Source organism: Ceratotherium simum, chromosome 5 (assembly GCF_057802395.1).
Source record: "Ceratotherium simum simum isolate JZ-2026a chromosome 5, ASM5780239v1, whole genome shotgun sequence".
NCBI lineage: Eukaryota > Metazoa > Chordata > Mammalia > Perissodactyla > Rhinocerotidae > Ceratotherium > Ceratotherium simum.
The window spans coordinates 100,714-172,802 of record NC_141904.1 but is presented as its reverse complement, the minus strand read 5'-3'; the positions used below and the strand labels follow the sequence as shown (position 1 = coordinate 172,802).

The window sequence follows — 72,089 nt, the reverse complement described above, 5'->3', positions numbered from 1 at the left end:
CAGTAGGAGACTTTAACACCCCACTTACATCAATGGATAGATCATCCAGACAGAAAGTCAACAAGGAAATAGTGGAATTAAATGAAAAACTAGACCAGATGGACTTCATAAATATATATAGAACACTCCATCCCAAAACAGCAGAATATATATTCTTCTCAAGTGCACATGGAACATTCTCAAAGATAGACCATATGTTGGGAAACAAGGCAAGCCTCAATAAATTTAAGAAGGTTGAAATCATATCAAGCATCTTTTCCGACCATAATGCTATGAAACTAGAAATCATCTCCAAGAAAAAAGGTAGGAGAGTCACAAATATGTAGAGACTAAACAACATGCTACCGAACAACCAATGGATCATTGAAGAAATTGAAGGAGGAATCAAAAAATATCTGGAGACAAATGAAAATGAAAATACACCATCCAAACTCGTGGTATGCAACAAAAGCGATCCTAAGAGTGAAATTCATAGTGATAGAGGCCCACCTTAATAAACAAGAAAAATCTCAAATAAGCAATCTTAAACTACACCTAACAGAACTGGAAAAAGAAAAACAAAGAAAGCCCAAAGTCAGCAGCAGGAGGGAAATAATAAAAATTAGAACAGAAATAAATGAAATTGAAACCAAAAAAAGTAGTAAAGATCAATGAAACTAAGAGCTGGTTCTTCAAGAAGATAAACAAAATTGACAAACCCTTAGCCAGAGTCACTAAGAAAAAAAAGAGAAGGCTCAAATAAATAAAATTGGAAATGAAAGAGGAGAAATTACAACAGATACCCCAGAAATACAAAGGATTTTAAGAGAATACTGTGGAAAACTATATGCCAACAAATTGGACAATCTAGAAGAAATGGATAAATTCTTAGACTCATACAACCTCCCAAAACTGAATCAAGAAGAAATAGAGGATCTGAATAGATTAATCACAAGTAAAGAGATTGAAACAGTAATCAAAAACCTCTCAAAAAAGAAAAGTCCAGGACTAGATGGCTTCTCTGGAGAATTCTACCAAACATTCAAAGAAGATTTAATACCTATCCTTCTCCAACTATTCCAAAAAACTGAAGAAGACATAACACTTCCTAACACATTTTATGAGACCAACATCACCCTGATCCCAAAGCCAGACAAGGACAATACAAAGAAGGAAAATTACAGGCCAATATCACAGATGAACACAGGTGCAAAAATCCTCAACAAAATATTGGCAAACTGAATATGGCAATACATTAAAAGGATCATACACCATGACAAGTGGGATTTATATCAGGGACACAGGAATGGTTCAACATCGGCAAACCAATCAATGTGAAATACCACATTAGCAAAATGAGGAATAAAAACCACATGGTCATCTCAAGACGCAGAGAAAGCATTTCACAAGATCCAACATCCATTTATGATAAAAACTCTCAATAAAATGGGTATAGAAGGAAACTATCTCAGCATAATAAAGGCCAAATATGACAAACCCACAGCCAACATCATACTCAATGGGGAAAAACGGAAAGCCATCCCTTTGAGAACAGGAACAAGACAAGGGTGCCTACTCTCGCCACTCTTATTCAACATAGTACTGGAGGTTTTGGCCAGACCAATTAGGCAAGAAAAAAAAAGTATCCAGAAGAATTGAGGCAGAGCATCATGGTGGAGTGAGCTTCTCCCATTGAACTCTCTCTGTCTAAGACACAACAAAAAGGACATTCATATTCCAACAGAAACTATTGACACAACACAGGGGCTGTCTGAGGCACCCAGGCAGCCGTACACCTGAGGACGGAGGTGCTGGAATCCCCAGAGGAAGTGGAAGGAGGCTCCAGCTGACTTGGCGCCAGCGGCTTCCGCCCACTGCACTCCAGTTCCAGCTTCTTTGGCCCAGCGCACTCCAGTTTCAGCTTCTTTGGCCCAGCGGCACTCCAGCTCTTCCTTCTTTGGCTCAGAGCACTCCAGTTCCAGCTTCTTTGGCCCAGTGGCACTCTAGCCCCTGCTTCTTTGGCCCAGTGGCACTTCAGCTGCAGCTGCTTCAACACACCCACACCCGAGCCCCAGCTGCTTCAGCCTAGCTGTGCTCTAGTCTCAGCTGTTCCCACGCTCCAGCTCCAACTGTCCCACACTTCCCCCACAGCAGTCTCCACGCAGCCATGCCTCATATCAGCCAGGGGCCAACGAGAGTGCCTGCGGCTTGAGGCGGGCCAGAATACACAGCCCTTGACCTCCACCCAGCAACAGCAAGAGGAAACTTCGACCATATATTTTCACTATGAGGAAAAGTAAGCCAACACCAACAGGCACCATGCAAAAATATATTAAATCTCCAGACCAAAAGGAAAATGACAAGCACCCAGAAGTCAACCCGGAAAGCAGAGAAACGTATAACCTTAATGACAGAGAATTCCAAATAGCCATCATAAAAAATCTTAATGAAATACAAGAAAACACAGACAGACAATTCAATGAAATCAGGAGTTTCTTCACAAAAGAGATTGAAATTGTTAAAAAAAAAAACAATCAGAAAACTTAGAGATGAAAAACACAATAGAGGAGATAAAGACAAAGCTGGAAGCCTTAAGGATCAGAGCTGGCAATATGGAGGAAAGAATTAGCAATAGTGAGGACAGCAATGCAGAAATGCTCCAGATGGAGAAGGAAAAAGAACTAAGACTAAAAAGAAATGAAGAAATTTTCCAAGAAATATCCGACTCAATTAGGAAATCCAACATAAGGATTATAGGTATTCCAGCAGGAGAAGAGAGGGGAAAAAGGAGCAGCGAACTTGTTCAAAGAAATAATATCTGAGAACTTCCCAAACCTGAGGAAGGAGCTGGAAATACCAGTGAAGGAAATAAATAGACCTCCTAAATATATCAACATGAAAAGACCCTCTCCAAGGCATATAGTAGTAAAGCTGGCAAAAGTCAATGACAAAGAAAAAATATGAAGGGCAGCTAGACAAAAAAAAATAAGATATAAAGGATTTCCTATCAGGCTCTCAGCCAATTTCTCGACAGAAACTTTATAGGCTAGGAGAGAGTGGACGATATATTCAAAATTCTAAAGGACAAAAACTTTCAACGAAGAATACTCTATCCAGCAAAAAAATCCTTCAGATATGATGGAGAAATAATAACTATCCCAGATAAACAAAAGCTAAGGGAGTTCATTGACTACAAGAAGTGCTCAAGAGGGCCCTCATCCCTGAGGACAAAAAGAGAAAGGGGATTCAAAGTTTTGAACAAGGAGGAAAATAGGTCGACAAAACCAGAAAAATTGCAGTCCTCTATCAAAATAGATTAGCAAATACTTAATTATAAAACCAAAGACCAAGGGAAGGTAAGCACCAAGCACAAATATAACCTCATCACGTTAAACACAAACTCACAACACAAGAAGGAATAAGATGTGACAACAGTAACTTAGAGGGGGAAGAGGAAAGGGATCGAATCGACTTAGTCTAAGGGAATAAGAGGCCATAAAAAAATGGACTATCACATCCATGAGATTTTTTATACAAACCTCATGGTAACCACTAACCAAATAATCAGAACAGAATTACACACAATAAAGAAAGAGAAAACTAAGAGAACCCCCATACAGAACTACCAAACTAAATTGGTAGTCCGAAACACATGGGACGAGAAACAAAAGAAATGCAAAAGAACCAGAAAAAGAGTGATAAAATAAAACAACAACAAGCCCCCATATATCAATAATTACCCTAAATGTAAATGGACTGAATTCTCCAATCAAAAGACCCAGAGTGGTGGGATGGATTAAAAAACAAGACCCAACAAGATGCTGCCTCCAGGAAACACATCTCAGCTCTAAAGACAAACACAGGCTCAGAGTGAAAGGATGGAAAACAATACTTCAAGCTAATGGCAAACAAAAGAAAGCAGGTGTTGCCATACTTATATCTGACTAAGTTGACTTCAAGATAAAACAGGTAATGAGAGACAAAGAAGGGAAATATATAATGATAAAAGGGACACTCCACCAAGAACACATATCACTTTTAAATATATACGCACCCAATACAAGAGCACCAAGGTACATAACGCAACCATTAACAAACCTAAAAGGAGATATTAACAACAACACAATAGTAGTAGGGGATCTTAACACCCCACTCTCATCAATGGACAGATCATCCAGACAGAAAATAAATAAGGAAATAATGGACCTAAATGAAAATCTAGATGAGATGGACTTAATAGACATATACAGAGCACTCCATCCAAACACAGCAGATTACACATTCTTCTCAAGCGCGCATGGAACATTCTCAAGAATAGACCATATGTTGAGAAACAAGGCATGCTTATATAAATTTAAGAAGATTAAAATCATAACAAGCATCTTTTCAGACCATAATACCATGAAGTTAGAAATCAACTACAAGGAAAAAACCAGGAAAGTGACAAAGCTGTGGAGACTCAACAACATGCTACTAAACAACCAATGGATCATTGATGAAATTAAAGGAGAAATCAAAGCACATCTGGAGACAAATAAAAATGAAAATACACCATACCAACTCATATGGGATGCAGCAAAAGCGGTCCTGAGAGGGAAACTCATAGCAATACAGGCCCACCTTAACAAACAAGAAAAAGCCCAAATAAGCAACCTCAAACTATGCCTAACAGAATTACAAAAAGAAGAACAAACAAAGCCTAAAGTCAGCAGAAGGAGGGAAATAAAAATCAGAGCAGAAGTAAATGAAATTGAAATTAAAAAAAAACAGTAGAAAGGATCAATGAAACAAAGAGCTGGTTCTTTGAGGAGATAAACAAAATTGACAAACCCTTAGCCAGAATCACCAAGCAAAAAAGAGAGAAGGCTCAAATAAATAAAATTAGAAAAGAAAAAGGAGGAATTACAACAGATACCACAGAAATACAAAAGATTATAAGAGAATACTATGAAAAACTATATGCCAACAAATTGGACAATCTAGAACAAATGGATAAATTCCTAGACTCATACAACTTCCCAAAACTGAATCAAGAAGAAATAGAGAACCTGAATAGACCAATCACAAGTAAAGAGATTGAAACAGTAATCAAAAATCTCCCAAAAAATAAAAGTCCAGGACCAGATGGCTTCTCTGGAGAATTTTACCAAACATTCAACGAAGAATTAATACCTATCCTTCTCAAACTATTCCAAAAAATAGAGGAAGATGGAACACTTCCAAACACATTCTACGAGGCCAACATCACCCTGATGCCAAAGCCAGACAAGGACAATACTAAGAAGGAAAACTACAGACCAATATCCCTGATGAACATAGATGCAAAAATCCTCAACAAAATATTGGCAAACCGAATACAGCAATACATTAAAAAGATCATACACCATGATCAAGTGGGATTTATACCAGGGACACAGGGATGGTTCCACATCTGCAAATCAATCAATGTGATACACCACATTAAGAAAACGAGGAATAAAAACCATATGATCTCCATAGATGCAGAGAAGGCTTTTGACAAGATCCAACATCCATTTATGATAAAAACTCTCAACAAAATGGGTATAGAAGGAAAGTACCTCAACATAATAAAGGCCATATATGACAAACCCACAGCCAACATCATACTCAATGGGGAAAAACTGAAAACCCTTCTTCTGAAAACAGGGACAAGACAAGGGTGCCCACTCTTGCCACACTTATTCAACTCAGTACTGGGGGTTCTGGCCAGAGCAATTAGGCAAGAAAAAGGAATAAAAGGAATCCAAATAGGCAATGAAGAAGTGAAACTCTCGCTGTTTGCAGATGACATGATCTTATATATAGAAAACCCTAAAGAATCCATCAGAAAACTATTAGAAATAATCAACAACTACAGCCAAGTGGCAGGGTACAAAATCAACTTACAGAAATAAGTTGCATTTCTATATACCAACAAAGAACTAACAGAAGGGGACTCAAGAAGACAATCCTATTTACAATTGCAACAAAAAGAATAAAATATCTAGGAGTAAATTTAACCAAGGAAGTGAAAGACCTATACAATGAAAACTATAAGACATTACTGAGTGAAATCAATGATGACATAAAGAAATGGAAAAATATTCCATGCACTTGGATTGGAATAATAAATATTGTTAAAATGTCCATACTACCTAAAGCAATCTACAGATTGAATGCAATCCCAATCAGAATCCCAAGGACATTCTTCACAGAAATAGAACAAAGAATACTAGCATTCATATGGGGCAACAAAGACCCTGTATAGCTAAAGCAATCCTGAAAAAGAAGAACAAGGCTGGAAGCATCACAATCCCTGACTTCAAAACATACTACAAAGCGACAGTAATTAAAATAGCATGGTACTGGTACAAAAACAGACACACAGATCAATGGAACGGAATTGAAAGTCCAGAAATAAAACCTCATATCTTTGGGCAGCTAATCTTTGACAAAGGAGCTAAGGACATACAATGGAGAAAGGAAAGTCTCTTCAATAAATGGTGCTGGGAAAACTGGACAGCCGCTTGCAAAAGAATGAAAGTAGACCATCTTCTTTCACCATACACAAAAATTAACTCAAAATGGATCAAAGACCTGAAGGTGAGACCTGAAGCTATGAAACTCCTGGAGGAAAATATAGGTAGTACACTACTCACCATCAGCCATAAAGGGATCTTCTTGAATTCCATGTCTACTCAGACAAGGGAAACAAAAGAAAAAGTAAACAAGTGGGACTTCATCAGATTAAAGAGCTTCTACAAGGCAAATGAAACCAGGATCAAAACGAATAGGGAACCCACGAGCTGGGAAAAAATATTTGCAAACCGTATATCTGACAAGGGATTAATCTCCATAATATATAAAGAACTCACACAACTGCATAACAAAAAAACAAACAACCCAATTAAAAAATGGGCAGAGGAAATGAACAGACACTTCTCCAAAGAAGATATACAGATGGCCAATAGGCACATGAAAAGATGCTCAACATCACTAATCATCAGGGCAATGCAAATCAAAACCACACTAAGATATCATCTTACACCCATTAGAATGCCTATAATCACCAAGACAAAAAGCAACAAATGCTGGAGAGGCTGTGGAGAAATGGGCACCCTAATCCACTGCTGGTGGGAATGGAAACTGGTGCAACCTCTATGGAAAACAGTATGGAGATTCCTCAAAGAATTAAAAATAGAAATACCTTATGATCCAGCTATCCCACTACTGGGTATCTACCCAACGAACCTGAAATCAACAATCCAAAGAGGCTTATGCACCCCTATGTTCATTGCAGCATTATTCACTATAGCCAAGACATGGAAGCAACCCAAATGTCCCTCGACTGATGATTAGATAAAGAAGATGTGGTATATATATACTATGGAATACTACTCAGCCATAAAAAAAGACAAAATCGTCCCATTTGCAACAACATGGATGGACCTGGAGGGTATTATGTTAAGTGAAATAAGCCAGAAAGATAAAGACAAACAGTGTATGATTTCACTTACATGTGGAAGATGAACCAACACACAGACAGATAGAACTGTTTGGTGGTTACCAGGGGCTAGGGGGGGTGGGGGGTGGGCACAAGGGGTGGAGGGATGAACTTATATGGTGACTGATAAACAATAACGTACAACAAAAATTTCACAATTAAAAAAAAAGTATCCAGGGCCGGCCCTGTGGCTTAGCGGTTGAGTGTGCGCACTCTGCTACTGGCGGCCTGGGTTCGGATCCCGGGCGTGCACCGACCCACCGCTTCTCCAGCCATGCTGAGGCCGTGTCCCACATACAGCAACTAGAAGGATGTGCAACTATGACATACAACTATCTACTTGGGCTTTGGGGGAAAAAAATAAATAAATAAAAATTATATAAAAAAAAAAGTATCCAAATTGGCAATGAAGAAGTGAAACTCTCTTGCATACGACATGATTTTACATATAGAAAACCCTAAAGAATCCACTGGAACACTATTAGAAATAATCAACAACTACAGCAAATTTGCAGGGTACAAAATCAACTTACAAAAATCAGTTGCATTTCTATACTCTAATGTCGAACTAACAGAAAGAGAACTCAAGAACACGACCCCATTTATAATCGCAACAAAAAGAATAAAATATCTAGGAATAAATTTAACCAAGGAGGTGAAAGCCGTATACATTGAAAACTATAAGACATTATTGAAAGAAATCAATGATGACATAAAGAAACAGAAAGATATTCCATGCATATGGACTAGAAGAATAAATATATTAAAATGTCCATACTACCTAAAGCAATCTACAGATTCATTGCAATACCAATCAGAATCTACTTTGTTTTACAAAAGTAGAATAAAGAATCCTAAAATTCATATGGAAAAACAAAAGACCTTGAATAGCTAAAGCAATCCTGGGAAAAAAGAACAAAGCTGGAGACATCACAATCCCCAACTTCAAAATATACTACAAAGCTATAGTAATCAAAACATTCTCCTGAATTGGGTGACTTTCAGCTACAGGTAAGCAGTAGGAGCTACTGAATATTCATTGGTTTATTGATCCTTCTCCTCCCAGAGATGGTCACTATTTTCAGTTGTTTCTGTTTTTTGTGTCATTTGTCATAAAGGAAAACTTATAGAGCAAGATGCAGGCAGCTCCACAAGCCTGTTGTCTGGGCGGGCCCGCAGTAGACTTTGCCATAGGGCTCCGTGTGTAGGTATGCACATAAGGTGGAAGCTATTGCTAACAGGACATCTTGGAAGCCAAAAGAGCCGCAATATTGGTGGGCATGGGTCAAACTGTTAAAAGCCATTAGGGTGCTCGCCACCTCCAGAAGACTCCCGTGAAAGGATAAGTTGGGTCACGGAAAGGGATAGATGACACAGGTCCCCCACAAACTTCAAGAAAATGTCCGTGCAATGACGAGGCACTCTGTAAAGCATACGCAGTCCCCAACCCTGTGGCACCTCCCCCCTAGGTATTTGTCTGGCTCCAAGAGACCCAAAGCATAGCTAAAGCTGTTACTGTGTACATAAGATGAGGTTTTTTTTTCCTCTTTGTATCTTGTTCTATGTCTTGAGAACTTGGCTTTGTGATCTCTTTGGTCATGAGGGGTCCCAGTCCATCAGGGACCTTTGTTGTCTCAATCTTTGTTATTTGTTGGTGCACGCCTGTGCAGCGAAGGCGTTTGCTTTCTTGGGCTGTTTTTTTTTTTTTGGAGTGAACTTTCTGGATCTTGTGAGGGCTACTCCTTTTGCACTCTTTTGGAGACCCCTCGTGTCCATAGTTAAGCCATAAATGCTTGTAGATATTGGGATATTAAAAACTGACAAGACAGGGGCCGGCCAGGTGGTGCAAGCAGTTAAGTGCGTGTGCTCCGCTGTGGCGGCCCAGGGTTCACCGGTTCGGATCCTGGGCACGCACCTACCCACCGCTGGTTAGGCCATGCTGTGGCGGCGTCCCATATAAAGTAGAGGAAGATGGGCACGGATGTTAGCCCAGGGCCAGTCTTCCTCAGCAAAAAAGAGGAGGATTGGCATTGGATGTTAGGTCAGGGCTGGTCCTCCTCACAAAAAAAAAAAACTGACAAGACAGATATCCCCCAGAAACTCCATCTTGGGGAAAACTTGAGTGGCTTCTCCGTGCCTTTATGATGTAGTTGGACAGGTAGATCAACCTATAATGTCTTTTCAGTTACAACCCACTCTCTGAGAAATTAAGAGCAACTGTCCTTAAGAAAATCCTTGTAAGACTGGAAAAGCAGCTCCAGAGGCAGTTCATATTCCACCCAGTTCCTTTATCTGAAAAAGGATTATCGCCTCGCGCCTCTCTGGGGAGTATTATCTAGCTCATCACCAATTTCTCAGACTGAAGAAAGAAAAAAAGTAAAAAGGCCAAAAAACGGCCACAGGAGTGCACCTGGCCAAAAATCTAGCATCTCGAGTGTCTTCTCCACAAATATTAGTAAACAGGCTTAAAATAAAAATTTGGATTCATAATTGGGGAGACTTGCACCTGATTCATGGCAGTAATAGCTGTGCAGTCTCTGTGTATGTGTCTATATGTATGTTACCTATGTGTGATATTTTACCTCCGGAGGGTATGGTCAAAATTAAGAGCTCTATTCAATTAACTTGAAGTAAGAACTTACAAAAATTATTTCTAAATGCAGTTAACCCAAATGTCTTTTAAGTTAACATGATCTAAATTAATCTTTGGTAAATGAAAGCTGGTTTAAGTTTGTTGGTTTGATTGACAATTGCTGGAAACAAATGACTTAGATGAAAATAAGTAAGAGTTTTTGGTACAGTAATTATGTTTTGTGATCTGTATACTTGAAAAAAAAAAGCAGCTTCAAAATTCCTTTGGGTAACTTAAAACTTTAGAGTTTTTGATAAAAGTTCATTGAGTATCTGGGTCATTTTCAAACAAGATAAAATACTGAAACATTATTGCTAAACATATCTAAGTTTACCTACTTTTGGCTTCTTATAGAAAACTAAAAGGTGTTTTGGTATTACTATTAGGAAACTTGTCTTGTGTTTTATTAAAAGATTGCACTCTAAAGTAACATGTTTCCCGAAATTATAAAAAGTGTTTGCCAATAATTTGCCAAGAAATAAATTTGCCAAGCCACAGAATGCTAATATAAAAGAAAGTTTATAAGTGCTTACTTAGTTTTTACTTAGAAGTCAAAGTCTATAAGGGTTAAAAATTCTAATTAATATGTGATTGAAGTTACTAAAAATCAATAAGGAAAACTGCTCTGTACACAAAGAAAGATGTATATAGTAAGAAGGTATAAAGAATGGAAATATTTTGTTTGGTTGGTTAAGAAAGATAAATTTGTCCCAAAGTACTAGAAGGGAAGAAAGAAAGGCATGGGATAAATTCTAAATGTAAAAAGAAAGTTATAGAAGGTTTGTGGAAGAGGAATTCTGGAAAAAGAGTTTTATGCCTGGTCAAGTTGGCTAAGATTAAAATGAGTTTAATTAAGTAAATGAGTTTTAATATCAGAAGTAAGCTGGTACAAAATTAAAATTTGGTCTTCTTTCTCTTAAAAGGTTAATTTTCTTGAACTTGATAAAGAGGTTATAAAAGATTTTTCTTTACCTTTGAGTAAGTCTACCTAAAAGATAGAAAAAAAGTGTTAAAATAATTTCCTACGTTCGAAAGACTGAAGTCTCTCTAGTAAGGCTTTTTGGACTGTTAATGCTCTGTTTGCCTTGACTTTTTATATTCTTGGCAAGCTCCCCAAAATTCATATCTTAAATAAAGTCTTTCTTTTGACTTTTTTTCTTTGAGAATTTTCAAAGGGCCCCTGGAACTTCTCAAAGAAATTTGCTCTCTTCCTATAAAGAGGAAGATACTAAACTTATTAGGCTTATTCAGTATGTTAAATTACATGGGAAGCATTGTCAAATAAGTGATGATAAACCTTCTTAGGTGATATTGTGTGGGTGAATGTTATTGATATAGGTGCTTTGAAATTGTATAACACTGCAGAAATTCTGATCTGTCCTGGTTATCAGTCTGGTTCTGGTTATTATTTTAAAGTATTGTATGTCACAAAATTAACCAAATTTCTTTGTCAATTGCCATTTTGGGGTCTTCTTGTTTACAGACAGTTATTGTTTGATGCTTTTGCAAAATATGTTTCATCTTCAGAAAAACTCATGGAAAGGACTCTGGCACTTACTCTAGAATACAGCTTTCTGATAAACTTTCAGATTATAAAACTGAACCGGGTAAGAAATAACAGAACTCTGACAGAGAAACTGCAGACTTCATGAAACTGCTAACAGAAGATTAAGATCAAGAATCAATTACACTGGACTGACTGAACTGATGCGGATGATTATAATTTTTATGACTTTTGTTTGAAATATTGCTGATTTTTAAAATTTTTTTTTTTTTTAGATTTAAGGAAAACTTTTCCTCTTTTCTCCTGAGATAGCTATGACTTATGGCAATTTGGTAAATTATACCTTTGTAAGCAGAATTGAAACATTTATCTTTTTCTCCCTACCTGATCTGTCCAAGATTTGGAAACTCTTTGTAAGTGAGTATTGTTATCATGGCAATATAGTTATTTGCATAAGTTTAATAAGAATCTGTTCTCCTTATAACAGGACACAATTGGAAACATTGGTTATATTACCAAAGCTCTGACTGGAATGTGACAAGATAGCTTCTGAGAGACGAGGACTGGACCTTATGGAATAAAGCCACATAGAAGTATTGGCCTGGTACCTTATGTTCAGTGTTCCAAGCAGTATTTACTGGATAAGTAAGGAATGTCACTTATCTGGCAGGTGCAAGGAACCTCGAAATATTTTGGGGGACCTCGAGAAGAGAGGAATTCACCCAAACCTGTAGGTATTGCAGGCAAAGGCTGATGACAAAGTCCTTGGCTTGGCTTTCCTGGCCTCGAGAGTCCTTTGAAGTCCAATCTGAGACCTCTTATAAAGACTTCCAGCAAAGCAGATTTAAAAGAGCTTATATATTGGGCCGGCCCCGTGGCTTAGCGGTTAAGTGCGCGTGCTCCGCTGCTGGCGGCCCGGGTTTGGATTCCGGTCGCGCACCGACGCACCGCTTCTCCGGCCATGCTGAAGCCGCGTCCCACATACAGCAACTAGAAGGATGTGCATCTATGACGTACAACTGTCTACTGGGGCTTTGGGGAAAAAATAAATAAATAAAATTATAAAAAAATAAATAAATAAAAGAGCTTATATGATCAATGGCTATTCTTGCTGTACTTATGTAAATAATTGGGCCAAGTTTATTTTATTTTGCAAACCATTTAGTTTAATTTTGCCATCTTTGATAAAATGAGGGTGATTTTAGAGAGAAAAATATATGTTTCAATAGAAATTATAGTACACATTCATGGACATTAGGTTCTAGTTCTGATAATTGTCTTTGAGGTTTCTGTTTTATATCTGTTAACTGGACTGGATCCTGAATTCTTCTAGTCTCCTGAAATATCTGGCTATAAATCTCCAAACTAACGTTTTTGATTTTTTTCCATCATTTTCATTTGGAATCACTGAAAACTGAACCTGCGCTTTTCCCTGAAGCATGGCAAACTGAAGCTGGTGGACTTGATATAAACTTAAGAGAGATTCACATCTGTTGCTAATGTAAGCCACTCAGAAAGGTACCTGAATACCCAATGACATCATCAGAGACATTTAAGCTGCAAAAGATGCTTTGGCGCTGACATCTAGAAATCTTCTTGACTGGCTGTCCCCTGGACTCAGAAACTGCTTTATAATTTGCTCCCACCATTAAATTTGTTTTTCCTTTTTGTCCTATTAATTACCTGATTGCTTGCTTCCCACCTGCATCACTGTCTTACTAAGAGACTAGTTCAATAAGATGGAACAACAGGACATCCCTCAAGATTGAGGGGTTAAACAGCAAAGGGGGGGAATTGATACCAGCTCAAGACAAGGTTGACATAAGGGAAGCCATATTGTAGAAAAGAAAAACTCTATTGTAACTTTGAATGACCTCTGACAAACTAACCCAGCTGGATATGCACCCTCCAGGAGATCTAACTGCTACGTAGATTTTATGACCCCTGCTTGTGCATGTACCTCTCAGCTGCGATAAGATGATAACTTCGTTTTTTTGAGTTCCTTAGGAATGTGATGACCCCCGAACAGAGAGTCTATGCTGATAGCCATCATCAGTGAAAACTGAAAGATCTGGTGTGGCACTCCCAGTCTGTAACACCAGAAGGTCAACATTCCTAACCCCCTCCCCAATAGCACAATGGCCTATATAACTACTATAAGATTTCGTGCCCCCTTAAGATGGTTCTTTGGGACATGAGTCGGCCATCTTCCCTCTTGCTAGCAACCTGTAATTCAAAGTCCATATTCTCCTACCACCTTACTTCTTAACTATTGGCATGTCTTGCGGCGAGCAGAAGGCCCTACATTGGGCGGTAACAGCATCTATGAAAAACCTACAGCTTATGGGTGAAAGACTGAATGTTTTCTCTCTAATATCATGGTGCCAGTGAGAATTGGCACAGAAAGTTGGGAAGTTTTGTTTTGGACTTGTTGAATTGGGGTCCCACATGCCACTGAATGTCTAACTGGGGATGTACAGAGTAACATGGACCTGGAGCTCAGAAGAGAGAGCTGTCAGGACACAGAGCCTATTAAGGGTATTTTTAAACTAGTGCCCCAGGGAAACACGGGTGAAGAGTCATATGAGAAGAGGGTTAGGAATGGAAATACTGAAGAAAACCAACACTTAAGCCTTCTCCTGTAGGACAGATATAGGAAGAGGGGCAAGAAAAGGTGACCAAGAACAATCTTAGAGGTAAAAAGACACCACTATGTGGTACTGTAAGGGAAATCCAGTTTCAAGAAAGAGGGAGGGGTCAATAGAGTCAAAAGTTGCAGAAGAAGAATTTAAGGTATAAGGATTCAGGTACATGCTGATATTCTTAGCCATAAACACGAGTGACCACTAGAATATATTTAAACTAGGCATTATCTAATATAGATGAGATTTAGCCAATCCTTAATGCCAGCACATCACAGTCCATTCCACACGGGAGATGCTGATGCAAGCTGAGGCTCTCCTATTGGTTACTACACTGTTTTCTGGACTGTTCATACAGAACTACCAAGAGAACCCAGTATCCATGGCTTCAGAAATTTCAAGTACCCATTTTTCAGCTCAAAAAAGGGTAAGTGAAATACTTTCCTTGAGTCAGAGGCCCACTAGGGCCTTGGGCCTTTTGTTCCTTTAAGTATTTTATCAATAAACTGTCTATCCTTTCCCAGATCAGGTACCCCTTACCTCCTAAACTGAGAGGCAGAGGCACATTATCTCACTGAGCCTCAATTTCCCCATTAGTAGAAAGTGGGTAAGAACATCGATCCTGCCTCACTGCTTTCACGGGATGGGTTAGAATCATGAGTTTCTGGAAGTCAGGGTGGTCTCACGCTGGCTCCTTCACATCTGGACTGGCGCCCGACCCATAGCGTGAGCTCAGCAAATGCGGGCTGTATTACAACTGAATGTTTGTTAAAAGGCTTTGTTAACTGGAAGCCATTCCAAGTGTCATTTATTCCCCAACCCGATTTAGGCTCCCAGGTGATCAAATTCAAAGCACTACCTCGTCTCGACGGGGGCCAAGGAGTAGGTGGAAGGAGTGCAGCCCCTCCCCGCCAACAATCCGAATGAAAACAGAGTCTGCTGTGCAAAAAGAGCTGCACGACCAGCCCCCTGACCCAGCTTCCCAAAGACTGTCCTCCAAACCCACGCCCTCCGGGAATTCTGCGCCTGCTGGAGGACTCTTGAGGGACCTAAGTGATCAACTCTCACTCTGACGTCTGTCACCACGACACTCTTCAAAGCAGCCTCGTCTTCCCCCGTGTCCCGCAGCCTGAGAAGGGGCCGCGCCCCCGGCTGAGAGTTCCCCCAGGCCCCAGCTCTCGGACGCCTCGCCCTCGGCGCCGCAGCCTCCCTCAGCGGCCAAAGGCTGTAGGCCGCCCGGGTCACTGCAAGCGGGCTGCGGCCCGGGTTTCCCTCGGGGCGGGGCCGGCGGCGGGGGCCCCTCCTCCTCTCGCAGCGGCGGGGCCGGGCGGCGGGAGCCCCCCGCTCTCGTGGGGGCGGGTCCGGGCGCCGCGGCTCCGCCTCTCGTGGGAGCAGGGCTGCGCGCGGGGCGGGGAGTGCGGCTCCTCCTCTCGCGGGGGCGGGCACGGGCGGCGGCGCGGGGCCAGGCGCCGCGGCTCCTCCTCTCGAGGGGCGGGGCAGGGCCGCGGGGGCTCCTCCTCTCGTGGGATCAGGGCGCGGGGGGCTGGGCCGGGCGCCGCGGCTCCTCCTCTCGCGGGGCGGGGCAGGGCTGCGGGGGCTCCTCCTCTCGCGGGACCTGAGCAGGGCCGCGGGGCGGGACCGGCGGCGGCCCCTCCTCCCGAGGCGGGCACACTTGGCGCGGCGGCCGCGGCGGTGTCGGCGGCCCGGCGGCCTCGCGGCGCGCGCTCTGGCTCCGCCCCGCGGCTCGCCGGGGCGGAAGCAGGAGGCGGGGGCCGCGTGCGCGCTGCTGGCCTGCTCCCGCGGCGCTGGGCCCGCGCTCCGCGGCTCGACTCGGCGCCTCCCAGGCGGCCGCTCCTCTCCGCCCGGCCGCTCCCCGCCCAGGCCTCCTCCGCGCCCGGCCCGCCTCACTGCGGCCGCGCGGCCCGGCGCGATGGCTCTGTGCAACGGAGACTCCAAGGTCAGCCCCCGCGGTCCCCGCCGTTCGCGGCCCGTCCTCTCCGCGCCGGTGCTTTGTTGGCCGCGCTCGTGTCGCGCCTCGCGCCCGCCCGCCGGCCCGGCGTCGGGGAGGCCCCGCTGCCTTGCGGGCCGAGCCGGCCGCGGGGGCAGCGGGCGAGCGGGGCGGGAGGGGGCGCCCTCGGCCTCCCCGGTGTCCGCAGGCCGGGCCTGTCCGGGCGCGGGCCGGCCTCGTTTTCCCGCTGCGCCGTTTCCCGCCTGCCGGGCGGGCCGCCTCTCGCCCCTCGCTCCTCTCGCCGTCCCCTCCTCTTCGCGCCCTCCCCTCCCCCCTCGCCTCCCTTCTCCGCTCCCCTCCCCCTGTCCTCCCCAGCCGCGGCTGGAGGGTCCCGCCCCCCCTCCCCTCTCGCGCCCTGCTCCCTGCCCCCTGTCGCCCTCCCTCCACTCTCCCCGTCCACCAGCCGCGGCTGGAGGGTCCCGCCCCTCCCCTCTCCTCTCGCGCCCTCCCGCCTGTCGCCCTCCGTTCCCCTCCCCCTGTCCTCCCCAGCCGCGGCTGGAGGGTCCCGCCCCCCCTCCGCTCCCCTCTCGCGCCCTCCCCCCTGTCCCCCTCTCCTTTCCTCTCCCCATCCACCCGCCGCGGCTGGAGGGTCCGGCGCCCTGTCCCCCCAGCACGTGGTCTGCGGGGCCCTCCGGGAGCTGCGTGGAGCCGGGAGTGGAAGGTTGGGGCGCGTGTGGAGGGCACGGACCGTCTCGGCGCCGCCGTCCCTCGCCATCCGCCCTCCTTCCTCCTCCCGTCCGGTTCTGGGCCGGCGCCTTCGCTTTCACTTCTGTGTCCAGTTTCCGCTGGCCGGGCCCCTCCGTCCCGAGTCGGTCGGACCTGCGCGGTCGGAGTTCGGTTCCCCCGAGGAAAGGCCCGCTCGGTCGAGAGCCCGGCTTTCGGGTGCCGTGCTCGCGTCCCTGCGGGGCGGTTCCGACGGCAGGGTCGCGGGCCTCGCTCCGGGGGTGCTCTCCTCCACAGGGTGCCCGCGCGCCCCGCCGTCGAAGCGCCCAGGCAGCGTTCAGAAGGCGTTTGTGGCACAGATGGTGAGGTGGCCGTTGCTCTTGTAACGCGGGGACGCCGGTGCTCAGATGGGACGGGGTCCTCGGGGCTCGAGGCCATCGGAGGCACGAAGCTGGGGAGCCGGTGTGGCCCTCCGAGCGGCTCTCTCCGCGCTGCCCGGCGCAGCGTGCCTCTGCTCTGGCTGAGCCTCGCGGCTCGCTGGGGAGAGTCACCCTGTGACTGTGTCGGGGGAGCTCAGACCCTGTGCAGACTTCGGAGAGTATGCAGCGATGGGAGGGGGATGTGTTCACACAATTACCTGACGAAGTTCGAGGTTCAGTTTCCGAATTACTGTATCTGTCTTAGAAGTACAGAGCGTACATTTGTTTCCCTAGCTGGTATTGTTTTGTTTGTTTTGTTCAGCTTGAGTTTTAAAGAGAAGCTTGATCCGTTTGGTATGTTTGAGCCTCAGATGAATTGCTGATTAACCTATTTTTATTTCAAATTCCTGTATGTTTTATAGCATAAGCATTGTGTGTGTGTGTGTGTGTGAGAGAGACTATACTAACAATTAGATGTGGACCGAATTGGAAGCATTTTCAAGAGTAGCAATCCAGGGGAATAACATTATTTCATCAAAGCTATGATTATTTCATGTACTCCTAAGGAAGGGAAAAAAACCTCTACAATTAAACTGTGATATGTCATTGATCATAAGAGACATTTCAAGTAAAGAGATGTCTAAATATGGAGCAATATGCATAATAAAGGAGGCGAAATAAGATATTTCTAAGAGGTCCCCCTGGAAATCTGAGTAGGCGTCTGTTTTCCATAGCTTGTCCTGAACCTGCTCTCCCTCTGGAGTGAAATACAAGTCCTGGACCCAAGCCTGCTTCGTACATCTGTTGTGCCTCTGACAGTTGTGTGTAAATCCTAGTTCATAAGTTAGAGTGGAGAAAGAGCTGATTTTGATTCCTATTCTGGTATATTTCAGTTTTTATCAGAATTTTCTAAAATAACATTTTTGCATGATAGAAATTAGGGCGAGGCCTAAAATCTGTAAAAGCATTTGGCTGTTTTCATTAGTTTTATCCACAGAATATAATTTTTGAGCTGGAAAGGACCTTTATGTGTTCTAGCTTCCCAAACTGTAAAAAATGTAGCTGGGATTAGAACCTAGGTTTCTTTTTCCTCAGGGCTACTTTGGTTAACCATCCAAGGCAAAGGTTATTGTTTCCTTAGTTAAGGAGCTGACATGTTATTTAGTTAAGATCTTATATAAACAAGAGCATAGGCAGTCAGCTTGTCTTTAAAAACTTTGTACACCTATTCAATGTTGTGTATAAATAGTATATGTATATGTCAAGTATTAGACATAGTAACTTTTTTCAGTTTTATTAAGGCAGGATTATCAGAGTAATGTTCTTTGGGCCACTTCTTGTTTCCCACTTTTTGGCCCTATCTAAGCTTCTGACTCTTGGCTGGAATAGGAGTGGGACCTGTGCCACCACCTTCACTGAGATGTTGACTACAGCATATCATTCTTGGATTAAAGTGTTTTGTAAATACTTAGTGATTATTATGTGATATAGACTCTTTAGTGACATCTAATAATGTTAAAAACTTAAATTTGCCATTTTTAAATTTAAGTTTTTGAGTTGATTGGAAAGATAACCTGAGATTTTTATCTGGGATGCATTGAGAATTAAACTATCCTTAAAAAGATAACCCTGTAGTACATGTTTTTCAAACGTCAAAGATGGATTATTTTTTTTTGCTTCAGATTCTGTTCCACCTGTTAAGATATTCATCTAGAATGGAAGCGCTGTTATGGACAGAAAGAATGGTTTTTATTGTTTTGTTTTCTTAGACTTGGAAGGTTTTGAAAGTCCTCCAGGAACCTCAGATGACTTTGCCTTTAGCATGGGCCAACTTGTCACTTAAGGAAAATAATTGTCTTTTAAGAACTTTTTTAAAATATAGACTTGTCGTTTACCTGTTCAAATGTGTTTGCTACTTTTTTAAGGCTCTTTAATGAATTATATTCCAGAGGATGCTGTTTGAAGTAATGAATAATTATTTGCTATCCACAAGGATAACATTGTCCTCTGTTATGGTACTTAAACTGTTTTCATGCATCCTTCTTACCTAAGCTCTGTTTAGATGCTCAAAATGAATGAAGTCCTCAGGGTTAATACATAGTTCTTTGCACTTTGTGAATCAACAAAAAAAGTAATTTTCATAGAATTTTGAATATATGTATAGCATATATAGTTCTGGGTTGTGTAAAATATTTTTTTTTCCGTGCTTATTGTGGAATAGAGACGTTTCTGTATTTGCTCAAGAATCACAATGGTTCAAAAAATAGCTTTGCTGTAGTAGTAATGTGATATTAGTTGGTTTTTTTGTTGGTGGACCCTTGCCATGGCTTCAGGTTGATGGTTTTGAGGACCTGGGAGATGCTCCCTGATGTAGCCCATTATAATGTGAAAGGGAATAAGGTGTTTGGTTATAGAAGTGTGACCATATATTTTCTTTGTCTAAACCGGAGCACTTGAGCATAAAAGGAGGTGCTAAAAATAATTTAAATTTATAATAATTTCTGTAAACTAAAATGTTGAAAACAAAATAATTGCAGATTTACACAATACAGTAAATAAGTTAATGGCAAAACTCCAGTAGCATGAATGTTCAGATTACTCTCTCTGTATGTTATGCATGGGGACACACAGTGTCTCTTTCCTGCATATGTTTCCCAAACACCTTACTCACATTTCCCATGGACCTGGCTGACAGTGGCCTGGAGCTTTTATGCATCTTGCAAGCTGAGGAATGGCTGTGGCACAACTGGCAGGTACACCGAGTGGCTGGCAGAGGCAGCAGCTTCAAACATTGCTTCTATTACCCCCCAAGGCTGGAGAGAGTTAGCTATCCCTGGTGGCCAGTGTACTTCATTTTATCAGGAAAGAGGGACGGGTTATCGGTGGTTGGCTTTCAGATTGAACCAGAAGTTCAAGTGAGGACTGTTCGCTGCACCTGCGTTCCATTCCACACAGTACTAGACAAAGCCATGGCAGAAGGTGGGAGTGTAAAGTGCAAGTGCAACAAACCCATCCTATCTGATTTTAATGCAGTTACTTATAATATGTTAAAAAATGAGAAATAGGAGAAAAATGTTGAGCTGGATGGGATGTGGAAATAACAGGTGTAAATTAGGACAGTCCTGGGCAGACTGGGACCTAAGGTCACTCCACTTATAGGGCATATATTGTCCTGAGTGTGGATCTTGATTTCTCTAGTGACATGTGTTTAGAATTTGACTAAAATTCAAGCCTAAAATGTATACATTAGAATAATTTTTTCTGAGTTAATAACTATGTTAAGAGTTCTTCTAAAATCTTAAAAATTGTGTCAAATTACTTGTTTTCTAAAAGTTGAGAACCAGCAATGTTGACACTGACCAGACGGTAAAATGATCTGCTCTAATCTGCCGTAACATTTGCAGAGAATGTTTCCCATACCTTTAAAGCTGTCTGGCTGTGTAAAATTCCGTTAGTTACTCCTGTTTGTCACCAGGAGAGCAGAATCCTTTTTATCCCTCAAAACTCATGATGATCTTTGTAAATTTAAATCACTTTCACCTTGTCTGTAATTTTGAGAACTAGTCTTAGTAATTCTTTTTCTCTGAGTCTTATTTTGAATGTAAATGTAGGACTCCAGAATTCTAAACTTCTGCTTTGGGCAAATTTTGGATGAACAATCTCTAACTAATTTTGGAAACTTTAGATAAATAAAAATACTTGTAGATACATCATTTTGATATATTATTGGTAATAGTGGAACTTTTTTATGCTGTGATTTTATTCCTCTGAATATTTTATGAAAATTTTCAGACAGACGAGCAAGTTAAAAGAAATTTTAGTCGACATCTATGTTCACCACCTAGATTCTACCACTTTTCTTAAAAAAATATTTATTTTTGTAACAACTTTGAGATATAATTCACATACCATAAAATTTGCCCATTTAAAGAGCACAATTCAGTGGTTCTTAGTATGCTCACAGATTTGTACAGTCATCACCACAGTCAATTTTAGAACATTCTCATCATCCCCAAAAGAAATCCTTTAGCAGTCAGTCCTCATTTTCTCCCAGCTGCCTCTCCTCCCAACCCTAGGCAACCACTAATCTATTTTCTGTCTCTGTAGATTTGCCTATTTTGGTAATTTTTTTTTTTTTTTTTAAAGATTTTATTTATTCAGTTTTTCCCCCCAAAGCCCCAGTAGATAGTTGTACGTCATAGGTTCACATCCTTCTAGTTGCTGTACGTGGGACTCGGCCTTGCGTTGGACGGAGAAGTGGTGCCTCGGGGCGCTCCCGGGATCCGAACCCGGGCCGCCAGCATCAGAGCGCGCGCACTTAACCGCTAAGCCACGGGGCCGGCCCTATTTTGGTAATTTTATATGACTAGAATCTTAGAATATGTAGTCTTTTGCGACTGGCTTCTTTTCTTTAGCATAATGCTTTCAAAGTTCATCCGTCTTGCAGCATGTGTAAGTACCTTATTCCTTTTTATTACCAAATAATATTCCATTGTATGGATATACCACCTTTTATTTATCCATTCATCAGTTGATGGACATTGAGTTGTTTACTCAAAAAAAAAGTTGTTTGGATATTGTGGATAATGCTGCTATGAATATTCCTGTATAAGTTATCATGTAGATAGAAGTTTCCATTTTTCTTGGGTATATACCTAGGAATGGAATCGCTATGTCATGTGGTAATTCTATGTTTAACCATTTGGTGAACTGTCAGACTGCTTTTCAAAGTGGCTGCAGTATTTTACATTTCTCTCAACAGTATATGAGGTTCCAGTTTCTCCACGTCCTTGCCAACACTTGTCTTTTTGATTATAGCCATCATAGTGTGAAGTGATATTGTGGTTTTGATTTGCATTTCCCTAATGACTGATGATGATGAGCATCTTTTCATGTGCTTATTGGCCATATGTGTGTGTATATATACATATATATATTTTTTTGATGAGGAAAGGTGGCCCTGAGCTAACATCTGTGCCAATCTTCCTCTATTTTTTGTATGTGGGAGGCCACTGTAGCATGGCTTGATGACTGGTGTGTAGGTCTGCGCCCAGGATCCAGACCCGCGAACCCTGGGCCGCCGAAGCGGGACGTGCAAACTTGACCACTATGCCACCAGGCTGGCCCTGGTCATTTGTATATTTTCTTTGGAGAAATGTCTATTCAGATCTTTTGCCCATTTTGAAGGTTGGTTGTCTTTTTATTGAATTTGTAAGAGTTATTTATTCTAGTGACAAGTCTGTTATGAGATATATGATTTGCAGATATTTTCTGCCATTCTGTGGGTTATTTACTTTCTTAACGGTGTCCTCTGATGCATAAAACCTTTTAACTTTGATGAAGTTCAGTTTATTTTTTCTTTTGTCACTTGTGCTTTTGGTGTCATCTCTAAGAAACATGTCCTAATTCAAGGTCGTGAAGATTTGTGTAACTGCCTATGTTTTCTTCTAAAAGTTTTATAGTTTTACGTCTTATTTGGGTCTTTGATCCATTTCGAGATAATTTTTGTGTATGCTGTAAGGTAAGGTATCAATTTTCATTCTTTTGTTTGTGGCTATCCAGTACCACTTTTTGAAAAGACTTCTTTCCGTTTTGAATGAGCTTGGCACCCTTGTTGGAAATCAATTGACCATTTATTTTTGGACTCCCAATTCTGATCTATATGTCTGTTCTTATGCCAGTATCACATTGTCTAGATTTTGTAGCTTTGTAGTAAGTTTTTAAATTGGGACATATGAGTCCTCCAACTTTTTTCTTCTTTTCCAGGTTGTTTTGGCTATTTTAGGTCCTTTGAAATGCTATATGAATATTAGGATAGCATATCAGTTTCTGTAAAGAAGCCAGCTGGGATTTTGATAGAGATTGTGTTGAATCCGTGGATCATTATGGGGAGTGATGCTATATCTTAAGAATATTACGTTTTCTGACCCATACATAGGATGTTTTCCCATTTATTTAAGTTGTCTTTACTCTTTCAATGACGTTATGTAGCTTTTCAAGTATGTTTTGCACTTTGAATTGTTTTATTCTTTTGATGTTACTGTAAATGGAATTATCTTAATTATGTTTGGATTGTTCATTGCAAGTATATAGAGATACAGTTGATTTTTGTATATTTATCTTGTATCCTACAACCTTACTAAACTTTTTTATTTATTTTAGTATTTTAGCGAAACCCTTAGGATTTTCTTTATATAAGATCATGTCATCTGCAAATAAAGATAGTTTTACTTTTTTCTTTCCACTATGGATGCTTTTTATTTTGTTTTGTTGCTTAATTGCCCTGGTTAATACTCTACTACAATTTTGAATAGAAGTGGTGAGGGCACAAATTCTTGTTCCTGATCATGGGGGGAAGGCATTTAGTTTTTCACCATTAAGTATGATGTTAGCGGTGGGTTTTTCATAGATGCTCTTTATCAGGTTGAGGGAGTTCCCTTCTATTCCTAGTTTATTGAGTGTTTTTATTATGGAAAGATGTTGGATTTTCATGAATGCTTTTTCTACATATATTTAGAGAATCATATGGTTTTTGTCCTTTATTCTGTTGATATGGTATATTAAATTAATTGATTTTTGGATGTTAAACCAAACTTGCATTCCTGGGACAAATCTCACTTGGTCATGGTGTATACTCCTGCTTTATATGTTGCTGGATTTGATTTGTTAACAATTTTGTTGAGTTTTGCATCTATATTCATAAGAGATAATGGTTTGTAGTTTTCTTGCAATGTGTTTGGTTTTGGAATCAGGACAATATTGGCCTCATAGTATGAGCTGGGATAGCATTCATTTTTTACTATACTGTATGTGATGAGTTTTTGATGTGAGACCCTAAGTTACATTTTGGTGGACCATTTTCATGTTGCTGCATTATTGTAATGAACTGTGAGATATGTTCCTCCCAACTCCAACATCTGATGGAGTGAAGCAAGGCTCAAGACTTATAGCATTAGACTGTTTTAAAGGTAATTGGTATACTTGGAGTGGAAATAGCTTGAGTTAGACTGAAAATTTTTAGGGTTAAAAGTATAAACTTTTAATGGATGATTAATTAATCCACTTGAGTGGATTTAACCTGATAGGTTTTTGGTTTTGTAGCTGAGTGGCTCTTAGATTTGAGTGAGTGTTGGCCTTGTTGACACCACAGCAGAGCTTGACCACCCGGGGCCCCTGAAGGCCAAAGGGAACAGTTGCTTATTGTGGCATGTCTTCCAGTTTGTAGAGAGAAATGGTAGTTTGAAAAAGGTCACTAATAGGTGATTTGTTTTGCTTGTTTTTATTGAGGTAAAATGTACATGTAGTGAAGTGCACAGATCTTGACGTGTACAATTTGAGTTTGACAAATGTGTATAGCCCTGTAACCACTACCGTAGTCAAGACACAGAACATTCCCATCACTCCCAGGGTTCCCTTATGTACCTGGGCAGTCAGTCCCTCCACTCCTCCAGCAGCAGTCACTGTTTAGATTTCTATAATCATATGTTAGTTTTGTCTGTTTTTGAACATTATATAAATGAAATCATACAGTGATTCTGGCTTCTTTTACACCACATATTTTTGAGAGTTACCCATGTTGTTGTGTGTATCAGTAGCGTGTTCATTTTTATTGTTGGGTAGTATTCCACTATATGGGTATACTAGAATTTGTTTATCCATTTGCAGATTGATGGCTGTTTGGATTGTTTCCAGTTTTTATGGACATAGGTGTTCATTTCTCTTGGATAAATAAATACCCAGGAGTGGAATTCCTGGGTCAGATGACAGCCCCTAATAGGTTTTTGGTATTTCCCATTTCCCATAGTTTGGAATATTTAGGCTGTAACAATAGGCTCCTTGAGGCTGGAAGAGATAAACCTTGGTATAGTAAAACAAACTTAAAAAATTGCATTATAGTATTTTATCCATAAGGATATTTTAAAAAGTTACTTTGTTCAGCTGTATTTTAATGGAAGTGGTTTGTGGGCAAACAGGCTACTTTTTTTTTTTTTTAAGATTTTATTTATTTATTTTTCCCCCCAAAGCCCCAGTAGATAGTTGTATGTCATAGCTGCACATCCCTCTAGTTGCTGTATGTGGGAATCGGCCTCAGGATGGACGGAGAAGTGGTGCCTCGGTGCGCGCCCGGGATCCGAACCCGGGCCACCAGCATCGGAGCACGCGCACTCAACCACCAAGCCACGGGGCCGGCCCCAGGCTACTTTTATAAACATAAAAACATGTAAGAGTTGGGGCCGGCCCGGTGGCGCAAGCGGTTAAGTGCGCGCGCTCCGCTGTGGCGGCCCGGGGTTCGCTGGTTCGGATCCCCGGCGCGCACCGACGCACTGCTTGGCAAGCCATGCTGTGGCGGCGTCCCATATAAAGTGGAGGAAGATGGGCACAGATGTTAGCCCAGGGCCGTCTTCCTCAGCAAAAAAAAAAAAAAAGAGGAGGATTGGTGGATGTTAGCACAGGGCTGATCTCCTGACAAAAAAAAAAAAAGAACATGTAAGAGTAGAAATTAATCACTTCTTTATTTGATAGTAGCAATCTGAATTTTAAATTCAAAAATAATTGGACAATAAAGCTGATGAAAATAAATAGAATTAGAAGCACTCCGGATTTAACAAGGTTGGGTTTTTAAAAGATGCAACTTTGGTATTGGTGCAGTATTTTCATATAAAGGCTATTTTCAGGTATTTGATAAGAAAATTTCTATCAGATTGTGAGGCATATTGTCCTGTCTAGTGTGGCACGTCTTGGGTTCACCAGGCCTAGCTCTCCAGAGGTTAATGAATAGTGCCTCTAAGTGGTTTCTCTTCCCCAATGTCTTCCTTTCATTAGTTACTCCCTTAAAAAAAAAGGTGAGTATGCATTTGTATTTTAATCTCTAAAGCTAAAGAATCACTGTAAAGTATATCTTAAAGACAAGGTCATAGAATTAAGCATGATTGTAGCTATTTTGTACAATTTTCCCCTACATTCTTATATATTTCTGCTATATATGGCCAGGGAAAGCAGAATCATAATGTTATTGATCAAAACTTGCCATGGATGGATGCTTTGTTGTTAGACAGTTTTTTAAAAATTTCACTTTAGGTGGTATTAGAAACATTTTCAGAAAGATGTGGCCCTGATTTCTCGCTCACTAGTTTGTGGGTGAACTCAGCAATGCTGAGCTCCATTACTGGCATCCTTTTCCTGGGACGAGTGGGCTCATGATGTTTTCACGATGATGGCAGAAGCACAGGAGGCAAATATAAGCATTGAGATGGCGTAAGGCCTGGCACACTGTCACTTCTGCCCTCATTACATTGGCCAAAGCCAGTCTGATGTTTGAGCCCAGGGTCAAGAGTGAGGAAATATGTCTTGCCTATAACCGGACAAACTGCAAAGTCTTATTATGATGGTAGGCATGGATAAAGGGAAGAGTGAAGAATTAGGGCCAATAATGTAGTCTCTTACATATGGGAAATTAAACACATGAACAAGTAGAACAAAGAGTAGACTGTCCCTATCGTCCAGCTCAACAGTTACGAACATGTGGTTCATCATCTTCCACCTACGTCTCCTCAGTGGCTTGCACTAAGAGTTACATGTGCCTGGTCTTTTTTGTATGTTAAGATCCATCAGTCGATTCAGGTGTTGCCACCCTCCATCCATTATCGTTTCTCATGAGTCTTTCACCTAATGATTTTAATTGTCAAGGCCTAGTTCGGTGCTTCTCACAGATCTGCCATAAAGAAACAGTTTTTTAAAAATTTCTAATCCATTGACAACTGCTGTTTTTGTAAAATACAGTGAATTTTTAGACAAATGAAATTTAAAAATTTAAGACATAAGAAATAAAAGCTTTAAATTTTTGTTGTAGATTCAAGGGAAATAAAATTACTGTCAACTTATTATATGTTTATCACTGCATATATAAAATTTATAGTGCCTTTTCATGTTATGAACTGCTAACAGTTTGCAGACTAGTACTGGTCCTTTTGTGGACTACTAGCGACGGCAAAATCGTGATATTCTATTTCTATTCTTTCTGGTTTTCTTTTCTAAAGAACTTTCTCTCATTAACTATATAGTTACTTGTGGTAGAGTTCATACTGGAAAGGCAGGATGCATGCTTGATTCCTTTACTTTCCTTTTACCAATTTTGTTAATAGTTTTTTCAGACTAGCAGAAAGGGCCACAGGTAGAAAGGAGCCTGGGTTTATGACGTATAATAGTAGCGTTTTGTAAAATGGACCATGTGTTATAAATACCTGTGAAATTGTGACATTCTACTGCTTAAACTTTACAGTTTTTTTCTTAGGAAAAAAAAGTGTAGATCTCTTTTAAGTTGAAATTACTTCTTAAAAGTGTTTTAGGAATAATGATTATGTGAGAGGCAAAATTGAGTCTGTTCACAAACTCAGTATATTTAGGAAGAGAGAGCACTTTGATTATTTTCCATCTCTGCGTGAATAATGTAAAGCTCCAGCATCTATTCTAGATGACTTTCAGCCAAGCTCACCTGTATTTCTTTCCCTGAACCCTTGGGGCATCTTTCTGCTCTAAGGGAAATTTCTTGAGAGACTTGGGAATCTCTTTCTCCTAAGGGATTTTATGTCAATTTGTACGTAATTATGACCATGGCAATGGCAGCAGTGTCATTGGGCTAATGGAAAATTTGAGATATAGTGTGATTTCACAGGTGTCTGGCTTTTTTCAGTTGGTGTATTTGAGATTGATTCATCCGTGTTGGGATCTTTCAGCTAGAGAGGGTAGCATGCCACTCTGTGAGACCATGGAGAATTTAAAGAGCAGTTTAGGCTAAAGAGTAGGCCAAGGTCTCATAGGGCTTGGAAAGTATTTTGGCCTTGATTGAACTTTATTGTAAGGGGAAGTCACTGTAGGGTTTTAAGCAGAGGGAGGACTTGAATCAGATTTTTTTTTTTTTTGGTGATGAGGACTAGCCCTGAGCTGACATCCGATGCCAATCCTCCCCTTTTTTCTTGAGGAAGAGTGGCCCTGAGCTAACATCCGTGCCCATCTTCCTCTACTTGATATGGGACGCTGCTGCAGCATGGCTTACCAAGTGATGTGTCAGTGCGCGCCCAGGATCTGAACCTGCGAACCCTGGGCCACAGAAGCGGAGCGCACTTAACCGCTTGCACCACTGGGCCGGCCCCAGATTTTTTTTTTTTAAGCACACAGGCATGTTAAAAGTGATCAAAGTCAGGATCGCCAGTAGTGGAACAAAGTGACATTGTGTTCTTATCATTGTATCAGTGTTAAATTTCTTGGGTGTGATAATGGTATTATAGTTATGTAGGAGAATGTCCTTGTTTGTGGGAGGTGCACGCCAAAAAGTTTTGGGGGGAGTGAAATGTCTAGAATTTACTTTCTAGTAGTTCAGACGAAAAAGTATATATAGATAGAAATAAAGCAGATGTGGCAAAACGTTACTAATTCTTAAGTTTAGATGGAGGGTAGTGTTCATTTTCCAAAATGAAAAAAGAGGAGGCTAGAACAAGGCTGCGGTAAGGTCAGGGGCTGAGGAGCCTGCCTTTTAGTTGTGGGCTCTGACTTCATTTAGTGTCAGGTGTGAGATGAGGTCGCTTACAAAAAACATTTGGTGAAGTCGATTGAAATTTCTAAAGTACCTGAGGTGTTGGATAATTTTGTGAAGAAATGTACTATTTTTCCAGAGTTATAGGTGTGGTGAGATTAGCTAAGTAAATATGGTCAAACTTCAGTAGCCTTTTGGTAATGAACTGATTATTCTGGGTAGTTGAGTATCCCAGATTACTAAAATGTATGTGGATGGGTGTTTTTTAAATCTCTTTTAACCCTAAAATTTTTAATTTTATTTTGACAATTGAAGCCTTCTACAGTAAAAAGTCTTTTTAAAGGGCGACAACCTGAATAAGTTTAGTATTGATGAAATACAGTTTCCAAAATCATTTATATAGTATAATAGTAATTTTCTCAGACATCGGCAGAACATTATTTCACTCATGTAAGCAAACTTTCTATAGTAATAAAGCTTACTGCTTTTAAGTACTAAAATATTAAAAAGTAACTTTGAAGGTAGTCTTCCAAAAATATAGTGCATATTTACCCACTTTCCTTCTGTAGTGCTAATTGTTTTGGGGTTTGAAAAGACCCACATTTTAGTCTTGCTTTTGCCAGTGTGTCCCCAGGCAAGTGACATAGTATCTGAGTCTTTATCCATTCACCTTTATCCATTCATCTACTGATGGACTCTTGGGTTGTTTCCATATCTTGGCTATTCTAAATAATGCTGCAGTGAACATAGGGGTGCATATATGTTTTTGAGTTAGTGTTTTCTTTGGATAAATACCCAGAACTGGAATTGTTGGATCATGTGGTAGCTCTATTTTTAATTTTTTGAGGAGCCTCCATACTCTTTTCCGTAGTGGTTGCACTAATTTACATTCCCACCAACAGTGCATGAGGGTTCCCTTTTTTCCACATCCTCTCCAACACTTATTTCTTGTCTTCTTTGTATAATTTTCTTAATACCTTTTAGCTCCTTTAGAAATAGTACATTCCAGGTTTGATCTGTTGAATATGTCCTTCTCCCTTGCTCTCTTTAGGATGTTATTCTATTCCTTACTCCCTCTTTTTTTTTTTTTTTTTTTTTTACTTTTAGTAACTTTGTGTGGGCTTTAACTTCTGCACCTTTTGTTTCTCCTTTATGTGAATTTAATTTTTCTGAATTTTTAGAAGGAATATTGGTTAGATAACTTTTATAACTTTATAGTGTTCCCTCTTCTGTTTAAGTATAACTTAAAACAGTAGAAACATTGTGAATTGTTTTATTCTCTGTAGAAGACTTATCAGAAGTGTTTCCCTTCGCATCTTTTCTGGGCCTTGATGGCTTTCAGCATTTTGTTCTCTGCATTTGGAAATATCTCCCAGAGTTTCTTTAACTTGAAGCCTTTCCTGGAGTCATTTCCTCTGGGACTTTCCGTCACAACCACTGTCCTCCTCGACGTCGACAAGTCTGCCTTCACTAGGTTCCTCTGGCTGCGCACCTAGAGGCACTCCCACAGCAGAGTCACCATTGCGGGGTGGGTGTTTCTTCTGTGACTCCACCTGCGTTGGACGCCACTTTCACTTCCAGCATATCACTTCGTTTCTTTTTTTTTTTTTTTTTAATTTTTTGTTTATTGCAGTAACATTGGTTTATGACATTGTAAAAATTTCAGGTGTACATCATTGTACTTCTATTTCTGCATAGATTACATCATGTTCACCACCAAAATACTAATTACGACCCATCACCACACACATGTACCAAATTATCCCTTTCGCCCTCCTCCCTCCCCCCTTCCCCTCTGGTAACCACCAATCCAATCTCTGTCCCTATGTGTTTGTTTATTGTTGTTATTATCTACTACTTAATGAAGGAAATCATACGGTATTTGACCTTCTCCCACTGACTTCACTTTGCATTATACCCTCAATGTCCATCCATGTTGTCACAAATGGCTGGATTTCATCGTTTCTTATGGCTGAGTAGTATTCCATTGTGTATATATACCACAGCTTCTTTATCCATTCGTCCCTTGATGGACACTTAGGTTGCTTCCAAGTCTTGGCTATTGTGAATTCACTTCGTTTCTTTTGCTGCACTTTTACCTTTATTGGTCAGACGATTATCCATATGTGTAAAATGTCGTGTGGATTTCTTACTGGGCAACAAGGAGGCAACACAACCACACTCTTGGCTGCTGTTGTGTGGTGACTAATGACCAGCAGCCTTGAAAGAAGGGCCATGATGGGTCACTGATCATGATGCTCTTCTGTTACTTAACATGATGATTGTGGACTGAAGAGCTGGCAGTGAGTTTGCACTTTATGTAATTACTCACAGTTAATAATATGGTAACTGAGCCATGCTGTTGGGGACTGGTGTTAGTTAACTAAACCTTGGTATTAAACCATGGTGACTGAAATTCGTGCATATCAGAATCATGCAAAGTGAGAACTCTGCTGTAATGTGAAAAAAACATGTTGTTCTGGGATTTGGTGAAAATTGTGAAGGTGATAATGAGACTGAATCTGAGAAATTTACGCTGTAACAGTGGTCTTTTGAAAATACTTTGTGTTCTTTATTAAAAAAAGATTAAGGTTAAGGTATCTTAGATAAATTCTTTAAAAGGAAATATGTGCATGTATACACTAAGACTAAGGGCAAAGATTTAAAAGGAGAAAGTTTTAGCATTTCTTGCACTAATCTATTAACTTCTTTCTGTGATTTGATTTTTCTAATTCAATATTTGTATGATTAAAACCTTCATTTTTGTGATCTGAGTGGTTCTGGCCTGTGGTGAGGTCCCTCATAAAGCCTCCTCTGTAGGTGGCTGTGGTCGGTGCTTTTCTCATTGGTCACAGCATGGCTGACGAGTGGTGTAGGTCAGCGCCCAGGATCGGAACCTGCCAAGCTGGGCCTCTGAAGCTGAGTGCGTGAAACTTGAACCACTCGGCCATGGGGCCGGCCCCTAGTTTAAGCTTTTTTAATGTGCAAATTATACAATTGGAGGAGAAAAACTCCAAAAATATGTTTACTGTAAACATTTAGAACATATTGAAAAGTATAAAGAAAAATTTAAAATCACCCGTAGGTCCATCATTCAGATACAACCTCTGTTAATATTTTTGTGTCTATCTGTCCAAACCTTTCTTTTTCATACACACATAATACACTCTTGCACTTTTACAGAAAATATTCTGAAAAGGGATCATATTGTTTATGCGTCCTGTAAGTGGATTTCCAGGGTACATACACATTTTTAAAGCTTTTTCTTATGTAAAAATATACAGAAACAGAATACAGACTGAACTAAAACAAATCCAATGTACCTGTCACCCAACTTCAGTGATTTTAATACATAGGCAATCTTGTTTCATCCGCACCCACCTACTCCTACTCTTGCATTATTTTGAAGCCAGTTCCGGGTAAATATTTCAGTACACGTGGGTAAAAATTTTATGTTTTGCCAAATTGCTTTCCAGAAAAGTGTTATCAGTGTTTACTTGACAGAGATACGGTTAAAAAACCTTTTAAAAATTTTAGTCTTATGGGTTACGTGCATATATATCATTTTCCTCGGGTAATACAAAAGTCCTAATAAAGTGAATTTGGGCGTGCTTGTACTCCAGCAGCAAACTTTCAATTCCTGGTCAGTGTATCCCTTGTAGGAATACTGTGACTGTTGGATAAGCTGGCCGTATAATTTATTGTCCAAACTGGGATGCTTTTGAGATTTGAAGGAGACACCATTAATAATAATGCCATTATTAACAGGCATAAACCAGGACTATATTTTGGCACAGCTGGGTTGTATGCTCACCCTGTTATTAGATAATGCACATAAGGTGCATTATACATGAAGTAACTATATCATGTAGTCAGTAAGTGGTAGCTTTTACGTATGCCTGTGTATGGATAAGTGTAAAACCTACCCCTTAAGAAAAGTGTTTTGAATTGGCAACTCAAAGTCCTACGTTAACAGTTTTTGCTTCAGTGTGTTTTTGGAGCTGACAGTGACCACTGTTTTTTAAAGTAGCTCTAGTTTTCATAATTAAGAAGACACTTGTATTAATATTTGCAGTTGGAGAATGCTGGAGGAGACCTTAAGGATGGCCACCACCACTGCGAAGGAGCTGTTGTCATTCTGGACGCTGGTGCTCAGTATGGGAAGGTCATAGACCGAAGAGTGAGGGAACTGTTCGTGCAGTCTGAAATCTTCCCCTTGGAAACACCAGCATTTGCCATAAAAGAGCAAGGATTCCGGTACACGTTTCAGTTATGTTTTTCTGAGGAGATTGAGCTTAGATTGTGGGATAGTTTATTATTGATTTGCTTGGGCACTGCATTTTTTAATGAAGATAAGACATGGAATGGTTTTACAAGAAATGTCCCATGATTCTGATTAAAAAAAAAATTAAGGGAAAATTTTTAAAAATTAATGGAAAAGATTACCTTAATTTTAATTGTACAGTTATAAAGAGTTATTTGAATATTTTATGTTTTACAGGATTTCTGGGTCAGGCCTAGATTTGTCTGTTATGGTTGTTCATTCGTTCCTTCCTCCCAGAGCCTTTGACCCAGGAGTGTATACAGTGTCCAGAATACCTAAATGAGAAGGGTTCTCTGTATAATGAGTCTTTCTTGCTTCCTGTCCCAAGAGGCTGGTTTCTAAAATATGAAGAATTTTAAGTCTAATATAAGCACTAAGTCCACAGCTTGTACTCTTAGAACTAGTCAGAACGACAGCCAACTTATATATAGTTTCTTCCTTTTAACAACTGTTTCTGGGAAACGCTATGCCTTTTCCGTGGTATTAATTTTCTTTATTAAGAGTATCATCCAGAAGCAAGCAACTGCAGTTTATATCCTTAATTGTCTCTTAAACCTTAATGCTGTATCTCTTCCAAAATATGTTTAATTTTTCTTAAAAACATAACCATTTTTCTGATGGAAAAAATTAACTTTTAAAGACTTCATAGACATGTATACATTATCCTGGGATTCTTATTTCTGAGGGTGAATTGGAAACCATAAAGGGCAGGTTTAAATTTAACTCTGTTCTAGTCTTAGGATGCAGGTTGAAAACATGCAGCTATGTTTTTTATAATTTTATTTATTTATTTATTTTCCCCCCAAAGCCCCAGTAGATAGTTGTATGTCATAGTTGCACATCCTTCTAGTTGCTGTATGTGGGACACGGCCTCAGCATGGCCCGAGAAGCGGTGCGTTGGTGCACGCCCGAGATCCGAATCCAGGCCACCAGCAGCGGAGCGCATGCACTTAACCGCTAAGCCATGGGGCCGGCCCCTATGTTTTTTAAATTGTAGAATTTTAGACTAAGAAAGGACCCTTGAGTTTATCTAATTCAACTGTCTTGACTGGCCAGTGAGAACCAGTTTTAGGGGAATCAAAAAACTGAGAAATCTGAATGTCTCTCTCTCAAATCTGAGCTCCTGCTCCGCCCTCCTAAAACAAACACACAAACAAACAGACAAACAAACAATCCCCAGCAAACTAACCCCGACTAAATGTTTAGAACAGGGTAGCCAAATACTTGGCGATAGAAGTATGTTTTTCCTGTCGCCTGATCCTACACAGTTGCTGTTCCGCTTGTATCTAGAGCTGCTTTTCTTTGTAGGATAGGAACTGTAGTGCGGGGGCTTTCATGACTGTAGTCCTTTCTGCTGAGAAATCTGTTTGACCACCATTTTTCTAGAATAAAGATTAGTTTTGTGACGTGAGACACGTCTTAATCTACCTGTTTTTAGAATCTTGATCTGCCTGATAGATAAAATTGGTATCTGGAATGCCTTATGGCTTATTGGACCTTGTAATTGCAAATTAGTTTCAAAATAATAGCAGGATAGAAGACTAAGAATGAGTGATTAGCTCTTCTCAAGACTTAGTGAGATAATAACTTTCATAATTGGTTCAAGTGCGGCTTAAGTTTTATCCTTGCGCAAGTCCACTGTCTTTTCTTTTTAATAGTATTAAGAAGCTTATAGCCTTGAGTTGTTTAGCAGATTAATGAGTCATGCTGAGCAATCCCATGGTAGTTATCCTTTATACAACTAAATATAACGTACTGAAATTCTAGAGGTCTTTTTTTTTTTGTGAGGAAGATCAGCCCTGAGCTAACATCCGTGCTAATCCTCCTCTTTTTGCTGCGGAAGACCAGCTCTGAGCTAACATCTATTGCCAATCCTCCTCCTTTTTTTCCCCGCAAAGCCCCAGTAGATAGTTGCACATCCTTCTAGTTGCTATATGTGGGACGCGGCCTCAGCATGGCCGGAGAAGCTGTGCGTTGGTGCGCCCCCGGCATCCGAACCCCGGGCCGCCAGTAGCGCAGCACATGCACTTAACCGCTAAGCCACGGGGCCGGCCCTAGAGGTCTGGATTATTAAATGTCTTTTTGTTTTTGTGAGGAAGATCAGCCCTGAGCTAACATCCATGCCAATCCTCCTCTTTTTGCTGAGGAAGACTGGCCCTGAGCTAACATCTATTGCCAATCCTCCTCCTTTTTTTTTTTTTTCCCCTTTTCTCCCCAAAGCCCCAGTAGATAGTTGTATGTCATAGTTGCACATCCTTCTAGTTGCTGTATTTGGGATGCCACCTCAGCATGGCCGGACAAGCGGTGCGTCAGTGTGCGCCTGGGATGTGAACCCGGGCTGCCAGTAGCGGAGCGCACGCACTTAACCGCTAAGCCACGGGGCTGGCCCTATTAAATGTTTGTTTTATAGAATTTTAGCTTCTGCGTTTTTAGGGAGCTAGGTTACATATCTACCCTTTGGGCTAACCCCTCACCCCTCTAGAATTGTTATCTTAAAGATGTCACATTTATCATCCGAGGAGGTTGTCTTTGTGCTCTTTTGCAGGAGATAGGCTAATAAACATAATGTATACCATAATTCATGTTCACAATACAAAGTTCAAAGAACGGGGCTTTTGAGCTCACTTCAACATTGTTATATTTTTTTTAAATGCCCTAGCTTGCTGAGTAATTTTTATGAATTAGACTTTTGTTAAATTATTCTTCTGGATGTATTATAAGCCTAGCCTTTTAGTTTGTATGTTTTTACGTGGCAAGCAGCCACTAATTATAAAGTGAATTATAATCCATATTTGTTTGTAAGTAGATTTTGGTTAGATCTTGGAATGCATTTTCCTTTAGAAATGTAGATAAATCAGGATTCCTGCAAACTCAAACTTGAAATGACTTTGAGGATATTGTGCAAGTGGGCATGTGGCAAAGTAGAGAGCATGAGGAGTCTGACGGTGCAAGTCTGCCTGTGGTTCCAGTTATTTATGGCCACGCGAGGGTGACGGCCCAGTGTTGGCAGACTTTTTGTTCTCCTTTTTCCTAAAGAAAGTCCAGAAATCTGAATTTTTATGTAAAATTCATAATATTAAATTGTTCTAAATTTTTTGAGTGAATGCTGAGGGCTAAATTAGATGTACCACTGGCCAGGTGAGGAACATGGACCTCAGTTTGCAGCTTTGTTTATATTAACAGTTTGACTCCCACGTGAACCCATAGAATGCTCTGTAAGTTGTAATGTAGCTAACTTATAATATTGACCTGGGTTCTGAGAGCAGGGCGTATGGGGCAAAAGATATTAGCTCCCTTTCCTGGGTCTCAGGTAAAACTGTTGGGAATGTAAGACAGGTTTTAAACAGGTGAAGTTAGATAAAACTGTTGGGAATGTAGGACAGGTTTTAAACAGGTGAAGTTAGATAATTCTTCACATTCCGCCATTCTTTGTTGTAGGGTATTTTGCTCTGAGTCGTTCAGGGCCTTCGGATACCTTCAATTGTCCTTCTGTGACCTTTATTCCTTGCCTCCCAGAAGACCTGTATTTTCTCCATCTCTCTCTAGAATTCTCATTTACTTCTTCCATTGGTGAAGATAACCAAAACAAATTCATGCTGTCCTGCACAGATAAAAACGTTGGTATTTATATATTCAAAAGTGTGCTTATTTACAAGTGAATGTTGAATTGATAGACTTCCACATATTCTAATAGAGTAAAAATAATTAAGCTGCGTAGGAGGTATTAACTAGCTGTGATAGAATCTGGGTCTGCTCCAGTATACTGCTCCAGTATGCTGAAGACACAGCGGAATCTCTGAGTCTGTATTGAGTCTCCCTCAGTGGTACAAGGGAGAGAGGGCATAGACTTTGTAAAAAATGAGCAGTTAGAGATTCTTCACTGACCCTCTTCCTTAAATCCGCAGTGCTATTATCATCTCCGGAGGACCTAATTCTGTATATGCAGAAGACGCTCCCTGGTTTGATCCAGCAATATTCACTATTGGCAAGCCTGTTCTTGGAATTTGCTATGGCATGCAGGTACATCTGTGAATTGGCCTTAAGAGTTGCCTTAATTTTATTCTGTTTGTGACCCTTAGGGTATTAGTATTTTCTGTCTTTAGGGTATTTAGGATATTTAGTTGAATGAGATAACTTGTGCATGTTACAGCTGTTTATGAATTGCTACACTAGTTGAGGCAGAACTGACCGGAGTGGGAACCTCTTTTCAGAAAAGTAACTACATTACTGTATACAACAAAACACTGTCCATTTAAAAAAAAAAACCTAGAATTCAAATTTAATAAAAGGTGCAGAAATAGTACACAGAGCTCCTGTGTACTTTTATTCAGTTCCCTGAATAAATGTTGGCATTTTTAACCGTTTGAGAGTAAGTTGCAGACATGATGTCCTGTTGCTTGTTGTATTACCTAAGTCCTAGGACCCTCTCCTGCATAACCACAGTACCACTGTCAGAATCGGGAAGTGAACATTGATTCTGTGTCAGCCTCTGTCTGCAGACTCCATGCACGTTTCGCTGTTTGTCTCATTAGTGTCCTTTGTAAGTCTTGGATCCAGTCCAGGACGCTGTGTTGTACTTAGTTGGCATGTCTCTTTAGACTCCTTTAGTTTGGAACCATTCCTCACTCTTTGCTTCTCTTTCATGACCTTGACAGTCAAGAAAAAAAAGTGCATTTCAGTTACTTTGTAGAAGATTCCTCAGTTTTGGTTTGTTTGATGTTTCCTCATTATTAGACTCAGGTTATGTGTTTTTGGCAGGAGGACCACAGAAGTGATGCTGAGCTCTTCTCACAGCATCTCATTAAGAACCACTTGGTGTTGATTTGTGGCATGATAGATGATGTTAATTTTGATCATTTGGTTAAGATCATGTCTGCCAGGTGTCTCCGTGTAATGTTAATTAATAAGTATATACCTTGGAGTTGTTTCAAAAGCAAGAATGAACAGGGACTAATTGAGGTCTTGAGATGAGCTATTCTTCTATGAGTTAAATGTTTAGAAATCCATTTTGGCTGTTTTACTTGCTTTATTTTTAAGTATTATAGGTTTATCAGACAAATAGAATGTGATTATTGAATAGGATGATAGATAATACTGAGCCAGTAAATGCTAAATTTTCACTTAACCAAAGAGTGATTTATTCAATGAGATCTATTTACTAAGGCGGTGGGAATATAAGTAGAAACATTTAAGAAAAGTTCTCCCTGGTGATTGTAAGCAAAATGATTTTCTAGTTGAGAAAATTTTTAACAATGTATCTTAATTAACCAGGTCATCTGAAAATTGAGTTAGCAGGGAAAGTATTCCCTGACTAATATAATAATATTATTAACTGACATGTTATAGTATTTTGCTTTTTCTAGTGTCAGAAGCAAGATGCCTTTTTTTTTTTTTTTTACTGAGGAAGATTCACCCTGAGCTGACATCTGTGGCCAGTCTTCCTCTATTTTGTATGTGGGTCGCCGCAACAGCATGGCTGATGAGTGTGTAGGTCCACGCCTAGGAACTGAACCTGGGCCACCAGAGTGGAGCGTGCGGAACTTAACCACTAGGCCATCAGGCTGGCCCCAAGATACTTTTTTTTAAACTCAGAATTTTCTGCCGTGATAGGAATAGCCAAATAAATATAGTGATTCTGGATTCACGTGTTTATGAGTTGTCTTGACCTGTTTTGCGTTGTGCCTGCCTTATGGCTTTAGCACGTACTAAAGTGGAAGGGAGGACAGGATCAGAATACAGTGGAATTAATCTAATTGTGAGATCCTGTTTCACCAAAATGGAATTAGTGTTAATTAAAGTATCAGGTTTTTAACTTCCTCATGATATTCTGGTCCTCCCTAATTGATTATTGAGAATTACCTGTTAATTTTGCATGTATGGCTTAATAATAAGTTGCATTCTTTCTCCCAATGACTGAGTTGTTTTAAGTCCTTGGATTGAGGATACTTTGAAATTTTGGTAAGTGGGCAAAACAGTGAGTCATCTTTTTTTTTTAACAATCTGGTTGAAACTGTCGTGCTTTAGTATGAATATTGCACAAAGGAAAGCTATTTGAAAGGTAGAAAGTGAACAGACTGATGTATTTTCTTCTAGCTGACTCTGGAGCTTTAAGTGAAGGAAAGAAATATAAATCAGTGTTCACATAAGAATGTGACTATTTTTGTTATTCCTTTTCTTGATACAAGAGCAGAATATTAGAAATCACTCGTCTGTAAAACAGCTTTATTGGATTTCATCTTTTGCTAATTGTTGTGATTTTCCACTTTGATTTAGAGGATATACTGATCACTAAAATATATAAACTGCAAAATCCACAACAAGGGATATTTTCTTCTCTAGGAACAAGTATTTTATAGTAAAAGGTTCTTTTTCCCCTGTTAATGTTCTCTGAAAAGCCAAGATGGTGATTATGAATTTGACTTGGATAATCACGTATTTTCAGATTTTCCCACTTAGTATTCCAATGAATATATTTTCTTAGAAGAGCTGCGTCCCAATTGAATTGAACATTGGAAATTGGCTGACTTTTTTTTTGAAATATACTTTTCCCCCAGATTGTAGTGTATTTGCATAATTTATTGATCTCCCTTACCAGAGTAGTCAATCATATAGCACAACTTATAATTAAGTTAAATGGGTTTTAGTATATTGTGAAGTGTTACAGCATTCTGTAAAGAATAGTCTCACAGATATTTTTTTAGGACCCACTTATAGTGCAATAGGTCTGGAAGATGCTTCCTTAATTTAAATCATAGTGGCTGACTATTTCTCCATTACATTGATCCCCCATATAATTGTAAGGCCAAATTTTTCTGTCGTTCAGTAGGGATCTTATGGTAGCCAGAGACAGGCCTGCTCATGTTAAATGTGTAAAAAATTTTGCCTTTATGTTGTCTGAACTTTGATAGTAGGATAATGGAATAGGCTGATCTTGGTCCTTTGGGCGGAAATCTTTGTCTTTCTGTAAAATATTGCTTGTGATTAAGGACTGACACTTCTTAGTGATGATTAGTTGGGTAATTTTGGCACCAAAGGTCTCACTCGAGGATGTGCCTTTGCAACCCCCCTGGTGTCCTGAAATTTCAGTAATTTCAGTGTCTCTGTGCTGTCTTTTCCTATTAACTGGACTCCCTTGTCAGAGCCTTTCTAATTACTTCTGGTAATTCTTTGCCCTAGAAGAAAAAACTCTGTCTTCACATTGCTACTTTTCTCTTTCTTACTGATTTACCCCCAATTTGGCATAAGAAATAGGATGTTAGTAGAACTTGTGAAACTACCTTTATACTTTTCTCTGTTCACATTCTTAGGGTAACACTTTTCCTGAATTTTGTTATTCATTCCTTTTTATAGCTTTATACATATGTTTGTATCCCTCAATAATATATAGTTTTGCCCGTTGACCTTTGTATAAATGAAATCATACTGTGTATTATTTTCAACTTTGATTTTGAGATTGATTCATGTTACTACATTTAATTTAAAGTTATTCATTTTTACTATTGAATTTATTGTTTGAATATAGCACAAATTAATTATACATCTCATTGTTAGTGTTGCTGGTCTTTTTCTAGCTTTTTTGCTGTTACAGACAATACTACAATGAATATTTTTGTGCTTGTCTTCTGGTGTTGTACATGCACAGACTTTTCTCTAGGGTAACCATGAGTTAAAATGCTAAATCTCAACTTTACTAGGTAATGATATTTCCTCCCGATTTACATTTGCACAGCAGTATATAAAAATTCCTTCTGCTCTATATCCCTGCCAAGCATTGGCATGGTCAGATTTTTTTTTTTTTAATTTGCCTGTCTGAAGAGGTGTTAAATGGGATCACATTGTACTCTTGATGGTCATTTTCCTTATTATTGAAAGATTTGTATGTTTATTTACCATTAGTGTCTGCTTTACTTTAAAAGCTTGTTTATGATTTTTGCTCATTTTTGTATTCAATTGGGTTTTTTTAATTGCATTTATGTATGCTGGATACTAACCTTTTGCCAATTATATATATTGCAGATACCTTCTAGATTGTGACTTTCTCTTCACTGTTTATAATTTCCTTTTTTTTTAGTGTTCTAAGAAACATCTTTATTATAAGTGTTTGATTTCCTTATACATCCCCACAGGGCTTTTTCAAATTATTTTTGTTGGCAGAATTTCCTTCCTTTTCTTCCTCCCAAATCTAAACCTTACTATAAAACCTTGACATATAAGACAGACAGAGGAGGAGTTGATCTGGTTGGAGTGGTAGACCTGTAGTGCTACATTGGTTTCTCTGAGGCATTTAGGACCTTGGGGTTATTAGGAATCCATAATGAAAACCATTTGCTTAAGTCAAATAGAATATGAAAACAAAAATTTAACAAAGTAAGTTGTTTTATTATGTATAAACTTACCTCTCCTCCCGCGAACACACACATAGCTGATGGTTCAACTCCTTGCACTTTTCAACCTTACATAGCATAGTCAGGAACCAGAAATAAGCGTGAAAGCCTTCTGATGAGATAGCTTTAAATTTTACTGCAGCCTCCTGGCTTCGTAAAAGCCTTTAATTTAGACTTTGTGGACTTTTAAGTTGTGTAGAGTCCCAACAGCTTTGGTTATGTTGATCATTCAGCTGTCTTCTGATTAAGAACTGCAAATCAGGGGAGGCAGAGTTGCACAAGCTTCATATATATACTAGGTATATACTTTGTATACTTTATATATACTAGAAGAAAACATTCATTTTTCGTTCCACAAATTTGAAGACTGCTTTGGGCCGCATACTTTGTTAGGCTCCTGGGACTAAAGAGACCTGAAGATGGGGAGAGAACGTATTTGGGTCATCACACCAGCTGGAGTAGAGCGTGAGGGGGAGGATAAGAGCGGAAATTAGACAGTCTTTGTTCAATATAAGGGACTTGGACTTATCCTGTAGACAAGGGGTCAGCAAACCATGGCCCACTGCCTGTTTTTGTATGGCCTGCGAGCTAAGAATGCTTTTTACTCTTTTAAATGGAGTTGGAAAAAAAAATTTTTAAGAATTATATTTTGTGACATGAAAATTAAATTCAAATTTCAGTGTCCATAAATAAAGTTTTTTTATTGAAACACCACCACATCCATTCCTTTAAGTATTTTCTATGGATACTTTTGTGCTATGATGGCAAGAGTTGAATAGTTGCTTCAAAGACAGTAGGACCTACAAATGCTAAAATACTTACTCTCTGGCCCTTTACAGGAAAAATTTACCCACCCCTGCTGTGGCTGCTAGAGAGCCATTGAAGAGTTTACTCATGGACTGACACTGTCCTATTATGTTTTAGTAGCTGACGTTCGTGGATCTCTAGAATATAGGCTGGAGGATGGGCGATACTAGAGGCAGGGGGACTGATTAGCCTGCACAGTGCTTCCTAAACTGCATGTTAGTTAACGTAGTGCAGAGTGTGTTGTATGTCAGGGTCTTAACTTGGGAAATACTGGGTCAAACAAGGGCTAGCAAGTTTCTTTCCTGTTGAAATTAACCCAGACCTTTATTGCCGGAAAGTTTATTGTGAATGTCTAAGAGGAGAATGTAGAGGGCAGCATTTGCTGGCAGTTTTGAAGAAAATGCCACTGTGCCTGAATGAACATTTATTTAGCCTTCTGCCTGCTTTTCTCTTGGGGGCTGGGTCAATCTGCATTGTGCATTGTTATGGCAGATACCTTACGACACCTGTTGTGGAACAGACATGCCAGAATGAGTTGTACTGATTACATCAGTGCAGCTTTAATGTTTGTAAAAAGCTTGTGTGTAGTTAGTTGGTGTTGCGGGAGTTTGGGCATATGTAAATGATAAATAGGAAAAGATGGTGGATTGGCACAAGGAGGAACAGAATGAAGAGACCACTTGAAGTAAAATCTGTAGGTCTGTGGGGTTTGAACAGATGAGTTTGGTTGAAAGACTGGATTTTCTTGCCCCTCCCATTTCCACAGCACAGCTTTCTGCAGGCTTTCAGACTGTTCCTTTGGGGGCTGAAGATTACAGAGTGTGGGAGAATTTATGCCTGTCTGGTTTTAACACAACTGTTCTTGTTGTCTACTCTAGCTTTTTCTAAGCTCAAAGTACCTTTTTTAAATTAAACTCAGATGGAAGTATTAAAGAAACCTCTTTTTAACAGATGAATTAATTGAAATACACTAAATGGAAAATCTGCCAGTGTTTAACAGAAATTAACCTCAGGTCAGATTTCTAATATAGTTTTGTTTTGTACTATGCCTCTTAATAACTGTATAATTATATATAATAATACCAAGTTATCTACATTTATCAAACTCCCCCCTCTTTTGGGGCACAAACATAACAGATATCTTGAAAACAAGGAATGTAAATTATTAAATTAACAAAAGAAAATGGGTAATTTTATTTTGGTTTATATTAACATCAATTTATTTTCTCTTTGAACAGATGATGAATAAGGTATTTGGAGGTACTGTGCACAAAAAAAGTGTTAGAGAAGATGGAGTCTTCAGTATTAGTGTGGATAACACATGCTCGTTATTCAGGTATTATAGATATTTTTAGATGAATAAGAATGGTAGTAAATTAATTTAAAGTTGGAGTTGTTATTCTTCAGTATTGGTGGTTCTGAATTCTTGGGCAAAATTAAGGCCACAGTAGTGCCAAAGGTGTAATTGTCATATTTGTCTTCCAGTTGAGTGTCAGGACAGCACAGGACGGTGGTGATGCTAATTGGGAGTAAGGAAAACACTTGGGGCATAATTTGGGGCGCCTGTGCAGTCTCGTGTGGGATGGCACATTGTGATGCCAGCAGTTGTGGTTTTCCCTTTGCACTCTGGTGGAGTGTGATTCTAAATGTTAGTGTGCCAGTGGCGGGAAATGGATAATGTTTTAAAATGTCCTGCATCTACCACATGCATCTGTCTGCCTCTTCCCCCACCATGTCTTGCTGGGTACTTTTAGCATGCTACCCATCTGCTGGACTCCTTGCTAAGTATGTGTTGTATTTCCCTCCTCCTCTCTTTCTCTGCTATACCTGAGCATGGCTGTACCTGGAGCACTCTCTTTTTAATACAGTGAATGATTGATTTTATTGCTGGGTGACAATAGAGTAGGTGCTGTAGCTCTAATCTATTTAAAAATTGGCGACTGAGCTGTTCACTAGCTTCCTAGCATCATTTATCTTCTGCTTTACCAAAAAAAAATCTCTGAGTTTTCATCATTTTTCTGAAAATGAGAAAACTTATGTTTTGGTCACTTTTTTGGCAGGAGTTTTTCCATATTTTGGGTATAGCCCGTTTTGTTGGACTACTGGTACAGTTACTCACTTGCTTGTTTTTGACCGAAATTTTATTTTTATTTTAAAATCACATTTCCCCACATTAAATCTGTAACATGTAGGCTGATGTCAGCTAATGAGCACGTCATTACTTATTATTATCATTTCTTAACTGTGCTAATTATTTTTAGTTATAGATTTGGTTTTTGTTTTGTGGGGAAGATCAGCCCTGAGCTAACATCCAATGCCAATCCTCCTCTTTTTGCTGAGGAAGATTGGCCCTGGGCTAACATCCATGCTCATCTTCCTCTACTTTATATGGGGCGCCGCCACAGCATGGCTTGACAAGCAGTGAGTTGGTGCCTGCCCGGGATTCGAACCTGCGAACCCTGGGCGGCTGAAGTGGAGTGCGCACACTAACTGTTGCAGCACCAGACCGGCCCCTGTTTTGTTTATTAACATATGTTCTTAATGGCTTCATTGACTTGTGCCTAAATTAATTCTTAATGAATAGTTTTCTCCAACTTGGACAGATCAGAAATTTTAAAATCCAAGTTATGAACTTATTTTTATCTGACAAGGAGTTATAATCCCAGTTTTTACAGAAAATTGGCTGTGGCTGGCTCTTCTTTAATATTGAGGAAGAGTAAAGATAAGTATATCTGTTCAAAGATTCTCACTTTTCAAAGGAAGATTAATAAAAAAGCCTCAGTTCCTCAAAATAATTTTACAAACTGAAGCTCCTCATTGCCAAAATACTTTGCAATCCAGTACTCCTTCCACTTCATAATGGAGAGGTGTTGCTTACATTCGTCTGTATCTCAAGTGACTGCTCTTGAGAACTGCTTCAGAAGTCTTGCTGGTGGTATATGACACTGCAAGAGGCTTTAAATATAAAGATCTAGTTAAGATTTAAAGTTTTTCTGTGTTTCTACTTCTAACAGTCACAAGCTATACTAATCCTAAACAGCAGTGGTGGCTACAAGAACCCCAAAACATCCTTTGGCTTTAATGTACTTTATCTTCTTGCTTTATTTTTGATTTTTTATTTCTTAATATTATTTAACATCAAATCCTCATTCAGATTTTCCCATAATGTAAAAATGTCTTTTTATGGTTAATTTGTTTGAATCAGAGTCCAGAGAAAGTCCACATATTACATTTGATTAATGTTACTTCCATCTGTTTTCAACCATGCCATTAATGCCTTCTGTTCTTAAGATAAATCCCAGTAGAGATATGTCAAAATTATTTTATAGCCTCTTGAAATTATTCTTTTTGTGTGTGTCGTTATACCGTCAACTTTATATATATATTTGTTTCAGTTTTCAGTTTTTACAGATTGCCTTTTTTGAGATTTAATATTCTTTCAGTGATTTTATGATGGATAGAATAAGTTTAAATTCCAGCAATGTTGCACTGTTAAAAATTTTTTTATTTTCTTAATCTACACATATGACAAGCTAGTATATCTGAACCGAAAGAACAGACCTCTAATTATAAGAGGAGTAAGTTCTGGGGATCTAGTGTACAACATAGTGACTGCAGTGGCTTGTGTACTTGCAAGTTGCTAAGAGAGGAGATCTTAAATGTTCTCACCACATAAAAAAATGTTAACTGTGTGAGATGATGGATGTGTTAACTATCCTTATTGTGGTAATCATTTCACAATATATACATGTATATCAAATCATGTTGTACTCCTTCGACGTACACCATGTTATATGTCAGTTATATCTCAATAAAGCTGGGGGAAAAGAGCAAAAGAATCCATTAATCATGTCTTTAATTAAGATATTTGTGTATTGTGTTTTTTTTTGTATGTTTAGGGGCCTTCAGAAGGAAGAAATTGTTTTGCTTACCCATGGAGATAGTGTAGACAAAGTCGCTGATGGATTCAAGGTTGTGGCACGTTCTGGGAACATTGTAGCAGGTGAAAATTCTAAAACTTTTGCAGATTTCATTTTTAAAAGTTTATCTGGAGAGTCTAAGCCTTTGTTTCTATATGAGGTACTGTTCTTGATTTTTCTTATTTTTTAAAGATATTGTAAATGTCATAGGCTCAACTATTAATTTATGAAGGGAATTTAATATTAGAACGATTGTCTAGAAGTCACTTACTGGTTTGCTCTAAAATACTTTTTAAAATGTTCTTTCTAGTGTAAGTTTTTCAGACATAAAATATAGCTGTTAGAACTGAGGAAACATTTGAGAATTGTCTGTCTTTCTAGCATGCTATATTCATAATTGCTCTTTTCTCTGCCCTTCTTAGGTAAATATAGGCATATATCTCGGATGCCTGCAGAACCCCAGACTAAGCCCTCAGGACGCTTCTCTGACTCAGGATTGGCAAACTGACCTGTGGGTCAAACCCAGCCTGAAGCCTGTTTTTGCATGTCCAGGAACTAAGAATGATTTCTACATTATTAAAGGGTTGTAATAAAAGACAGGGACTGTATGTATGTGCCCCACAAAGCCTAAACTTTTTACTGTCTAAAAGTAAAAGGGAGAGACAGGATTTGCTATTGGATTGCACATGGAGTGGGAAAGAGAGAATAGAATCGAGTTTTAACTCCCCAGTTTTTTGGCCTGAGTAACCAGAAGGATGAAGTTTCTATTTACCTGACGGGAAAGAATGCAGGAGTTTGGGTTTGCATGTTAAATTCAAGATGCCTTATTAAACCTTGAAATGCAGGTGTGAGTAGGCAGTTGTATTTATGAGTCAGGGCTATTGAAGAGAAAACTGGGCTGGAGGTATTAATTTGGGGGTGTACCAATGTATGGGTAAAATTTAAGGTCATGAGAGTTTCAGATCACTCATAATGTATAGAGAGGAGATTTAATTGCTGACTACTGGATGACTTTGATACGTAGAGATGGATAAGATGAGGAGGAACCAACAAAGAAGATTCAGAGGAGCAGACAGTGAAATAAGAAATGAAACAAGAGAGCAGTGTCCTAGAAGCCAAGTAAAGAAAGCGTGAGGTCCCTGGTGTAGTAGAAGCAGTGTGAGTGTGGGAGCCTGGCAGGCCTGGTTTAACTGCTCAGCTAGCTGCCGGTTCAGGCAGGTCTTGATGTCTCAGAGCCAGAGACAGAGGTAATACTTGCACATGTAAAACATCTAGCCAACATCTGCTGCTTAGTAGATAATGAGTAATTTCTCAGAACCGTAGTAGTCAAGTCAGTGAAGCTATAGTTATGGATAATAGTATCCAAGAAAGAAACGCTTAGAATATTCTGACAGATCTAAGATACGAGATTCTTCTAATATAGAAAATTGGTAGCTGCACATTGCAGTTGAAAGCCGCATGGGACCAAGAACCAAAATTGAGTTATTGAATTAAATAGAGAAGATAATTGAAGTAACCTGAGTGGAGAGGGAGGGAACTGTGACGTTGTCTCTGTAGGACTTAGTTCACTGTCATATAGTGCATTAGTTGCTACATAAAGACCCTTAAAAAGAAAGTTTATGGCAATGTAGTTTTTACTTGTATTTTGTGTTTTTTTCTTTAGCTAAAAATCCACTAATTCCTATCAGTTTTCACATTTACAGAGGAAGAAATTGTGAGGAATTACTGTGGGTACTGGTTGAGTCTTTTCAACATGAAAATTTTTTAATTTGTGGTTATTTTCTCTATAAAGGTATAGCAAATGAATCTAAAAAATTATACGGAGCGCAGTTCCACCCTGAAGTTGGCCTCACAGAAAATGGGAAAGTAATACTGAAGAATTTCCTCTATGATATAGCTGGGTGCAGTGGGACCTTCACTGTGCAGAACAGAGAACTTGAGTGCATTCGAGAGATCAGAGAGAGAGTGGGCACATCAAAAGTTTTGGTAAGCAGTTTATATCGGGAAGTCTACAAGTTTACGTCAGTAATGTTAGAACTCAGCGCTGGCTTCCCCAGCAGCCCCCAAATGTTTCTGGGCAATCATGTGCTTTGTGAGTTGTGCTGTTGCAGAGTGCTTTTTCAGTTAGCATACATACCTTGATACAAACGATGTTTTTAGGTAATGATTTAACCTGATAGTTTTTGTTTTCTTCTTGCTTATTGTACTTAGTTTGATTTTTCTTTTCATCTCACCCTGTAGGTTTTACTCAGTGGTGGAGTAGACTCCACAGTTTGTACAGCTTTGCTGAATCGTGCTTTGAACCAAGATCAGGTGATTGCTGTGCACATTGATAATGGCTTTATGAGAAAACGGGAAAGCCAGTCTGTAGAAGAGGCCCTCAGAAAGCTTGGAATTCAGGTCAAAGGTATTGATGAACCCCAGAAAAGTTAATTTACACGTCAGGACTTGCGTAATCACATCTAGCCTTATGGTTTAAGTGAGCACGTTGCCGTAACCAAGTAGTTTTCCCAAAGAGCTCACAGTTGAAAATGGGTTTTATTTTTACATTGTAATTACTTCTGGTTCATGAGGAGTCACAGTATAAATTTTAAATCTGTTGATTACTCCTAATGTTATATATAGATCAATAAGGTACCATTTTCCAGCTACCATTCTGTTCCCTTCTACTCATCTCTCTCTTAAGTTATCTTTCCCCACCTATAATATTATTTATGCATGAGAATATCCAAGCCTTCCTACAACAGGTAGGCATGTGCAGATTATTTCACAAACAGAAAGGCTTATACAGAGGAGTGAAGAGTCTTTAGTCACTTCTTTTTTTAAGGCCATTAGTAAACTTCTTAGGCCTTAACTGCATTTACATTTGTGAATATCTTCTAAATTTTGTAAAAACAAGGTGTAATCAATAGTTATAGTGAAATCAAGTCAGTAGTTTAATGATACGAACCATACAGATTATTGAATTAATTAGAATTGATGCCAGAAGGTTGACTATAAAATGAAGATTTGTGGTTAAACATGAAATGAAGACCAGTGTATTTCTTTCTTTTGAAACTTCATTCAAATAACAGTACAGGCATAAAGCAAGTGTGATGCCACTGGACCAGGTGTAGAGGAGGTGATAGCAGTCTGATGGTTGCAGCAAAACGTTGGAAGGTGGAAAGCAGATGGATAGTGTGGATTTTTTCTGATAAGCTAATACAGCTTCAGTTTCAGGACCCCTCACTAGCCTAACCTTTTCCAAAATGCTGGGAGGGACCTTAGTGTCTCCACATGGTCATATATTTTTATGAAACTTGCAAGTAAGATACTTAATAATTTGTGGTTACTTAAGTTCAGTTTCTTTTCACTCTGACCTCTCTATTGGGTGGTGTTAGAGGGATGCAGGCATTTGGGGATTAGGCTAAGAAAAAGTTGAGTTGGGGATACCTGTAGTTTGGGTTAAGTGGTATATGCATGATTTGCAGTCATTTCTGTGTATAGTTAAGTTCATGTTCGCCATCTTAGTACTGTGATTTTTTTTTTTTTTTTTTTGGTGAGGAAGATCAGCCCTGAGCTAATATCCATGCCATCCTCTCTTTTTGCTGAGGAAGACTGTCCCTGAGCTAACATCTCTTGCCAATCTTCCTCCTTTTTTCCCCGCTTTTCTCCCCAAAACCCCAGTAGATAGTTGTACGTCATAGTTGCACATCCTTCTAGTTGCTGTATGTGGGACACCGCCTCAACATGGCCTGACAAGCAGTGCGTCGGTGCACGCCCGGATCCGAACCCGGGCCGCCAGTACTTAACCGTTAAGCCACAGGGCCAGCCCCAGTATTGTGATTTTTGAATTACCTAACTTGTTATTCTTTATCTGGAAGGGGGCCTCCACATCATAAAAATTTCAGCCCCACAAAAACCTGCATCTGTCTCTAGTACCTGACATAGTAGAATGGAGGACTCCAAACCTTGAGGTGGGGGCTTAGGGGAGGAAGCCAACAGAGAGCAAGACTTCTGGGGAGGCTTAGGAACTGGAAGCATTGTCTTCCTTGTGGGCATGGTTCTCTGGGTGAGCCTAAAACGAATTGGTTGAAAATCTGAGAAGCAGGTCTTTTTGCTTAACACAGGAACAAACTGCTGCTCTCCCACCCCATCAGAAGACTTTGGGTTTATTCTCTAGAGAGGCTAAACGGGAGAGGCTTTGGACTGGGCGTATCAATACCAGGCATAGGTGAAGGTGGTAGTAAGCTTTTACATTAAAAACAGCAGGATTAAGTAAAAATCTCTGTACTGAATGGTGACTCGCTCTGTCCCGCCGCTTCCTTTGTTCAGCTACCAGAATGCTGATAGGTAGGAGGTTGGAGGTGTCTTCTCTGGGGTCACTGACCAGCCTAAGAGAAAGACCTGCAGATTCACTCGTGGTCCCCCAGGAAACAGCCAGCTGCTTTGTCATCTTACGGTGAGATGCACCGGTTAGGGTTAGAGATCTCAGTCAGTTTTTAAATACCTTGTTCTTAAATATAAAAGGACAGCTAAGGATTGCTAAATATGGGTTCATAACCGTCAGTTTTTCAAGAGACGAGTCAGTGTGCAGTTCTGAGGGCTTCAGTTCTGGTGTATGAACCACTGCTGTCCACTTCCTTGGGGCTGAGCTTCTTGCTGCGGTGTTTGCTTGTTGCTCTGGTGGAGCAGAGAAGAGAGGGAAAGCAATCGGCATAATTTATGAGGTTGTAGCTGTGGATCGGTAAATGCCACAGGATTCTCAAAAGAACAAGTTAATGAGTGCCTGCGTCTGGGATTGTTAGTCATGGTTTATTGGTAGTTCTGGAAAATATAGGCAAATTAAGGGCAGATCAAAAGATCCATCTAGGTTTTCTTGCTGTAGTTTGACCTGTTAGAAGATTTTTTAAAAATTGTAAATATTAGTTTAAAACATGCTTCTCTTCTCTTCCCCAGTGATAAATGCTGCTCATTCTTTTTACAATGGAACAACAACTCTGCCAATATCAGATGAAGACAAAACTCCAAGAAAAAGAATTAGCAAAACATTAAATATGACTACAAGTCCTGAGGAGAAAAGAAAAATCATTGGCGATACTTTTGTTAAGGTACCTTTTTAATGTCCTCAGTGTGTACTATTTTTTTTTTTTTTTGGTGAGGAATATTGGCCCTGAGCTAACATCTGTGCCCATCTTCCTCCATTTTATATGTGGGTTGCCACGCCAGCATGGCCACGAGTGGTGTAGGTCTGTGCCTGGGAGCCAAACCCGTGCCGCTGAAGCAGAGCACACCTAACTTAACCACTAGGCCACAGGGCTGGCCTCCAGTGTGTACTATTTTTGATGTGAATTTTAGTATGTATTTGTTTTCTTGGCTAAGAATTTTACTGTATATAGCTATTATTACTGACCAGTAGAAACTGTTTTATATTTTAAGAAACATGTATACTTATGTTGCCAGGCTATTGTTTGAACTGTTTAAGAATGGGTATTTTCAGTTGATAATAGACTTTACTTCTTTGGGTATTTCAGTGGCTAGTTTCCAGGCTCTTGAAGGGAATGTTCACATACCTTTTTGAATCATGTTAAAGCATATGTTCTTAAAGGAGTTCATTTTGGAAATTGGTGGATTTCATCTCTTGGTCAGTATTGCAAAAGGACTCTGAGGAATTTAGCTGAAAGTATAAAATTTTGTTGTCTTTAAGGATTCATCTCTTAAAAGGCTGTTTTACTCTGTTGGTTATAGATTGCCAATGAAGTAATTGGAGAAATGAACCTGAAACCAGAGGAGGTTTTCCTTGCCCAAGGTACTTTACGGCCTGATCTAATCGAAAGTGCATCCCTGGTTGCAAGTGGCAAAGCTGAGCTCATCAAAACCCATCACAATGACACAGAGCTTATCAGGAAGCTGAGAGAAGAGGTAGAAGCCATGAGAACTCTCCCATAAAGCCTCCTTGCCCTCCCTCCCTTAACCACTTATAAGTGCATGGTTCAGTGTGTTAAGTATATTTGCGTTGTTGTGAAACACATCTCCATAACTCTTTTATCTTGCAAAACTGAAGCTCTGTACCCACTGAACAGCAGCTACCCTTTTCTCCCTGTCCCCAGCCCCTGGCAACCACCGTTCTACTTTCTGTTTCTATGAATGTGACTACTTCACATACCTCATAGAAGTAAAATCATACACTATTTGTCTTTCTTTGACTGGCTTATTTCACTTAGCGTAGGTCCTCATGGTTCATCCATGTTGTAGCGTGTGACAGGATTTCCTTCCTTTTTAAGGCTGAATAATATTCTCTTGTATGTATATACACATTTTGTTTATCCGTTTATCCATAGATTGACATTTGGGTTAGTTCTACTTTTTGGCTGTTGTGAATTGTGCTGCTATGAACATGGATTTGCAAATATCTCTTGGAGACCCTACTTTCAATTCTTTTGGCTATATACTAAGAAGTGGGATTGCTGGATCATATGGTAGTTGTATTTTTAATCTTTTGAAGGAACTGCTTATTGTTTCCGTAGCAATTACACCATATTACAATCCCACCAACAATGCACAGGGGTTCCAATTTCTTTGCACCTTGCCAACACTTGTTATTTTGTTTTTTTTGATGGTAGCCATCCTAATGGGTGTGAATTATCTGTCTCTCTTTAAGCATCTCAGTGGATGTGAAGTGGTTTTGATTTGCATTTCCCTAATAGCTAATGATGTTGAGCCTCTTTTCGTGTGCTTACTGGGCATTTGTATATCTTCTTTGGAGAAATATCTATTCAGATCTTTTGCCCATTTTTTAATTGGCTTATTTACCTTTTTGTTATTGAATTATAAGTGTTCTTATGTATTCTAATTACACATCCTTTATCAGATATATGATGTGCCTTCTGTGGATTTTCTTTTCACTTTCTTGATGGTATTATTTGGAGAGTTAATTTTGATACACTAGTATGATGTTTTCTAATTGCCTTCTATTCTATTGAGAATTAGATCAGAGATGGTGAGTAGGTTTTCTCTGATTTATACTTAAAAGGTTTGTGTTTAAAATGTGTTTCAAAGAGAAATAAGATTACTGAAATACTCATCTAATTGCTTATAAGCACATAGGAGGAAATACTTAAAGATGAAGTTTTAAAACATGATTTTTTAGTCTAAGGTAGAAGACAGCAGGAAGAGCCAGTAATTTGTTACTCTTTGTTTTCTGTCATTTTGGTTACTAATTTGTATTAATTGTCTTTTTTCCTCCTGTAGGGGAAAGTAATAGAACCTCTGAAAGATTTTCATAAAGATGAAGTAAGAATTTTAGGCAGAGAACTTGGACTTCCAGAAGAGATAGTTTCTAGGCATCCGTTTCCAGGTAAAAAATAGAATTGAATTGGTTGATTTGTCATTATACCTTCATGGTGAAGAAAAATCAGTTCAGACAATTTTGAAATAATTTGTTTTCTCAGAAAATGTATAACTTGAGAGAAAGGAAGGGTGGGGAGTGCATAAACAAGTTCTTTCTAGTACCTACTATGTTTACTTCATTTTATTAAATACTCATTTTCCATTGTATTTATACTTAAATATTACACCATCCCTGTGATCTGGCATATAATGTTGCCATCAGATTAGAAAAGCAAGGCATAGAGAGATTTTAATCACATTGCCACACAGTTATTGGTGTTAGAGCTAGGGTTTGCATGTTCTTTCTACTATGCTATGATATATTCCATGGAAGACAGGGTTAAAACTCTACTCTCTGAATCCTTAGCCCATGGCTGACTCTTATGAATGGATGAACCACTTCTTGCACAATGCTGTATGTAACTAATTCATGAACAAATAAAAAATACTCAGTTTAGATTATCATTTGCTATCATATAGAAAAATAATTAAAGGTGGTATTTGTTTGAAGTTAGGATTGAGGTTTTTTTTTGTGGGGAGGATCAGCCCTGAGCTAACATCCGATGCTGATCCTCCTCTTTTTTTGCCAAGGAAGATTGGCCCTGAGCTAACATCCGTGCCCATCTTCCTCTACTTTATATGGGCCGCCGCCACAGTATGGTGTGACAAGCGGTGCATCGGTGCACGCCCAGGAACCAAACCCACGAACCCCAGGCTGCCGAAGCAGAGCTCGAGCACTTAACCGCTTGTGCCACCAGGCTGGCCCCCTGAGAGTCTTAACTTAGTCTTAAACTGAGCGTTTTTGTGATGAGTTGTTGAGCTTGGACAAATCTTGTACCTCAGTTTCTAGCTCTCTGTAATACTCGTTAGGTGATGAGTTGAGGAAATATTCTAATTAAATTAAAAATGTAGTAATAGCATTTTTTGAGTGCTGGTATGTGCTAGGCATTCTGCTAAATATTTTACACATATTGTCTTATTTGATCCTCACAACAGAAACTACTGTTACCCTGTTTTACAGTTTGAGGACATTTAGGGACAGAGGCTAAGTTGCCAAAAGTTACGCAGGTGAGCTTTGGGGCCAGGATTCTAGCCCCAGTCATCTCACCTCAGAGCTTGTACCCTCCACTACTATATTGCCTCCATGAATAGTGTGACAGAGGTGTAACCATGGTGATCAGCACTATTTATATCCGTAAACTTCATGTCTAGTGATTTAAGGTGTGCAGTCCGTACCCTGTGTGTTGGCAGAGGATTGTGTGTGAATGTAATGGAGGGGACCAAGCGGTCCTGTGTCCGTGGTCGTCATTTCAGTTAGATTCACCGGAGTTTTTTAAAGTCTATTTTATGTGTTAGGTTTTCTATTATGTAAGCTTTCATTGGCAAAAAGAATTTTGCTGCTTTAAAACTGTTTTTTATCAAGATAATCTTACCAATCTTAAATAAGCTGTTTATTCTAAAGATTTTAACATTTTCTGTTATTACAGTAAAGCAGCAGAATCCATTTTCTTATATCCATGCATACTTTGTGCTTTTACCCTTTTAAGTATTTGGTGAAATAGAAGTACCAGTTCGCATCTTTTGGAATTAAACCCACTTTTGTTATATGTTTGATCTTTTTTTTTTCCTGAGGAAGATTTGCCCTGAGCTGACATCTGTTGCCAGTCTTTCTCTATTTTGTATGTGGGTCACTGCCACAGCATGGCTGATGAGTGGTGTAAGTCTGTGCCTGGGATCCAAACCTGCAAACCTGGGCTGCCAAAGCAGAGTGTGCCGAGCTTGAACTGCTCGGCCGCGGCACTGGCCCCCTGAATTTTTTGTTTTTTTTTTTTTAAACAGCATACTCTTCCTCCTAAACTTAGATTGGTACTTGAACCTGAGCTGTGATTAATGAGGTGGTTCGTTATGCTGTCCTTTTTACTTTTGTGTGTGTTTGAAAATTCCCTTAATAAAAAGTTTTAAATAGGGTGGCACATATATTGTGAGTTAAAAATATTTATTGGAGAATTTTGTGACACTTAATACATGGACTATCAAAAATAGGAGAATAGAAATCATTGATGTAAAGAGAATTGAAGCATTCTAAAAAATGATGAGTTGGGGGCTGGCCCGGTGGTGTAGCAGTTAAGTGTGCACGCTCTGCTGCGGTGGCCAGGGGTTCGGATCCTGGGCGCGCACTGACGCACCGCTTGTCAAGTCATGCTGTGGCAGCGTCCCATATAAAGTGGAGGAAGATGGGCACAGATATTAGCCCAGGGCCAGTCTTCCTCAGCAAAAAAAAGAGAAAGATTGGCAGATGTTACCTCAGGGCTGATCTTCCTCACTGAAAAAAAAAAAATGATGAGTTGGATGGGAAAATAGTTACATTTGAAATGAAACACTTTAAAAAACTTACAGTAGTTATTATTGTAATAGTTATAATGTAAATTATCTCAAAACTGGAAAGAACTTACAATGGCAGATGAATTTCAATTTTTGGAAGGATTTTATATTTTGTGACTAGTGCCATTTTTATATTAAATTTTTACATTAAATGTAAAACTTATATTAAATATCATTGTTACTCTTCTGTTTAGGTCCTGGTCTGGCAATCAGAGTAATATGTGCTGAAGAACCTTATATTTGTAAGGACTTTCCTGAAACCAATAATATTTTGAAAATAGTAGCTGATTTTTCTGCAAGTGTTAAAAAGGTAATAATTTGCATTGAATTTGTATATTATAGGAGCTTTAAACAGACACAGCTAATAGCTATGAGGAATTGAATGGATTCTTGTACTCCAGTATATACAATGAATTCGTTAGGGTTTCATTATTTGAAAATTCAGGTAATTTAACTTTTGAAATGACTATGAAGTAAATATTCTACAGTGACTCTTAAATGCAGACCCCGCTTTCCAGCCATACAGCAGTTTGGGTACCCTGAGGTCCTAAAAATGCTAGATATGAAAGAGTGCTTGAAAATACTTCATACGTATTGCAAGAAAGTAAGGGAAACCATTTTCGGTCCAAATTGAGGATGAGTGGAAAAGTCTCCCAGTCCTTCTGTACATTGGTGCCAAAATTCATAATCTGTGTGGTCTGAAAAACCACAAGCTAAGAATTCTAATTTAAAGTGGACCTTGGTTGGTAGTACTTCCAGTTGTCAGGCAAGAAGAAATGTGAATTCTCTTTGGAGTATCTTTGACCAAGCCTCAAAAATTCCCAGATAGCATTCCAGCAAATATGTGCTTACAATAAAAAATTACAAAATATGTATAGAAGTAAGTTACCATGAATGAGAGCTTGTGGAAACAACTAGCCAAACAAGACCGTCAGACACTTCAGATCCTGGAATTAGCAGACAGACAACGTGACGTACATAGAATTCAAAGAAGCAATTGGTAGTCTCTTATCATGTACCTTATTTTTACTGTCAAAAATGACTAGGCGGGGGCCGGCCCGGTGGCGCAAGTGGTTAAGTGTGCACGCTCCGCTGTGGCAGCCCCGGGGTCTGCCAGTTCGGATCCCAGGTGTGCACCGACACACAGCTTGTTAAGCCATGCTGTGGTGGCTTCCCATATAAAGTACGGGAAGATGGGGCATGAATGTTAGCCCAGGGCCAGTCTTCCTCAGCAAAAAAAAAAGGAGGCTTGGCATCGGATGTTAGCTCAGGGCTGGTCTTCCTCACACACAAAAAAAATGACTAGATGGCTTTGAAAAAAATTGAGTTCTAGAAATGAAAATAATAAAAACAGCCAAAAAGAGAATTAGTGAACTCAAAGACAGACGTTAAGAAATTATGTAGAAATCATAACAAGGCATCACAGAGAAAATATGAATAGAAGAGGTTAAGATAGAATGAGAAGATCAAGTTTAACACATGTCCAGAAGGAGATAATAGACAAAAGGATTTGAGTTTCTTCACAGTGGAGAAGGACACCATGCCTCAGATTCAGGAAATGTCACACGTCCCATCAGGATAAAGGACAAGAGTGTGACACCCAGTAGGTGGACTTGGCAAAACTGCAGGCTGCCAGAGACCAAGCAGCTGCAGAGAAGGGACTGAAGACCCTGCACAGGAAAGGTCGTTACACTGGAACGCAGCAGTAAAAGCGAGGAGACTTCAAGTGCCAAGAGAAAATAATTCTGAACAATAGTGAACAGATAAACTGTCTTCTGAGAACTAGTGCAAAATAAAGACATTTTCAGATAAACAGAATTTACTACAAGCAGTCCGTTACTTAAGGAGCTAAAGAAGTGGTTCTCAACCCTGGCTGTGTATTAGCATCATCTGGGAGAGGTTTCTTTTTTTGTGTGAGGAAGATCAGCCCTGAGCTAACATCTATGCCATCCTCTTTTTGCTGAGGAAGACTGCCCCTGAGCTAACATCTGTTGCCAATCTTCTTCCTTTTTTTTTCCCCCCTTTTTCTCCCCAAAGCCCCAGTAGATAGTTGTATGTTATAGTTGCACATTCTTCTAGTCGCTGTATGTGGGACGCTGCCTCAGAATGGCCCCACAAGTGGTGCGTTGGTGCATGCCCGGGATCCGAACCTGGACCACCAGTAGTGGAGCACGCGCACTTAACTGCTAAGCCATGGGGCCGGTCCCCTTGGGGGAGCTTTTGAAGTATGCTGTGCTTGGGCCTCTCCTAGAGTTTCTTACTTAATCTGGGATGGGACCTGAGCGTACCAAGTAATTTGAGTGTGCAGCTAGCATTGAGAATCACTGTTTTAAAAGACTGACATTAGTGAAGCAAAGGGTCCCAGGAGAAAGGTCTGAGATACAAGAAGGAATGGTAAGCAAAGAAAATGGTAAATGAGTAAAATTGAAACAAACATAGACTATATAATAAAAATAATCTCTTGGGGCCGGCCCCGTGGCTTAGCGGTTGAGTGCGCGCACTCTGCTGCTGGCGGCCCGGGTTTGGATCCCGGGCGCGCACCGCCACGCCGCTTCTCCGGCCATGCTGAGGCCGCGTCCCACATGCAGCGGCTGGAGAGATGTGCAACTGTGACATGCAGTTATCTGCTGGGGCTTTGGGGAGAAAAAAAGGAGGAGGATTGGCGATAGATGTTGGCTTGGAGCCGGTCTTCCTCAGCAGGAGGAGGAGGATTGGCATGGATGTTAGCTCAGGGCTGATCTTCCTCACAAAAAAAAAAAAAAAACCTCTAATTTTTGGTGTTTGTTAAACAAACATTCTAACAATATACAGCTAAAATAGCACGTAAGCCATAAGGAGATTGATTGGAGTTAAAGCATTCAAAGATGGTTGTGTTGTTTGCCAGGAGGGCAGAGAGATTGATCTCTTTTAAGTATCCCTGTTAATACTTCAGGGGAACTGCTAAAAGAGTAAAAATAGAGGGTTTAGCTTCAAAACCGGTAAAGGGGAAATAAGTGAGCTGGGAGAAATCGTCATTTCAGAAGAATGTAAGAAAGGAGAAAAATGTAAAAAGTGGGACAGATAGAAACTACTGAAGAAAATGGTGGAATGGCATCCAACCATATCATTAACCCACAATTAATTAAAAGGACTAACGGCTCTAGTTAAGACAGATTGTCAAACTAGACTGAAAAGTAAAATCTAACTATAGTCTGTTCACAGTCTATTAGGGATAGAAAGAGTGAAAGTAAAAGAATGGAAAAACATACCAGGCAAATAAACCAAAAAAAGGGAAGTAGGTAGAGATATATTCATTTCAGACAAAATTGACTTTATGGCAAAAAGTCTCATTAGAGATAAGGAGAAGCTTTGACTCATGTGAGATGTGTCCCTTGCTGATGACAGAATTAAATCCTCGATGTATGTAAATCTAATCTGTATTTCTTATCCTGATATTTAACTTCTCATAGCCCTAGCCCCCAGGAATGAAGTTCTGACATACTACAAAGCACACACAAGTCAAAGAGAAATAGCAGATAGGTTCTATTTGTATAAACCAATAAGTGTAGATACATAAGATAGTAATAGATACCAAAAGAGTGAATACCTTGTCTCTTGAAACCTCAGGAAATGTAAATGTCTCTTTGGTCCTTTTAGCCGCATACACTGCTACAGAGAGTCAAAGCCTGCACGACAGAAGAGGATCAGGAGAAGCTGATGCAAATTACCAGTCTGCATTCGCTGAGTGCCTTCCTGCTGCCAATCAAAACTGTGGGTGTGCAGGTGAGCTGTGTGAATTCATTGACCTGGCTCTTTCCAATAATATTGAAATAGGAATGACTTAGGAAAATGAAATATGAAAGTATGTACCAAGTTTAGAAATGTGTAAAAGGCAATATTTTATAGAATGTTTATGGGGTGAAATATTCAGGCTGAGATTTTGTAGCTTTGGAACATCTGTCATCTCCAAACAAAAGTAAAAATTCAAAGGCTGATTTGCTATAGGGTTGGCTTGCTTGCTTCTGCCTTGAGGGCAGGTACCAGGAGGTCATGTCCTCATTTGTCCTTCTTGGTGTGAAATGTACTGTGGCTTTAGAAGTCTTTAATTGCAAGAAGCCTCCAGATGAACATGTTACACCATTTAGGTCTTGTCTCAGCCTGTGTATTAAACCAGTGCTCTCTGCTCTTCACCATGTCCTCTCTCTCTTAGCTGTGAATATGCACAACTAACATTTTTTGCATTTATCGTTCTGTCTTTCCAGTTGTGAAAGCATGTGAGGATCATATAGTTCTCACTTTTAAAATGCCATTCATAAATAGATTGTTTTAAGTTCTCCTTTACTTTATAGGATCCTCAAGTGAGTTTCCGGGGAAAAAACCTTGGGAGAGTATGGAAGAGGAAAGTTTCTTTTTTGATTTTTAGACTTTGCAGTTAAATGAAAATGAGAAAGGGTGTCAGTAATTCAAGTTAAAATGGTGTGAGTGCCAGTTACTGGGTTATGTGTTTGTAATGGCTTCTGTTAGTAGAATTATGTGTGGGAAGAAATGAACTCTGTTATAGAGATTATTTATCTAAAACCTAGTAAGTGTACTCTTTTTCTTAAATACATGAATCTGAGCCATCAGTTTAAATTCCTCCTTCTCCTGGATTCATGTAGCTCTGTCTATAAATAAGACAATAAAAATTCATTGTTATTTCTAAATTAAACTGAACTATTTCATTTCATGGAAGTAGTAGGGCCAGCGGTTCTGGTGACAGAACTCTTGTCCCCTTTCCCTCTTCTTAAAGGTGATGTGCGTAAGCTACTTATATCCCTTCTAAATCACTATTGAAATAACCCCGCCTGGAATTGTAAAAATAATTTTCTTCCTTTCGGTTTTGTTTGGATTATTTCATTGATCATATACAGATTGATTTTGAAATTCATGCTAAGATGTCTACAGAGGGATATTACCCTACTATATGAAAATCAGAGCAGACAGGTTATTTGATTCTTAAAAGTTTTCCTGGTCCCTAGTGATCTGTTACAGAGAACTTTCCACTCTGTATGCTGACTCCTCCTGGGCAGGGAGTACATTGAACTAGTGCCCAAAGATATGTTTGAAGTAATTTGTTGGGTGAGTGACTTTTTTAGAAATGAAGCTTATTTAGGTTCCACTACTCTTCTCGTCAGAATGCAAGTTTCTTTCTTGTCAGATATCGAACTTTATCCTAGTCTTTTTGAAGCTGAGACCCTTGGAAGCCCAGATAAAAATCATAATTCATGGTTAGTATAGCAATGAAGCTTATTTTCTAAATACCAAAATAAACCATACTTGTAAAAAACAAATCAAAATGCAGTACATAATAAAAAGTAATTCTTCCTATTCCCATTCTCCAATTGTGTGTCCTTCTAGAAATGTTTAGTTTAAAAAGAAAATAAAGGGAATTATAGACACACATTGTTTGTCACCCTTTTTCTTTTTTTTTTTTCTTTTTTGTGAGGAAGATCAGCCCTGAGCTAACATCCATGCTAATCCTCCTCTTTTTGCTGAGGAAGACCGGCTCTGAGCTAACATGTATTGCCAGTCCTCCTCCTTTTTTTCCCCAAAGCCCCAGTAGATAGTTGCATGTCATAGTTGCACATTCTTCTAGTTGCTGTATGTGGGACGCTGCCTCAGCATGGCCGGACAAGCGGTGCGTTGGTGCACGCCCGGGATCCGAACCTGGGCCGCCAGTAGCAGAGCGCGTGCACTTAACCGCTAAGCCATGGGGCCGGCCCCCCACCCTTTTTCTTTTAACTGAACGTCATGAGCTTCTTATCTTTTCACGTCGTTACACGTAGATTATTCTTAACTGCTGCCTTATGTTCTGTGTATGGTTATACCATAATTTATTTAATCGTTCCCCTACAATGGACATTTAAACCATTTTCAGTTTTTCACTATTACAGACATTTCAGCAAGTAACATCTTACTTCTTCAAGCAGTTACTCATGTGTTTCTATAAGCTCATTTCCTGGAGTAAAGAGCATGTACATTTTAAACTTATGGACACTATCAAATTAGCGTTCATGTAGTCTGAATTCTCATATTCTCAGTGTACTGGGTGTTAGGTAGTTATCTAGTGAATCTTTTTAAATTGATTTTTAGTTTGATTTTTTTAAAAAAGCAAATGACTTGGATTAAACAGGACGAAAGAAAAGAGAATCTCTTATTACCAGTTCTATTAACTAATATTTTTAAATTAACTTTTTAAGCTCATTTTTAAAGAAATTGATAAGTAAATATTCCTGAAATTATTTTTATCTCCAACTTAAGAATCCTTTATCCACTTAAACGAGGGCGCTCTTGCTGCCAATTACATGTGTTGCCCCTCCGCAGTTGGGCCGGTATTTGGAATGAAATCTCAGTGGTCCTCTGGCATGTGTTGAAAAAATTCTTGAAATCACCATGACACTTTGTTTATGTCTGAAGTGATTTATTTAGAATTTAATGTGAATTTTAATGTAGGATTTTTTTATTATCATTAGAGAAGTATCCACATATACTTCTATTCAGACATGTTTTTGTTCAAAAAACCAAAACAAAATTACTATTAATGGTGTCACCATGCATGAAATATTTTCCACTCCATCTTTTGACTTATATGAAACCATTAAAAATTATCGGTTGGATTTTTATCTTCAGGGGGACTGTCGTTCCTACAGTTACGTTTGTGGAATCTCCAGTAAAGATGAGCCTGATTGGGAATCGCTTCTTTTCCTGGCGAGGCTTATACCTCGCATGTGTCACAACATCAACAGGTGTGTTCTCCAGGGGCAGAGGATGAGGTTAATGGAAGGATGTGTTTTTAAGGTCTTCCCACTATTGCAAGACCAAAAGGCTCAAGTGTAGATATAGGGATCCACTTAGGTACCATTGAGCAGATATTTAATAATACCGGTGTTTTGTTCTTTGATCACCATGCAGTCATCTGCTTATTTTAAAAAGATTTTCTTTATTAAAGGAAAAATAGAAAAGATTTTTATTTTAGTATAAAATGTTAAAGGCCAGTGTTGAAACATGTTTTCCAAATTAGCAGCTTACACTAGCCCATTGGTTTTATGGTAACGTGTTTTATTCTATAAGGATTAAAAAAAAAACATGTACAGGTTATAGAATTACCAGTAGGGACTTGGTTAATTTAATAATAATCCCAGGGAAATCAAAGAAAAAGGCATATGCCAGATATTATTAAAATAACTACATTAAATGTATAATTTATTTTGAATTTAGTTTTTCAGATCCAGTTTTCCTTTAATTAGCACATTAATTTCTTGTTGGATATATCAACAGCTGGTTTATAATCTTTGTGTAATAATTGCATTGTCCCATATACAGTTCAAAAATCTCACTTGTTTCATACCAGATTGCTAATTAAATGTTCTTATTTCACAATTGTTCACTCTCTTCTATTTTCTTCATGGGTATTAGGTAGTTAACAACTAAAAAGAATTACTTGAGGTTTCAGTTTACTCAAATTTGCTGCAGAAATTAGAAACCTACCTGTTGGTGATCACCTGGCAGGGTGTGTGTAGTTCTTTGCTTGCCTGCTGGTGTGGCCTTTGAGACAGAGTCACAGGGAAGCCATGTTTTTACTGATGGAAACAAGACCATTGAGAGGCTTACTCAAATGAACCTAAGGCCCCCAAATCCAGGAGCACCTTTAATACACTGAAAAAAGTGAATTATTAATAAATAATGGTAAATTTGTAATTGCCTATTTTGAATGGAGATAATTGTCTTGGTTAAAATAATGCTTCATAATTTATTGTCTGAAGAATGCTGATGATACCTAAATAGACTTTATTGGTCGTACAGAAAATTCCCTTTCCCTCTACTGCTTTTACTATGTAATTGGTATGTTCATTTCGCAACATTGTTATAGTTGCATCTCTCTCTCTCTTTTTCTTTTGCCAAAGGGCACTCACCCTTATTTAAATTTTATCTCTGTCCTTTTATGTGCTGGTTTCTCTGCCTGTCTTTTCTTTTTTCCTTCCATATGTTTCTCCCTCCTTTCCCAACCCTCCTTCCCCCCAAAAATAAAAAAGTCTAACAACCAACAAACAAAAATCTAGATTTTTAAATATAGACCTAGCAAGCCCTTGAAAGAGTCTTGGTGAATTTTAGATTTCTTTGCCAGGGTCCTTTTTGGGAATTGGAATTTAAACAAAAAAAAATTTTCCATCTTTGCAAGGACACCCCCCCCCCCCCCCACTGTGCACTGTGGAGTCTATACAGAGAGGGCTGCTCCACTTTTACTGTTCTGTACGGCGTCGAGACTGCCTGTCCCTGTGCGTTCTGTGCTCACTCGTGTTTGTAAGAAATAGGACAAAGAGAGCGAGTTGGTGGCAGTCTCTTGCCTAGTTGCTTTCTCCTCTAAGAATCGTTTGTGAACTCCAGGAACTATATTGTTTGGGAGACCTGTGGTTTACTTTGTGTGCATGGGACAAAAGCCTTCTTCCTGTTAGGGTATGTTTGGAAGGAAGCAGTGAAGTAGTTGGTGGTAGTGTGGTTTTGATCTGATGCCGTTTTTTTCTGTAAGTTTTATTCCAAGTACATATTAAGAAAAAAGAAAACACATTATTGAACTTCACCATGGTAGTTGCCAAAGGAGACTTATTTTCTTTGCTAAAGACTGACAGGGCCAAGGAAAAGTGACAATTGCCTGCTGGCTGGAGTTGGAGTGGGGAGAGGTAGATCGCCTCTTGTTTTCTGGGTGAAGGTTGTGAACAGATCCTCCACCCCAGTGGTAAGCTTCCCTTGGAGTTGTGATGGTCTGATCTCAGTTTCCTCAGGCTCTGTTCCAGACTTTTATTAACACCTGCAGTGTATCTTCATAGTTTTCAAATAGGCATTTACTTAAAGCAGTAGTGAGTCATTCCTTTTGGAAGGAAATGGTGGGATACCAAGTTCTATTTTGGTGACATATTTAATAAGGTAGAAATGAGAATCTTTCTTTGGGATTAGTGTTTCCCAAAGTGAAAAAAAAGATTGAGTGGTCAAATAAGTTTGGGAAATTCTCTGTAGCTTCATCTTGGAGGTTTCCTGTGCATATTAGCATGTTACAGTTTCTGGAGTTTTGTCATAAAACAGCCTATTTGTTTGTTCATCTCAGTGTCTCCCCAGGCTTATGTATATTAATTTCCTAGGGCTACCATGACAAATTATCACAAACTAGGAGGCTTAAAACAACAGAAATTTATTCTCTCATGTTCTAGAGGCTGGAAATCTGAGATCAAGGTAATGGCAGGGCCATGCTCTCTATGAAGGTTCTAGGGGAGGGTCCTTCCTGCCTCTTCCTAATTTCTGGTGTTTGCTGGCAATCCTTGGCTTGTGGCAGTGTAACTCGAATTTCTGTCTCCATCTTCACGTGGCCCTTGCCTCTCTGTGTGTCTGTGTTTGCAGATTTCCCTTTTCTTAGGAGGACACTAGTCATTGGATTAACGCCCACCCTGGTCTGTTATGACCTTATCTTAACTTGATTACACCTGCAGACACACTGTTTGACCCAAGGATTCCAGGTGGACATGAAGTTTTGGGGACACTCTTCAACCCAGTACATTATATGAAAAGGGGATTGTGATAATCACAATACCTTTGCACACTGAGATACTAGTATTCCAGAGAATCTCTTTGAGGAAGGTACACAGACCATAGACCCTTCTATAATCTTGTATCGTATCCTCCCCATGTGGGGGTTTGAAGGGTAGAAGAGGGGCCTAAGAAGAAATACAAAGAGTGTTACTCTGTGTGCCTTGCTTCTCATGCTAAAATGTAATTTGTCTCTGATTTTCACCTCTGCCTTCTAGAGTTGTCTATGTATTTGGCCCACCAGTTAAGGAACCTCCTACAGATGTTACTCCCACTTTCCTGACAACAGGGGTGCTCAGTACTTTACGCCAAGCTGATTTTGAGGCCCATAACATTCTCAGGGAGTCTGGTAAGTTGCTCATTTTGTGTATCACTGCATGCTCTAACTAGAGGGTGGAAGCTTGGTGTCATGATTTCTAGTAGGAGAATGCAACTTTTAATTTTTAGATGCTTTCATTATTATTATTCATTTCTGTGGATAGTTCCATGATGTTGCCTTCTATATAAAATTTATTCACCTTCATGTTCATTTGTGGACATATGCCGAGTGGCAGAAAATTTGAGTTGCCCAACTTGCACGTTCCTAGCTGAGGTTGAACAAGGCAATGTTTGCCTTTTTGTTTCAGCTCTCTTACTGTAAACAGGTGTCCCTTTGGTAGTCTATTTAGTGCCATATTTTTTGCATTTTTGTGAGTGATTTCACTGTTTAAAATGTCCCCCAAGCATAGTGCTGAGATGCTGTCTAGGTTCCTAAGCACAGGGAGACTATGATGTGGCTTATGGAGAAAATATGTGAGTTAGATATGAATTCGTTCAGATACAAGTTATAATGCTGTTGGCTGTGAGTTCAATGTTAATGAATCTACAGTAAATATTAAATAAGGTGTCTTTAAACAGAAACGCTCATATATCAAGGTTGTGTATTGATCGGTTGGTGAAAATGTTGTGACCAGAGGCTCAGAACCTAACCCTGCAATTCCCCTCCGGCCAGTAGCCCAGGACTTGCTAATTCAGTGTCTGCAGTATAGAACATAACTGCCATGGACAGTGGAAATTGACTCTTTCTGTATCTCACATCACTGTGACATGTCACTGTAGTCATCAAATTCTGTTACTTGTGTCTGTGACTGAGTTTACTAACAGTGCTGCAAGAGGGCCTGAACACAGCACGTGGCCACAGTCCTAACTGGTGTGTGTAAGGACGTGGTCTTAGATGCTGTCTGGGGGGATTTACTTGAAATGAACATGGTGATTGGTTCCACGTGTTAACTTCCTTTCTCCAGGGTATGCTGGGAAGATCAGCCAGATGCCGGTGATTTTGACACCATTACATTTTGATCGGGACCCACTTCAGAAGCAGCCTTCATGCCAGAGATCTGTGGTTATTCGAACGTTTATTACTAGTGATTTCATGACTGGCGTACCTGCAACACCTGGCAATGAGATCCCTATAGAGGTAATTTGTGTATTGTTTTGTAGTGTACACACACCTTATAATATGGTGAATGGAACAGGCTATGACAATGTTGATATTTATGGGGTGGGTTTTCTGTTCATAAGATAGGCTCTTGTTTTTTTATCTCCACATAATTGATTGCTTAAGGCCTTTTTCTACTACAGTGTATTAAATTTGTTGTACCCCTCTAGATGTCTGATTATTATGTGGAGAGTAACCAGCTCTAATCTATAATTTTGTCTAATCTTGCCAGGCTCTACCTTATAAATAGTATTCTCCAAGTAAAGAAGAAAACCTTAGGGGTGAAGAAGAGTTTATTAGACATAAAGATGAGATTTGATGGCATTATCACCAGACGCCCATGAATTGGTTAATGCTCTGCCTACCATCTCCTTCTCTTGTTAACTCTCCACCAGACTGTTCCAAAGGAGTATTTGCATAATAGCAAATGAAAATCAAAATAAGACTACTAGTTCCAGTGCTCTGATGCAAAGCTCTGGTCCTAGCCAGATAGCTGGGATGGGGAATGTGGCTTAGAGTCTCTTTTCCCTTAGGCTCAAATTTGCCAAATCTCTGTTCAGTCAAGTGACCAGGCCTCCCTCTCCTGTACACTTGGCAGTTGGTTATTACAGTGCGTTATGTGGCCTCAGAGTTGTATCTTTCAGCCGCAGATAATTTGTGAAGCATTGGCTTACACACACAAAGTCACATGCTTGGGTGTACAGCAGTGACACATTGCTGTAAGTGTTCTAAACACTTGCTGTAGACCAGTGACAAATACGATTTGCAGACTGGCACCTATTTGCAGGCTGCACTTTGAGTAGTACTGAGTTAAGTCCCTTAAATCTACAGAGGAGAAAATAGGTTCACTACATAAAATTCATCAGAGATTATCCCCTGTACATAGAGGACAGGCGTGAAAATAGATCACATTTTAATTTCAAGTTGCAAATGCAAGCCCTCTAGGTCTGTTGGATATGCAGTGGGTCCTGACTCGTCTATTTATAATCTTTGTTTTATAACAGGTGGTGTTAAAGATGGTCACTGAGATTAAGAAGATTCCTGGTATTTCTCGAATTATGTATGACTTAACGTCAAAGCCCCCCGGAACTACTGAGTGGGAGTAATAAACTTCTTGTTCTGTTCAAGTACCGTGTGCAGTTTAAATTGATTAGAAACCATTCCCAGTGTTGACATGCAGTGCTGTGAAACGAGTTCCTGGAGCAGCTGCGTCACGTCTGAGTCTCTGCAGCAGAAATTGACGGCGTGCAGGCTGAGTTGGGGAGAACTGAGAGGGCCTTCAGAGCCTGTGCCGGTGGAGGCAGAGCACCACCACTGGCACTCAGCAGGTCCACGCTGCTCTGCCTCTGCCTCACTTGTTCTTATGTGCAAACTCGCTGTTGCTGTCTGTGTCTGTCAGCAAGATGTGTGAAGGTGGGCGAGTGGGGGATAGTGACGGGCTCTGTCCCTTGCCAGTTTCTGAGAGCTGCCAGACGACACCGTTATTTACCAGGGCGACTTAGAATCTGTTCCTTTTGGAGACTCTGAGTTTCCCTGTAAGTAGCCTTATTCCTCCAGAGGTTGGGGGAAGGGATAAACATATCAGATAAAGGTCTAGGTGGGCTGTTCCGGCCACTTTTGCAGGACACTGGGGCTGTAAAGTGTCAGCTACCTGAAGATGGCAAGCACTAGGAATTTGTTGAAGTACTTGAGAATTTTTTGATATCACAGCCACAGGAGGAAGAAAGTATGAGCGGTCTCACTCTAAAATGTTTTCGCACTGTGTCGAAATGTTTTTGCAGGTGCCGTGTTGTTCACTGTCAGCCTGTTAGTAAGGAGCTTTCTCCTCCCTGCCTCACATGGCCATCTCCCGCAGCCCACAGAGGAAGCACCTGTTCTCTCCCCAGAAGAGACCGGCTCTGGTGTAGCGTAGATCAAGTTTGAGCATCTTAATCTCGTTTGGTCAGAGGGGCAGCTCTGGGATCACAGAAACCACCAGGCGTGCCTGCAGCTTGTGTCTTCTAGTAAAGAGTTGTAAAATGAACTCTTAGATGTAATCTGTAGCCATTTTTCTTACCCACTGCTCAGAAGACTGACCAGTCTTGGTCCATGCCATGGTATTGCCAAACCTTGTCATTCCCCCAGCTGTGACAGAAGATTCAAGAAGTGGTGTAGGACTCGCTGCATTGCCACCAGTTTCTATCAGATCCTTTATAACATTCATATAACACCTTAAAAATAGACAGCACTAGATGAAATTCTACAGCCACTTGTCAATATTTTAGCTGATGTTACCACTTAAGCACGTTACCATTTTTTTCTTTTTTTATTGAGTAATAATTGACATATGATATATTAGTTTCAGGTGTCCCTGTTTTTCTCATACCAATTCCATCTCAGGTTGCTGCCTCTTATTTTCAAGATCTTTTGTATTAATCAGGTACAAAATTTTGTTTGGGATTCAGTGTTAGATAAACAATAAAATTACACGTGGCAGAAGTCTTCCCTTTCTTCTGGCCAGCCCATAGTGCAAGAAAACTGTGTTCCTGGACCAGCAAGGGAAGAGCTTCTGTCTGTTGTGACAGATGTCTGTACCCGAGACAAAGCAAAACTTGAAGGGTTTGTTCTCTGTCCTGATGATGAAGTATTCATAATGATCCTTTGGAAGGAGGATACGTTAGTGATCTGGCCTTTACAGATTTGGAGTCATGTTATTTTAGAGCTGGAATAGACAACTTATAAAAGTTTTATAAACATTTTTTTATGTGAAAAAATTCCTCTTCTAGCAAAAGTGTGTTATAATTTTGTATTCAAGCAAATAACAGGAATCTAGGAAGAATATATAGTAAGAGTGTTTCTTCCTAAGGTTTGTTCTGTGGAACACTGCTCCACTGAGATCTCGGTCCATTTGAAGAGGGCTGGGTGGTCATGGAAGTCGGGAAGTGCTGCTCTCTTGTCCTTCCACCTTGGAGAGGCACGGTATACAAAATATTCAAAGCTCTGAGGAATTTTAAGGTTTAAAAATGATTCTTAAAACTTTTTAAACCTAATGTTTTCCTGATAATTGTCCACTGAACCTCTTTTTATATAATCTTTCTTAATACTGGAAAAATGGTTTCTCCAGAACACACCTTGACATGATATAGTAAAAAAATTAAATTTTATGATATTCAGAAATTTCCTAATACTTAGTGCTCTCCCTTCCCTTGCAAAGCACTTTTTGCTTTGTGCCATGCAGTATTAGTCTATACTTCCATAGTACTTCATATGAGCAGCTGAGGAAGTTACGATGACGTCCCATCTTATAGTTGAGGAAACAAGCTCACTTGTCGTGGTTTCCTTATGCGTCCAGAATTAAACGTGGTCCTTGGTGGAGGATGACCGCACTCCCGTCACTCACCACCTGCTGGACACCTTTCTGTCTAGTTACGTGCATTTTGTTTCTTTGTACCTATCAGAAGGAGGAAGGCAGACGAGTTAAAATGGCATTTATTCCTGAGGTTGGCAGGCACAACAGAATTTTCAGGAACCAAATACCCAGTGCCACCATCGTGGTCCCACCTGTTAATGTCAGCTGTGTGAGAAGTGACGGCGTGGCGCCATTCCTGAGGGTCGGTCTTGGGGTGTGTCTGGGAGGCAGGGCTGCGCTCGTTCCCCTCTTTGCCACCCCTTCACCCTGAGACAGCTGTGTGCATGTGACCAAACAAGTGTCCTAATAGTTTACTTCCTCCCTGTGTTTGGGCTTATCTCCTGGTAGCCTGTTTTACTGAATAACTTGAGTCAGACCTCCAGAGAATGAGGGCATTCAGATCAGGTAGGGGGACTGTCCATCTAAAGTGCTTTGTCCTGCTGTTAAACAGCTATGTGAACTTGGTCAAGTCATTTCTTTTTTAATCTGTAAGGTGAGGCAATTGGATTAAATTTACAACATCAAATTCAGCCCTGAATTATAAGTAACAAGAAAAAGCATAGCACGGGACAGAACGGAGGAATGGGATAGTTTTTTTTTTTTTTTTTAAGTTCTTTAAATATCAGATATGACCCAAAGATAAACATCAAAATACATTGTGAAATCAAATATTAATTACCCTTTCTCAAAACTGTGGTATAGATTAGCAAGGTATGACTACTTGAGGGTCTTTCTTCTGTTGTGATCGTGTCATTTGGAAAATACCCACAGTGTTCCTGGTGGCGGTCTCTTTACCGTGTGTTTTTGGAAAGGTTGACAGAGGCTGTGCTCTGGCTTTGGGACCGATGAAAAGCCCCCCATAGACCGTTACATACAGCTGATTCTTGGTGGACTAGAGCTGAATCCAGGCCTGTCTCCACGCTGAGGAGGTGATGCTCTGGGCCCTCACAGCTAGGCTCGACAGGAAGTTCTCAGTGTGTCCTGACCATCAGGGGTAAATGTACTTCCAAAGTGTTCTTCGTCTCCCTCCTTAGAACCGGTGAGTGAGTAGTTTCTGGAGATAGTGCTGTCTTCCAGAACTTCCTCTGACACTGATGCTCAGTGTTAGACCTGTTTCTTCCTGCCTCTCCACACCCTCCTCCCTATCTCCTGAACTCTCATTGGAATGTGGTAAGGACACACCTTAGCTGTTACCCCAACAGATGCTCCCTTCATTGGCCCAAATGCAGAGTGTAACAGGGAACTGAGTATGAGTGGGGTGTCTCCACCCTTGGAAAGCACCCCTGTAGTCCTTACTGAGGTAGGTGAGCCGGACTGGAGACAGGGAACAAGGGTGCCTTTTTCACCACTCTAGGGCCTTGACAACAGTGATGGTGGCATCCTTGGTTCTTACTTTGCTGAACATTTCATTTAATGACCAGAAACTTGGAATCCCCCCAAGAGTGCCAGCTCCCACCGTGGTCTTATGTGGTGAAGAGGCCCGGGTACTCCACCCACCTCTCACCTTGTCAGCATGGATGCCCGTATCACTACCTGAGGAGTTAAGTCTGTATAACACCCAGAC

The 72,089-nt window shown here is 39.9% G+C and overlaps 1 protein-coding gene across 1 annotated transcript; it reads left to right on the top strand.

The window, feature by feature from the left end:
- Window positions 1-16,050: 16,050 nt before the first annotated feature.
- Window positions 16,051-68,264, top strand: GMPS (guanosine monophosphate synthase). The gene is made up of 16 exons (XM_087430346.1): window positions 16,051-16,218; window positions 32,957-33,138; window positions 37,111-37,225; window positions 43,635-43,732; window positions 46,296-46,399; window positions 48,109-48,302; window positions 48,558-48,723; window positions 51,255-51,406; window positions 52,044-52,217; window positions 53,547-53,652; window positions 56,261-56,376; window positions 59,703-59,828; window positions 62,715-62,830; window positions 65,879-66,009; window positions 66,944-67,116; window positions 68,142-68,264. Exons 1-16 carry the CDS (start codon window positions 16,192-16,194, stop codon window positions 68,241-68,243), a joined length of 2,082 nt encoding a protein of 693 aa, XP_087286472.1. The 5' UTR covers window positions 16,051-16,191; the 3' UTR covers window positions 68,244-68,264.
- Window positions 68,265-72,089: the final 3,825 nt, after the last annotated feature.

Coding starts and splice junctions, on each gene's coding strand:
- GMPS (XM_087430346.1), top strand. CDS start 16,192: ATGGCTCTGTGCAACGGAGACTCCAAG. Junction 51,407..52,043: donor TTGGCGATACTTTTGTTAAG/GTACCTTTTTAA, acceptor TGTTGGTTATAG/ATTGCCAATGAAGTAATTGG. Junction 53,653..56,260: donor TTCTAGGCATCCGTTTCCAG/GTAAAAAATAGA, acceptor TCTTCTGTTTAG/GTCCTGGTCTGGCAATCAGA.